Here is a 72,089-nt window from a genome sequence, read left to right on the forward strand (position 1 = left end):
AGTAACACAGTTGGTCGAGTGTGTACACACACTCGATAGACTGTGTGTGCAGTTTAACATATTGATTATTTAACATATTAAGTACACACAATCACAAACGTAATCAATAGTCACAAGTAAACATTATTACATAACCGAATGTATTAAACGTAAAGATAAACTACGGCTGGGGATTCATGCACCAACATAAGGAAGCCCAATAATCTTCAACCAAACAAATTTTGAAAAAAGACCCTTCTTATCTTTGATTGGCTGAACCGTTGGGAATTCATATTCACTCAAAGTAGGACCATGAACTGCTCTATCATGACCTACAGAATGAAGACAATGTATAACACAACCAAACTCACCCATAAACTTACATATTTAAGTTGTATTTTTCTGGTTTTCGACTAGCGAAGCACTTTATCATTGGTTATGGATATACGATCCGCCAACAACGTTGACATACTGATAGTATAAGTTAGTGCTTCATCTGGTAATAATTCAGTGAACGAAGGGGGATTGTAATGGTTAGCTTTCCTTGCCTGACTGTAATTGTTTGGCATTCTCATCCCAGTCCTAGCATAGCCAACAAATAGACGTTGACCAAATACGATCATACCATTCATATCGTATCCAACATCTTCTGCTTGTGTTCGATTTTGAAAATTTGATGAACGTGAAATTTCAATCCTTTTTTCAAGAAATTCGTCCAATGGTACCGTACTTTTGAAAAGTATTGGAGAGGATGAAGGGATTGACTTGGGAAGCTAGATGACCGATGTATATTATAGTAATTTTGGACTTGAGTTTGTGAGAAAATTGACCCTTGTAAAGCTGGTTTTGTGAGCTGATGTTAATTTTGGAGGAATGAATCGACAAGATATAATAATGAGCTTTATAAAAGTTAAGAATATAAAATGAGCTTTAACTTTATTTGGTTTTGATATTAAGCAAACCGTCTCATTAATTTAAAAATCTATATTCGAGATATAATAATGAGCTTTACGAAAGTTAAATTTATCAATACATACAAAAAGATATTACCACTAAAAAAGTTAGCATATAAATAGAAAAACAAAATATCATTGTTTCCGAGATGTATCAATAAAAATGAGTTTTGACTTGGGGTAATATGTGTCGAAAGAAAAAGAAAAACTTTTTTACGACTATAGATTCATTTTTTTGCCTATTTATACCGATAACAGAACAAGTATATATAAATTACATTAACAAATTCAAGTCCTTTTAGAATTTTAGACCATGTTTAATGACATATCTTGTAAATCTTCTAACACGGCTGTTGATGCATATTTTGTATGGCCGTCACTGGGCGAATAACGTCTATCCTTACATTGTACACCTAGTTTATATACACGCGTGAAACTGATCAGTTATAGGAGCATATGTAACTGTTGGTCTATTCATGTCGATAGGCCCATTAGGGCAACCTAAGTCTAGGTCGTCTATATATATCAGTTTATGTGTGTCTTTAGGGTTAAGAGATCAGGAGTCTAAACCCTAATTTGGGACAGCCGCATTTGGCAATCCTGTGGATAGGGGAGATCATGCTCGATCTCCCCTGGCCACCGATGTTTCTCAGTTTAAATCAATTGTAAGTTTAACGTTCATATTAATAATATTGATTTATGTTTGATTCATCGTGTTTATCTCTTCCGTCTTTGATTTTGCTCGTTCATGGTTGTTTTTGATCCTTAACCAGACCAACAAATTGGTATCAGAGCTGGTTCAACCGAGCTCTTGATTAGATCGAATGTTAAAGACGTTAATTTTGCTGCAAATTCGTTTTTAGATCTCGCAGTTGACTTTTGTTGACTTTTTATGGGTTTTTGAGATCTAGATCGAATTAAAGAAAAGTGTTTAAATAGAAAGGTTGAAAATCATCTCGTGGATGCGTATGTAAAATCTCAGATTCGTATTCGAAGTATTCATCAAGTTATCAATTTTTCTTATTACGAATTTTTTGGATCTGAGATCGATTAAGTCTGCAATTTTGGGTGTTTGTTTAAAAATCTGATAATGGGTTAATGTTTACCGGGTCCTAATGGTGCTTCCTGCAAATTTTTATGAATTTTGGTGAAGATTTAATGAATTTCGTATGTTTGAATTAGGGTTTATATGGTTTGCGTTTGGGAAGAAAATAGAAACAGATCTGATGAAAGTGACGATGGCAAATATTGTAATTTTGGTGAACTTTTGACAGCTGGGTCCCACTTGTTGTCCTTTGGTTTTCTTGTTTCACCCTTATAGGAGCCTGGTACATTTTTAATTCGGTGGACTATTGTTATTCTCATTTGAATTTTCCTTGCAGGTCCCACATTCCTATTATGATTTATTTCCATACTCATTTTGCTGTAATTTATTCTATTGAAAAAATTACAAGTTTGGTCCCTATATTTTTGAAGTTTTACATCTTTGGTCCTAACTTGGTAAATTTTTCACCCAAGGTCTTTAACATTTATTATTCACATGAAACCTTTCCGAAACCTTTCTAGTATGTTATTCACTGAAGTATTGATGTATAAAGTTTAAGTGGACAACCTCCTTCTCCGTTAGACTTATTTAGTAAGTGAGTACGTAAACACTTGTTTTTGAGAAGTATTATGGGGTAGTCGGGAGCATACGACTATTTATGAGCCTACAACGTTTAGTATTTCGTACTTCTCGATATTCCGCTTTAGAGGGAATATGTTTGTTCCAGTTTCACCTAGTAGAGCGAACTGAGGTTGATGTTTCGCGATCATGAGATACAAATTTGATTTTCTTTGGTAGTTTAATGGCAATAAAGACTTATTTGAGTTATTAATTGTGGAACGGACTCCTCTACATATTTTGCCTTTACAAGAAGAAAGTCATGATGAACGTTAGTGCTACGATGTCTAATAGGATACAACTAACAGTGAGGGGGAAGATTCTACATTTTATGATTCTGAGAGAGTCGGTTTGTTTGAAGAGTTTATCAGAGATATCGATAGGGATCTCAGCTCAGTCTTAGGGGGAATCTTGCTGCATTTGTACTATGAGTAACACATACGAGTTAAAAGAAACTACAGGATGACAATTAGCATTTCGACCTCAATGAGCGGAAACATTGATGTTAGAAGTTTGGGTTTTCATGTATTCTGGAAGACTTTTGATGGAGCTTGTGATTCACAAGTTTATGGTACTACAGCAGAGATTGACTGAAGATTGCAAGAGGTGTTTACAATCATTCGCCAGCAACGTCCAAGGGTGAAATTGTTGATGCATATTTTGTATGGCCGTCACTGGGCGAATGACGTCTATCCTTACATTGTACACCTAGTTTATATACACGCGTGAAACTGATCAGTTATAAGAGCATATGTAACTGTTGGGCTATTCATGTCGATAGGCCCATTAGGGCAACCTAAGTCTAGGTCGTCTATATATATATATCAGTTTATGTGTGTCTTTAGGGTTAAGAGATCAGGAGTCTAAACCCTAATTTGGGAGAGTCGCATTCGGCGATCCTGTGCATAGGGGAGATCATGCTCGATCTCCCCTGGCCACTGATGTTTCTCAGTTTAAATCAATTGTAAGTTTAACATTCATATTAATAATATTGATTTATGTTTGATTCATCGTGTTTATCTCTTCCGTCTTTGATTTTGCTCGTTCATGGTTGTTTTTGATCCTTAACCGGACCAACAACGGCCCCGATATCAAGTATAAATAGTCATTTTGTTATATCTATTGTTTATTATACTGGATAGTATTATGGTCAAATAGCACAAAAAGGTGATGTAAAAGCTAAAAAGTTTCGATAAAAGTAATATCAATTTCTCGCCAAAAGAGTCCCGATTTGAATTTGGTGCGCGCGCCCTGCAATCAAACTCAAGTTTCGCCTTGATCGATACGACAACCTTACTAATAGTGCGTGATAACACGGGTAAACAGGCAGAATAATGATTGTACATAGGTTAAAGGGGTTGCGGAATCTTGTACCTAGGAAGCAAAGACCTCAAGAACCACACGAACTTCACAATTGGTGTGTGTTTGTGTGTTGTGTGCATGTAACATTTAAAACTTAACCGAGCGCCCTTTTATTCGCACACCACACAAGGTGATAGTTCGTGGTGTGTGCAAAATATTTTGTCTCGTTCACAAGCATGATACCACACACAGTGCGTGATGCGTAGTCTAGGATCAATTTTGCAACTACGTAATTTATGAGCATAATGTTAAATGTTTTGTAAGATGCGGGCATTTTGACCAATTTCTCGTTGTAATTACTTGAAACTCATATACTTTTAATTGAAGGCAAAGTCCAACAATGGGCCTTCTTCAAGTCTACCAGCCCACTAGTGAGTATGAGACCAATATTTGTAAATTATAGTCCTTGAAACATAATCCCTATTAAATTCATCCTTATTGTCAGTCGATACAAACTTCATGTCAAAACCTCTAATTCAAGACCAATATTTCTAACCTCATAATCGATCATAATGAATGAGTGTAAAAGTTGGATAGCATGATTAAGTGCTGTCCCACACTCCCACACACAATTAATAAAAGTAACACTTAAACGAGAACTCACTTGTTAACTTTGTCTTTCTATATCTTGAAACAAACATCATATGGTGTACTATCAACCATAATAAACGAGACGAAACATTAATTTCGTTTAAATGAAACCACCTTTACGTGTATGGTATACCAGTATTATGAGCTTGGGTGAGGTAAAAATTATGGTGAAGATATGCGAGGGTTTCAATAAGTTTTAACAATGGGTATATGATATTAATGTTAAAATTCCTAATAGAAACTTATAACTTACGTAACTTGGGTTGATGTGTGTCATACAACATACACCGTGTAACTTATACCGTATGAAATTTCCATGGTAAAGCGTAAAAATTACTTTTTTTTTTTTTTTTTTTTTTAGCGGCAACAATATATCAGAAAATGCTCTCTATTAAACAAGAAACTAGAAGAGCAATTATAAAGGATTTAGAATTTTAATAGCCAAATGTTCTAACAAGAAACAAAACTGCGCATATGTTCAAGACACCAAAATGAAAACAAACGAATATAACCAAATGTCACTTTTTTGAAATGTCCCGTTCATATTGATTATAAACGTTACATATTAATTGATTTCGTTGCGAGGTTTTGACCTCTATATGAGACGTTTTTCAAAGACTGCATTCGTTTTTAAAACAAACCATAATCTTTATTTTATCGACAAGGTTAAAAAGTCACCACCTAGATTATCCAGAAATGATAATCTAAAATATCACACTTACACACTACCAATACATATTGGTTTACAATATTAATATGTTACAACAAAGTAAATCTCGAATGCAGTTTTAAACAATATTATACAAGCATGCTGACACCAAATCTTGTCCATATTTTGAAATGTCCCGTTCTTATTGGTTAAAAACGTTCCATATTAATTGATTTCGTTGCGAGGTTTTGACCTCTATATGAGACGTTTTTCAAAGACTGCATTCATTTTTAAAACAAACCATAACCTTTATTTCATAAATAAAGGTTTAAAAAGCTTTACGTAGATTATCAAATAATGATAATCTAAAATATTCTGTTTACACACGACCATTACATAATGGTTTACAATACAAATATGTTACATCGAAATCAGTTTCTTGAATGCAGTTTTTACACAATATCATACAAACAAGGACTCCAAATCTTGTCCTTATTTTAGTATGCAACAGCGGAAGCTCTTAGTATTCACCTGAGAATAAACATGCTTTAAACGTCAACAAAAATGTTGGTGAGTTATAGATTTAACCTATATATATCAAATCGTAACAATAGACCACAAGATTTCATATTTCAATACACATCCCATACATAGAGATAAAAATCATTCATATGGTGAACACCTGGTAACCGACATTAACAAGATGAATATATAAGAATATCCCCATCATTCCGGAACACCCTTCGGATATGATATAAATTTTGAAGTACTAAAGCATCCGGTACTTTGGATGGGGTTTGTTAGGCCCAATAGATCTATCTTTAGGATTCGCGTCAATTAGGGTGTCTGTTCCCTAATTCTTAGATTACCAGGCTTAATAAAAAGGGGCATATTCGATTTCGATAATTCAACCATAGAATGTAGTTTCACGTACTTGTGTCTATTTTGTAAATCATTTATAAAACCTGCATGTATTCTCATCCCAAAAATATTAGATTTTAAAGTGGGACTATAACTCACTTTCACAGATTTTTACTTCGTCGGGAAGTAAGACTTGGCCACTGGTTGATTCACGAACCTATAACAATATATACATATATATCAAAGTATGTTCAAAATATATTTACAACACTTTTAATATATTTTGATGTTTTAAGTTTATTAAGTCAGCTGTCCTCGTTAGTAACCTACAACTAGTCGTCCACAGTTAGATGTACAGAAATAAATCGATAAATATTATCTTGAATCAATCCACGACCCAGTGTATACGTATCTCAGTATTGATCACAACTCAAACTATATATATTTTGGAATCAACCTCAACCCTGTATAGCTAACTCCAACATTCACATATAGAGTTTCTATGGTTGTTCCGAAATATATATAGATGTGTCGACATGATAGGTCGAAACGTTGTATACGTGTCTATGGAATCTCAAGATTACATAATATACAATACAAGTTGATTAAGTTATGGTTGGAATAGATTTGTTACCAATTTTCACGTAGCTAAAATGAGAAAAATTATTCAATCTTGTTTTACCCATAACTTCTTCATTTTAAATCCGTTTTGAGTGAATCAAATTGCTATGGTTTCATATTGAACTCTATTTTATGAATCTAAACAGAAAAAGTATAGGTTTATAGTCGGAAAAATAAGTTACAATTCATTTTTGTAAAGGTAGTCATTTCAGTCGAAAGAACGACGTCTAGATGACCAGTTTAGAAAACATACTTTCACTTTGAGTTTAACCATAATTTTTGGATATAGTTTCATGTTCATAATAAAAATCATTTTCCCAGAAGAACAACTTTTAAATCAAAGTTTTTTCATAGTTTTTAATTATCCAAACCAAAACAGCCCCCGGTTGTAACTACGACGACGTAAATCCGGTTTTATGGTGTTTATCGTGTTTCCGGGTTTTAAATCATTAAGTTAGAATATAATATAGATATAGATCATATGTATAGTTGATTTTAAAAGTTTAGTTAGAAGGATTAACTTTATTTGCGAACAAGTTTAGAATTAACTAAACTATGTTCTAGTGATTACTAGTTTACCACTTCGAATATGATAGCTTTTTATGTATGAATCAAATGATGTTATGAACATCATTACTACCTCAAGTTTTCTGGATAAAGCTACTGTAAATGAGAAAAATGGATCTAGCTTCAAAGGATCCTTGGATGGCTTGAAAGTTCTTGAAGCAGAATCATGACACGAAAACAGTTCAAGTAAGATTTTCACTCGAAATAAGATTGTTATAGTTATAGAAATTAAAATAAAGTTTGAATATGAGTATTACCTTGTATTAGAAAGATATCTTACTGTAAATAATAAAGATTTCTTGTGGTTGGATGATCACTCTACAAGATTGGAAGTAAGCTAGCAAACTTGGAAGTATTCTTGATTTTATGAAACTAGAACTTGTAGAATTTATTAAGAACACTTAGAACTTGAAGATAGAACTTGAGAGAGATCAATTAGATGAATAAAATTGAAGAATGAAAGTGTTTGTAGGTGTTTTTGGTCGTTGGTGTATGGATTAGATATAAAGGATATGTAATTTTGTTTTCATGTAAATAAGTCATGAATGATTACTCATATTTTTGTAATTTTATGAGATATTTCATGCTAGTTGCCAAATGATGGTTCCTACATGTGTTAGGTGACTCACATGGGCTGCTAAGAGCTGATCATTGGAGTGTATATACCAATAGTACATACATCTAAGAGCTGTGTATTGTACAAGTACAAATACGGGTGCATACGAGTAGAATTGTTGATGAAACTGAACGAGGATGTAATTGTAGGCATTTTTGTTAAGTAGAAGTATTTTGATAAGTGTCTTGAAGTCTTTCAAAAGTGTATGAATACATATTAAAACACTACATGTATATACATTTTAACTGAGTCGTTAAGTCATCATTAGTCGTTACATGTAAATGTTGTTTTGAAACCTTTAGGTTAACGATCTTGTTGAATGTTGTTAACCCATTGTTTATTATAACAAATGAGATGTTAAATTGTTATATTATCATGATATTATGATATATAATATATCTTAGTATGATATATATACAGTTAAATGTCGTTACAACGATAATCGTTACATATATGTCTCGTTTCGAAATCATTAAGTTAGTAGTCTTATTTTTACATATGTATTTCATTGTTAATACACTTAATAATATATTTACTTATCATTTAACATAATTAACCAAGTGTATCAATATCTTAATATGATTCATATGTACCTAGTAAGACGTTGTTATAACGATAATCGTTATATATATCGTTTTCGAGTTTCTTAAATTAATAGTCTCATTTTTATGTATATAACTCATTGTTAAAATACCTAATGAGATACATACTTATAATAAAATCATGTTAACTATATATATAACCATATATATGTCATCGTATAGTTTTTACAAGTTTTAACGTTCGTGAATCACCGGTCAACTTGGGTGGTCAATTGTCTATATGAAACCTATTTTAGTTAATCAAGTCTTAACAAGTTTGATTGCTTAACATGTTGGAAACACTTAATCATGTAAATAACAATTTCATTTAATATATATATAAACATGGAAAAGTTCGGGTCACTACAGTACCTACCCGTTAAATAAATTTCGTCCCGAAATTTTAAGCAGTTGGAGGTGTTGACGTTTCTTCTGGAAATAAATGCGGGTATTTCTTCTTCATCTGATCTTCTCGTTCCCAGGTGAACTCGGGTCCTCTATGAGCATTCCATCGAACCTTAACAATTGGTATCTTGTTTTGCTTAAGTCTTTTAACCTCACGATCCATTATTTCGACGGGTTTTTTGATAAATTGAAGTTTTTCGTTGATTTGGATTTCATCTAACGGAATAGTGAGATCTTCTTTAGCAAAACATTTCTTCAAATTCGAGACGTGGAAAGTGTTATGTACAGCCGCGAGTTGTTGAGGTAACTCAAGTCGGTAAGCTACTGGTCCGACACGATCAATAATCTTGAATGGTCCAATATACCTTGGATTTAATTTCCCTCGTTTACCAAATCGAACAACGCCTTTTCAAGGTGCAACTTTAAGCATGACCATCTCTCCAATTTCAAATTCTATATCTTTTCTTTTAATGTCAGCGTAGCTCTTTTGTCGACTTTGGGCGGTTTTCAACCGTTGTTGAATTTGGATGATCTTCTCGGTAGTTTCTTGTATTATCTCCGGACCCGTAATCTGTCTATCCCCCACTTCACTCCAACAAATCAGAGACCTGCACTTTCTACCATAAAGTGCTTCAAACGGCTCCATCTCAATGCTTGAATGGTAGCTTTTGTTGTAGGAAAATTCTGCTAACGGTAGATGTCGATCCCAACTGTTTCCGAAATCAATAACATATGCTCGTAGCATGTCTTCAAGCGTTTGTATCATCCTTTCGCTCTGCCCATCAGTTTGTGGATGATAGGCAATACTCATGTCTAGACGAGTTCCTAATGCTTGCTGTAATGTCTGCCAGAATCTTGAAATAAATCTGCCATCCCTATCAGAGATAATAGAGATTGGTATTCCATGTCTGGAGACGACTTCCTTCAAATACAGTTGTGCTAACTTCTCCATCTTGTCATCTTCTCTTATTGGCAGGAAGTGTGCTGACTTGGTGAGACGATCAACTATTACCCAAATAGTATCATAACCACTTGCAGTCCTTGGCAACTTAGTAATGAAATCCATGGTAATATTTTCCCATTTCCATTCCGGGATTTCGGGTTGTTGAAGTAGACCTGATGGTTTCTGATGCTCAGCTTTGACCTTGGAACACATCAAACATTCTCCTACGTATTTAGCAACATCGAATTTCATACCCGGCCACCAAAAATGTTTCTTAAGATCCTTGTACATCTTCCCCATTCCAGGATGTATTGAGTATCTGGTTTTATGAGCTTCTCTAAGTACCATTCCTCTCATATCTCCAAATTTTGGTACCCAAATTCTTTCAGCCCTATACCGGGTTCCGTCTTCCCGAATATTAAGATGCTTCTCCGATCCTTTGGATATTTCATCCTTTAAATTTCCCTCTTTTAAAACTCCTTGTTGCGCCTCCTTTATTTGAGTAGTAAGGTTAGTGTGAATGATTATATTCATAGATTTTACTCGAATGGGTTCTCTGTCCTTTCTGCTCAAGGCGTCGGCTACCACATTTGCCTTCCCCGGGTGGTAACGAATCTCAAAGTCGTAATCATTCAACAATTCAATCCACCTACGCTGCCTCATATTCCGTTGTTTCTGATTAAATATGTGTTGAAGACTTTTGTGGTCGGTATATATAATACTTTTGACCCCATATAAGTAGTGCCTCCAAGTCTTTAATGCAAAAACAACCGCGCCTAATTCCAAATCATGCGTCGTATAATTTTGCTCGTGAATCTTCAATTGTCTAGACACATAAGCAATCACCTTCGTCCGTTGCATTAATACACAACCGAGACCTTGCTTTGATGCGTCACAATAAATCACAAAGTCATCATTCCCTTCAGGCAATGACAATATAGGTGCCGTAGTTAGCTTTTTCTTCAATAATTGAAACGCCTTCTCTTGTTCATCCTTCCATTCAAATTTCTTCCCTTTATGCGTTAATGCAGTCAAGGGTTTTGCTATTTTGGAGAAATCTTGGATGAATCTTATGTAGTAACCAGCCAATCCTAAAAATTGACGTATATGCTTCGGAGTTTTTGGGGTTTCCCACTTTTCAACGGTTTCGATCTTTGCCGGGTCCACCTGGATACTTTCTTTGTTCACTATGTGACCGAGGAATTGAACTTCTTCCAACCAAAATGCACACTTTGAAAACTTAGCGTACAGTTTTTCTTTCCTCAATACTTCTAGTACTTTTCTCAAATGCTCTTCGTGCTCTTGATCATTCTTTGAGTAAATAAGTATGTCATCGATGAAAACAATGACAAACTTGTCAAGATATGGCCCACACACTCGGTTCATAAGGTCCATGAACACAGCTGGTGCGTTAGTCAATCCAAACGGCATAACCATAAAATCGTAATGACCATAACGCGTCCTAAAAGCAGTTTTTGGAATATCATCCTCCTTTACTCGCATTTAATGATATCCAGAACGTAAATCGATCTTCGAATAAACCGACGAGCCTTGTAGTTGATCAAATAAGTCGTCAATTCTCGGCAGTGGATAACGGTTTTTGATGGTAAGTTTGTTCAACTCTCTGTAGTCAATACACAACCTAAATGTACCATCCTTCTTCTTGACAAACAAAACAGGAGCTCCCCATGGTAATGTGCTTGGTCGAATGAAATCACATTCTAATAGTTCTTGCAGTTGGCTTTGCAGTTCTTTCATCTCGCTGGGTGCGAGTCTATAAGGAGCACGAGCTATTGGTGCAGCTCCTGGTACAAGATCTATTTGAAATTCAACAGATCGATGTGGAGGTAGTCCCGGTAATTCTTTCGGAAATACATCGGGAAATTCTTTTGCGACGGGAACATCATTGATGCTCTTTTCTTCAGTTTGTACTTTCTCGACGTGTGCTAGAACAGCATAGCAACCTTTTCTTATTAGTTTTTGTGCCTTCAAATTACTAATAAGATGTAGCTTCATGTTGCCCTTTTCTCCGTACACCATTAAGGGTACTCCTTCTTCTCGTACAATGCGAATTGCATTTTTATAACATACGATCTCTGCTTTCACCTTCTTCAGCCAGTCCATGCCAACTATTACATCAAAACTCCCTAACTCTACTGGTATCAAATCAATCTTAAATATTTCGCTACCCAGTTTAATTTCTCGATTCCGGCATATATTATCTGCTGAAATTAATTTACCGTTTGCTAATTCGAGTAAAAATTTACTATCCAACGGCGTCAATGGACAACTTAATTTAGCACAAAAATCTCTACTCATATAGCTTCTATCCGCACCCGAATCAAATAAAACGTAAGCAGATTTATTGTCAATAAGAAACGTACCCGTAACAAGCTCCGGGTCTTCCTGTTCCTCTGTCGCATTAATATTGAAAACTCTTCCGCGGCCTTGTCCATTCGTGTTCTCCTGGTTCGGGCAATTTCTAATAATGTGGCCCGGTTTTCCACATTTATAACAAACTACATTGGCATAACTTGCTCCGACACTACTTGCTCCGCCATTACTCATTCTGACACCATTTGTTCCTTTCGTTCTGTTAACCCCTAGTCCGTAGACCTCACACTTCGCCACGCTATGACCATTTCTTTTACACTTGTTGCAAAATTTGGTGCAGAACCCCGAGTGATACTTTTCACACCTTTGGCATAGCTGCTTCTGATTGTTGTTGTTGCGGTTGTTATTGTTGTTGGGATGATTGTTGTAGTTGCTGTTGTTGTTGTTGTTGTTGTTGTTGTTGTTGGGCCGTTTGTTGTAGTTGCGATTGATATTGCGATTGTTGGGATAATTGTTGCGATTATTATTGTAATTGCTGTTGTTGTTGTATTGGTGATTCTTATCACCGTTTTCCTCCCACTTTCTTTTGACTTGCTTCACATTGGCCTCTTCAGCCGTCCGTTCTTTAATTCTTTCCTCAATCTGGTTCACTAGTTTGTGAGCCATTCTATATGCCTGTTGTATGGAGGCGGGCTTGTGTGAACTTATATCTTCTTGGATTCTTTCCGGTAATCCTTTCACAAACGCGTCGATCTTCTCTTCCTCATCTTCGAACACTCCCGGACACAATAGGCACAATTCTGTGAATCGTCTTTCGTACGTGGTAATATCAAATCCTTGGGTTCGTAACCCTCTAAGTTCTGTCTTGAGCTTATTGACCTCGGTTCTGGGACGGTACTTCTCGTTCATCAAGTGCTTGAATGCTGACCACGGTAGTGCGTACGCATCATCTTGTCCCACTTGCTCTAGATAGGTATTCCACCATGTTAACGCAGAACCTGTGAAGGTATGCGTAGTGTACTTCACTTTGTCCTCTTCAGTACACTTACTTATGGCAAACACCGATTCGACCTTCTCGGTCCACCGTTTCAATCCGATCGGTCCTTCGGTTCCATCAAATTCCAAAGGTTTGCAGGCAGTGAATTCTTTGTAGGTGTATCCTACACTATTTCCTGTACTGCTAGATCCAAGGTTATTGTTGATATGTAGCGCAGCCTGTACTGCGGCTATGTTTGAAGCTAGAAAAGTACGGAATTCCTCTTCATTCATATTCATGGTGTGTCGAGTAGTCGGTGCCATTTCCTTCAAAATAGTTAAATGGAACAAGTTAATCATACAGAATATTAAGAGTAGTTAATAGTATTTCGTAGCATAATATGAACTCATTTATAAAAGCTTTTTCTTCATATTAGCGTTTTATAAGTTTAAATTCGGGTAGTACCTACCCGTTAAGTTCATACTTAGTAGCTAATATACAATTCAACTACTACAATTCTATATGAAAAACTGATTATAATAATATTTCGCGTTCAAACTTTTATACAATATTTTACAAACTTACAATACCGCTTATTTTACATAAAGCATGAAATATAGCACACAATAACTTTGATACAATATAGTTGTGAAGATAATTCTAGCTAGTACACAAGTCGTTCAGCAAAGGCAATAAAGACACGTAATTCATACGTCCAGAAACAAGTCATGCATTCTGGTTTTACTAGGACTACTTCCCATCCTTGGTCTTGTAGAACATAACCGTTATGGCCGTTGATAAGACAGCGTGTTGTAACGTCGTCAAAGGGACGAGGGTTACGTAATGACCAACAGTCTCGTAATAACCTAAAAACCTCATTTCTTACCCCAATTACTGACTCCGTCACTTGTGGGAACGTTTTGTTTAATAGCTGTAGCCCGATGTTCTTTTTCTCACTTTGGTGAGAAGCGAACATTACTAACCTGTAAGCATAGCATGCTTCTTTATGTTGCATGTTAGCCGCTTTTTCTAAATCATGAAGTCCTATATTCGGATACATTGAGTCAAAATAATTTCTTAACCCGTTGCGTAAAATAGCATTTGGGTTCCCCGCAATATATGCGTCAAAGTAAACACATCGTAACTTATGGGTTTCCCAATGTGATATCCCCCATCTTTCAAACGAAAGTCTCTTATAAACCAAGACATTCTTGGAACGTTCTTCGAATGTCTTACAAACTGATCTCGCCTTAAATAGTTGTGCCGAGGAATTCTGACCGACTCTAGACAAGATTTCATCAATCATGTCTCCTGGTAGGTCTCTTAAAATATTGGGTTGTCTATCCATTTTGTGTTTTTAAACTGTAAAATAGACAAGAGTTAGATTCATAAAAAAATACTTATTAATACAAGCAATTTTTACATATATCATAAAGCAATAAGCACACTATATTACATATATTACATCACACGAATACAACTATCTTATTCCGACTCGCTCGTTTCTTCCTCTTCGGTTTTGGTTCGTTTTGTCATGTTTCTAGGGATATATGATGTTCCCCTAATACTAGCTGTCGTTTTCCACAACAGTTTAGAAAAACCTGGTGGTTTAGAGGTTCCCGGGTCATTGTTACAACTTAAGGACTTCGGGGGTTGACGATACATATAAAGTTCATCGGGGTTGGAATTAGATTTCTCTATTTTTATGCCCTTTACCTTATTATTTTCTTTTGATTTTTTAAATTCAGTTGGGGTAATTTCTATAACATCATCGGAATTCTCGTCGGAATCCGATTCATCGGAGAATTGGTAATCCTCCCAATATTTTGCTTCCTTGGCGGAAACACCATTGACCATAATTAACCTTGGTCGGTTGGTTGAGGATTTTCTTTTACGTAACCGTTTTATTATTTCCCCCACCGGTTCTATTTCCTCCTCCGGTTCCTCCTCTTCCGGTTCTGATTCTTCTTCCGGTTCTGATTCTTCTTCCGGTTCCTCTTCGGGAACTTGTGAATCAGTCCAATCTATATTCGACTCTTCGTTATTATTAGGTGAGTCAATGGGATTTGTGCTAGAGGTAGACATCTATCACACAATATCAAACATGTTAAGAGATTAATATATCACATAATATATACATGTTAATAATATATAGTTTCCAACAAAAATGTTAAGCAATCATTTTTAAAGAAAACACGGTCGAAGTCCAGACTCACTAATGCATCCTAACAAACTCGATAAGATACACTAATGCAAATTTTCTGGTTCTCTAAGACCAACGCTCTGATACCAAATGAAATGTCCCGTTCTTATTGATTAAAAACATTCCATATTAATTGATTTCGTTGCGAGGTTTTGACCTCTATATGAGACGTTTTTCAAAGACTGCATTCATTTTTAAAACAAACCATAACCTTTATTTCATAAATAAAGGTTTAAAAAGCTTTACGTAGATTATCAAATAATGATAATCTAAAATATCCTGTTTACACACGACCATTACATAATGGTTTACAATACAAATATGTTACATCGAAATCAGTTTCTTGAATGCAGTTTTTACACAATATCATACAAATATGGACTCCAAATCTTGTCCTTATTTTAGTATGCAACGGCGAAAGCTCTTAGTATTCACCTGAGAATAAACATGCTTTAAACGTCAACAAAAATGTTGGTGAGTTATAGGTTTAACCTATATATATCAAATCGTAACAATAGACCACAAGATTTCCTATTTCAATACACATCCCATACATAGAGATAAAAATCATTCATATGGTGAACACCTGGTAACCGACATTAACAAGATGCATATATAAGAATATCCCCATCATTCCGGGACACCCTTCGGATATGATATAAATTTTGAAGTACTAAAGCATCCGGTACTTTGGATGGGGTTTGTTAGGCCCAATAGATCTATCTTTAGGATTCGCGTCAATTAGGGTGTCTGTTCCCTAATTCTTAGATTACCAGACTTAATAAAAAGGGGCATATTCGATTTCGATAATTCAACCATAGAATGTAGTTTCACGTACTTGTGTCTATTTTGTAAATCATTTATAAAACCTGCATGTATTCTCATCCCAAAAATATTAGATTTTAAAAGTGGGACTATAACTCACTTTCACAGATTTTTACTTCGTCGGGAAGTAAGACTTGGCCACTGGTTGATTCACGAACCTATAACAATATATACATATATATCAAAGTATGTTCAAAATATATTTACAACACTTTTAATATATTTTGATGTTTTAAGTTTATTAAGTCAGCTGTCCTCGTTAGTAACCTACAACTAGTTGTCCACAGTTAGATGTACAGAAATAAATCGATAAATATTATCTTGAATCAATCCACGACCCAGTATATACGTATCTCAGTATTGATCACAACTCAAACTATATATATTTTGGAATCAACCTCAACCCTGTATAGCTAACTCCAACATTCACATATAGAGTGTCTATGGTTGTTCCGAAATATATATAGATGTGTCGACATGATAGGTTGAAATGTTGTATACGTGTCTATGGTATCTCAAGATTACATAATATACAATACAAGTTGATTAAGTTATGGTTGGAATAGATTTGTTACCAATTTTCACATAGTTAAAATGAGAAAAATTATCCAATCTTGTTTTACCCATAACTTCTTCATTTTAAATCCGTTTTGAGTGAATCAAATTGCTATGGTTTCATATTGAACTCTATTTTATGAATCTAAACAGAAAAAGTATAGGTTTATAGTAGGAAAAATAAGTTACAAGTCGTTTTTGTAAAGGTAGTCATTTCAGTCGAAAGAACGACGTCTAGATGACCATTTTAGAAAACATACTTCCACTTTGAGTTTAACCATAATTTTTGGATATAGTTTCATGTTCATAATAAAAATCATTTTCCCAGAAGAACAACTTTTAAATCAAAGTTTTTTCATAGTTTTTAATTATCCAAACCAAAACAACCCCCGGTTGTAACTACGACGGCGTAAATCCGGTTTTATGGTGTTTATCATGTTTTCGGGTTTTAAATCATTAAGTTAGCATATAATATAGATATAGATCATGTGTATATTTGATTTTAAAAGTTTAGTTAGAAGGATTAACTTTATTTGCGAACAAGTTTAGAATTAACTAAACTATGTTCTAGTGATTACTAGTTTACCACTTCGAATATGATAGCTTTTTATGTATGAATCGAATGATGTTATGAACATCATTACTACCTCAAGTTTTCTGGATAAAGCTACTGGAAATGAGAAAATGGATCTAGTTTCAAAGGATCCTTGGATGGCTTGAAAGTTCTTGAAGCAGAATCATGACACGAAAACAGTTCAAGTAAGATTTTCACTCGAAATAAGATTGTTATAGTTATAGAAATTGAAATAAAGTTTGAATATGAGTATTACCTTGTATTAGAAAGATATATTACTTTAAATAATAAAGATTTCTTGAGGTTGGATGATCACTCTACAAGATTGGAAGTAAGCTAGCAAACTTGGAAGTATTCTTGATTTTATGAAACTAGAACTTGTAGAATTTATGAAGAACACTTAGAACTTGAAGATAGAACTTGAGAGAGATCAATTAGATGAATAAAATTGAAGAATGAAAGTGTTTGTAGGTGTTTTTGGTCGTTGGTGTATGGATTAGATATAAAGGATATGTAATTTTGTTTTCATGTAAATAAGTCATGAATGATTACTCATATTTTTGTAATTTTATGAGATATTTCATGCTAGTTGCCAAATGATGGTTCCCACATGTGTTAGGTGACTCACATGGGCTGCTAAGAGCTGATCATTGGAGTGTATATACCAATAGTACATACATCTAAAAGCTGTGTATTGTACGAGTACAAATACGGGTGCATACGAGTAGAATTGTTGATGAAACTGAACGAGGATGTAATTGTAGGAATTTTTGTTAAGTAGAAGTATTTTGATAAGTGTCTTGAAGTCTTTCAAAAGTGTATGAATAAATATTAAAACACTACATGTATATACATTTTAACTGAGTCGTTAAGTCATCATTAGTCGTTACATGTAAATGTTGTTTTGAAACCTTTAGGTTAACGATCTTGTTGAATGTTGTTAACCCATTGTTTATTATAACAAATGAGATGTTAAATTGTTATATTATCATGATATTATGATATATAATATATCTTAGTATGATATATATACAGTTAAATGTCGTTACAACGATAATCGTTACATATATGTCTCGTTTCGAAATCATTAAGTTAGTAGTCTTATTTTTACATATGTATTTCATTGTTAATACACTTAATAATATATTTACTTATCATTTAACATAATTAACCAAGTGTATCAATATCTTAATATGATTCATATGTACCTAGTAAGACGTTGTTATAACGATAATCGTTATATATATCGTTTTCGAGTTTCTTAAATTAATAGTCTCATTTTTATGTATATAACTCATTGTTAAAATACCTAATGAGATACATACTTATAATAAAATCATGTTAACTATATATATAACCATATATATGTCATCGTATAGTTTTTACAAGTTTTAACGTTCGTGAATCACCGGTCAACTTGGGTGGTCAATTGTCTATATGAAACCTATTTCAATTAATCCAGTCTTAACAAGTTTGATTGCTTAACATGTTGGAAATACTTAATCATGTAAATAACAATTTCATTTAATATATATATAAACATGGAAAAGTTCGGGTCACTACATATTTTAGCATGCAACAACGGAAGCTCTTAATTATCACCTGAGAATAAACATGCTTTAAACGTCAACAAAAATGTTGGTGAGTTATAGGTTTAACCTATATGTTTATTAAATCATAATAATAGACCACAAGATTTCATATTTCAATATACATCCCATACATAGAGATAAAAATCATTCATATGGTGAACACCTGGTAACCGACCTTAACAAGATGCATATAGAATATCCCCTATCATTCCGGGACTCCCTTCGGACATGATGAATTCGAAGTACTAAAGCATCCGGTACTTTGGATGGGGTTCGTTGGGCCCAATAGATCTATCTTTAGGATTCACGTCAATTAGGGTGTCTGTTCCCTAATTCTTAGATTACCAGACTAAAAAGGGGCATATTCGGTTTAATAATTCAGCTATAGAATGTAGTTTCATTTACTTGTGTCTATTTTGTAAAACATTTATAAAACTGCATGTATTCTCATCCCAAAATATTAGATTTTAAAAGTGGGACTATAACTCACTTTCACATATTTTTACTTCGTCCGGAAGTAAGACTTGGCCACTGGTCGATTCACGAACCTATAACAAATATGTACATATATATCAAAGTATGTTCAAAATATATTTACAACATTTTTAATACATTTTAATGTTTTAAGTTTATTAAGTCAGCTGTCCTCGTTAGTAACCTACAACTAGTTGTCCACAGTTAGATGTACAGAAAAATAAAGCAATATATATTATCTCGAATCAATCCACGACCTCGTGTATACAAGCCTCAGGCTAGATCACAACTCAAAGTATATATAATATTTTGGAATCAACCTCAACCCTGTATAGCTAACTCCAACATTACTGCATATAGAGTGTCTATGGTTGTTCCGAATATATATATATATATATATATATATATATATATATATATATATATATATATATATATATATATATATATATAGATGGGTCGATATGATATGTCAAAACACTGTATTCGTGTCTATGGTATCCCAAGATTACATAATATATTAGAATACATGTATAATACAATATGAGTTAGTTAGGATATGATTAATATAGATTTGTTACCAATTTTCACGTAGCTACAACAAGAAAAATTATCCAATCTTGTTTTACCCATAACTTCTTCGTTTTAAATCCGTTTTGAGTGATTCAAGTTGCTATGGTTTCATATTGAACTTAAGTTTATGAATATAAACAGAAAAAGTATAAGTTTATAGTCGGAAATACAGATTACAGGTCGTTTTTGTAAAGGTAGTCATTTCAGTCGAAAGAATGACGTCTAGATGACCATTTTCGAAAACATACTTCCACTTTGAGTTTAACCATGATTTTTGGATATAGTTTCATGTTAATAAGAAAAATCATTTTCCTAGAAGAACAACTTTTAAATTAAATTTTATCATAGTTTTTAATTAACTAACCCAAAACAGCCCGCGGTGTTACTACGACTGCGTATATCCGGTTTTCGGTGTTTTTCGTGTTTTCAGGTTTTAAATCATTAAGTTAGCATATCATATAGATATAGAACATGTGTTTAGTTGATTTTAAAAGTCAAGTTAGAAAGATTAACTTTGTTTGCGAACAAGTTTAGAATTAACTAAACTATGTTCTAGTGATTACATGTTCAAATCTTCGAATAAGATAGTTATACATATATGAATCGAATGATGTTATGAACCTCATTACTACCTCAAGTTTAGTAGGTAAACCTACTGGAAATTATGAAAAAATAACTTGAGCTTCAAAGGATCTTTGATGGCTTGGAAGTTCTTGAAATAGAATCATGACACAAAAACAAGTTCAAGTAAGATTATTACTCGAATTAAGATAGTTATAGTTATAGAAATTGAATCAAAGCTTGAATATGAATATTACCTTGATTTAGAAAGATAACCTACTGTAAATAACAAAGGTTTCTTGATCTTAGATGATTGCTTGGAATGGATTAGGAAACTTGGATGTAAACTTATAAACTTGGAAGTGTTCTTGAGTAATTATTTTGATGATGATTATAGGTAATAACCAAAGCTTGTATTTAATGATTTTTGCTGGAAAAATAGTAACTTAGACGTTCATGGAAAAGTGTGTGTGTTTTGAGAGAGAATTGGGAAGAAAATTGGAAGTGAAATGGAGTAGGTGGTGAGTGGTGAAGGTGAGTGGGGTTAAAAGGAGTTCTTGTTTTTGTTTCCTTGCTCATAAGTCATGCTAGTTGTCTAATTGTTAGTTCCACATGTTTGTTGACTATCTAGGGCTGCTAAGAGCTGAATTATTATGTGTATATACCAATAGTATATACGTCTAGGAGCTGGATATTGTACGAGTATGAATACGGTTGCATACGAGTAGAATTGTTGATGAAATTGAACGAGAATGTAATTGTAAGCATTTTTGTTAAATAGAAGTACTTTGATATGTGTCTTGAAGTCTTCCAAAAGTGTATTATTACAACATAATACACTACATATATATACATTTAACTGGGTTGTTAAGTCATCGTTAGTCGTTACATGTAAGTGTTGTTTTGAAACCTTTAAGTTAACGATCTTGTTAAATGTTGTTAATCCATTGTTTATAATATCTAATTAGATGTTAAATTATTACATTATCATGATATTATGATGTATTAATATATCTTAATATGATATATATACATTTAAATGTCGTTACAACGATAATCGTTACATATATGACTCGTTTCGAAATCCTTAAGTTAGTAGTCTTGTTTTTACATATGTAGTTCATTGTTAATACACTTAATGATATGTTTACTTATCATTTATCATATTTAAACATAGTGTAACAATATCTTAATATGATTCATATGTATTTAGTAAGACGTTGTTATAACGATAATCGTTATATATATCGTTTCGAGTTTCTTAATTCAATAAACTCATTTTTATGTATATCACTCATTGTTAACATACCTAATGAGATACTCACTTATCATAATATCATGTTAATTATATATATATATTCATATATATGTGATCATATAGTTTTTACAAGTTTTAACGTTCGTGAATCACCGGTCAACTTGGGTGATCAATTGTCTATATGAAACCTATTTCAATTAATTAAGTCTTAACAAGTTTGATTGCTTAACATGTTGGAAACACTTAATCATATAAATATCAATTTCATTTAATATATATAAACATGGAAAAGTTCGGGTCACTACATTTTTCTACTCGGGATATCATTGAAAACCACATTATTTTTATATCGCCATATCACCCGCAAGAACATTGCACGAGACAAAGACATGATCCAAAGTCTCGACACCATGATTATATATGTCGGGCAAAAAATAGTCTAATTCCAAACCCCGCAAAGAAAGATTTAAATGATGTGAAAGTTTGTCAAGAATACGACGCCACATTAAAATATTGAGTTTTTGAGGAACGGATTGATACCATCTGGTGCTAGAAGATTCAAACCCGAGATTACTGTAAGGAGATCATGGTGTTAGCCAGTTGGCTATCTTGTGATGGTTAATAAAACAACTCAATTTCTGGATGGTTACAGAAGCGTTTCTCAACGCTCTTTATTAACATCGGCATCGTTATAAAAAATCAGTTTTTGTTAATTTTCACCTACTTAAGTGACATAACTTATGATATAGCTTGTGGTCATTAACTACACTAGATATCTATTTACATGGTATTTCAATAAATTCACCTAACTATCATCATGAACTTTAACTGAGATTGCCTTCTCTTTTAATGAACTTTGTACGATTTCTATACTGTTACATGAACATAAGTAAGTGCTTATTTTTTTATCTGTTTCCTTTCTAATCCTAAATCTAATGTTCATTATATACCACTGCAACCAGGACAACAAGTGTTTAATTGCCTAGCTAGCGTTACCAATATACCATGAATGATTTAACATAATTACATAAACTAAGTGGTGATCGAGTTCGAGTTATAATAAGTCCTACAGTTTGAAGAATAAAATAAGAATTTTGGTTTTCTTAAATAGTTTTGTTAGACCACTCTCAACGGGAGGTCGCCCTCGCCGCCCAGGAGGGCATCGACGGGAATGGCTTTGTCCTTGTCGCCTTTCTCGGTTCTATCAAAGACAATTGAGCACGCATAGTTTTCATGCAACAGATAGTTTTTTATGCCGTTTGGTATGCATGCAACGATGGCTCTATATATCGAGTCAACATCAAGCGTCGATTTATTGGCTATTTAACTGTCGCTTAGAGTCTAAAGAACTTCATGCATATTTAAAACTCATGAAAATTTGATTCTACTATTTTCATGGCGTCTCACACTTTTTTTAACCTACTTATTGGTCGGAGGTCCATTCGGAACATTGAGTGGGAGGACTTTCTATACTCTTGGGGTGTTTCACTATGGGTAGAGAAATAACTTCTCTTCATTCTAGGATAGGAGAAACATTGTCTACATCTTACCTCTCTCATACTCCACTTATGTGAGATAAAGTTTTGTTATTGTTGTTATTAGTATGCATGCAATGCAACTAATTTATACCTATTTCCTACACATTACCTATTTCCTACAAATTTATCCTATTTTTTACACAAATTCTACAATAATTCTTTCATACATTTTATTAAACTTTATACACAAATTTTCACTTGTTTACATAGTTATGTGGATCGTCTTGTTCGACATGTTTTACGGTGGGAATTTTAGTGATGACCGAAAGACATACTACGGTGGGTCGAAACAATTGTTGAAAGATATTGATGTTATCGGCTTTGATTTAGCGCACCTGTTAGCGTTTTAAGAGAAAACTTTGATTTCGAGAGCTCGGACTTTGCATGTTATGATGAAGACTCTGCAAAAATTCGAGTTTATTATGAACAAAAAATTGGTATGAAATAAACGGGAAAACAATGATATGCTCGGAACGAATTCGGTTGTATCTAAACAATATATGTTCCTAACCTAATTACATTTTTACGAAAGTAGTAACGAGTCAGGATACGTGAATTGAGACTCGATTAATTAATTGTTTAAATAATCGTATTATTAACTATTATGAAGTTTTAAATTATAGTAAATTTTTATTTTTTTAGGCCTTTATATCATTGTAATTTTTTTTTTATTTTAGCACGTTTTAATAATTCTAATTTTAATTATTAATGTAATGTTTAATTATGTTTTATTTAAAATGTAATTTTTTTTAATTATTAAAGTATCTTTAGTTTAAATAATTATATTATATTATTATTTATTTTATTGAAATAAGATAACAATAATTAAAAAAAGTGATGATGTATGTCATGATTGAGAGTGTTTAGTCGTTGTGAGGAAGTGCTGATGTGCCGTTGATGTAAGAGTTTGTTTTAGGAGGAAGTACGTCATGGTTAGGAGTGGTCTTATTATTTATTTATTTGGTGGCAAATATAACGATAACATAAAACAAATTCTTTTCATCAATAGATGAAAGGACGAGCAAAGATACAATCCGAACAAACGCAATCCAAGGCTCAAGAGCAGTAGACGAACCCTATTACTAAACAAAGAGCCTGAGCTAACTAAGCCTGAGCATTGAACAATCGAATCACCAAAATGATCGCGGAACACAATCAACTACAAGAACCAATACAAAACAACCAAAAAGTCCACAAAAATATTAATACAACAAAACTGCTCTAAGACTCTGCTACAACCGCTTTACCTTTACCTTTACTTTTTCGCGTCTTTATAATCGACTTAACAACCACACCGTTAATCTTCGGACGATTAAATTTCTTACCTCCCTAATTTTTAATCGCATAAGAAAAAATTGCACGTATTTAATTCACTCTGCATAGTGCTGTAAAAACTTTGGAATAAATGGTTTTGAAGAGGTCCTAAACGATTAATCAAAATCGGATAATAAATTGGTCAACTCTCAATCAATGGGATTAATCGGTCAATAACTGATTAACCTGTCACGAAAAATCAGGGATTAGCTGAAGTAATCGGGATTAATCGGTCAAAATTAAACTTAGTCTAACATTCGATTAATTCGCAATTTACCGAAAACTCCTTTTAAAAATTTCGACCGATTTCACAATTAGCATTTTTAAACTTGCTCATGCATATGTACCTACGTACCGTACCGTATTAGAACCATTTTTACCTATGTATGTAACATGTGAAATATATTGCTTTATCACTAGAGTATCCATGTTTAAAACACATTCTTGAGTGTTTTTTAAAAAAATTAATATAACTAATAACTAAGTAGTTTAAAGTAATCAAATAATTCGGTTCATAGTTTGTATGTAACTTTTTTTTTTTTTTTTTTTTTTTGAAAAGCCAACATTTTATTAGAAACCAAAAGCATACATCATGAGGCATAAAGCCTATTACAATACTGGAACGGAAACAAATACTCGAAGAGACACGACAACCTAAAAACTAGAACAAAGAATCTGTATGTAGACCTAAACGAGTAAGCTATACAAGTAAAGATATGGACAAGTAATCACGACGATTAAGAATATTTTGCAGGAAAAAGCCTTCACAATTACTCTTACCTCCAAGGGAGGGGACAACTTGTAATGACAAGCAGGGATAGGAATCAAGTTACAGTACCGTATAAATACAGCGACAAAGCAATTGACACTACCCCTCTTAGCCCCAAAACAAGGAGAAAAAGCAAGCATCCGGCATAAAAAAAACCTGCTAATTAACCGATGCCATCTTTTGCGTGTCCAGCATCATACCATCTCGGATTGGTGATCCATTTTGACCATTCAAGGTTGCCTTTCTTCCATCTACAATTTATCCACTCGAAGCTCTTTGATTGAATTTCAGAAACAATTTTTGGAGGTTTTAATTTTTTCTTACCAAAGACCCGATCGTTTCGGTGTGACCAAATGTAGTAGCTAGTTATCCATACCACCGATTGCCAAATGGACATTCCTAGATTTGACGAGAGCTGTGGATTCGAATTTTTTGCAATATCAGAAAGGCTGGAAATGTTAATGCGATCCATATTCCACCACTTTCGAATCCTTTCCCAAATATCTATAGAATTAGCACAAGATAAAAGACAATGTTGGAGTGTTTCGACGTCGTTATCACAAACCGGGCATCTCATGGAATGGAGATCAATGCCCTTTTCTATCTAACTCGGCCCTAACGGGAAGTTTGTTTTGTTTCGCCCTCCAAATGAATTGAAACAACCCAACCCGTATTAAAACCGGCCCATAAATTTTTTTCCTTTTAATACGCTTTAAATAACACTTTAGGTCCCAATTGTGTTTCCATAAACATCTTTAATACAATAGAAGGTTTAATAAACCTTAAAACATTTAATACATTGCTTAATTGTCCGAACGGACATACACGACCCGACTAGTTTAGTTTCCAACCAAAACCGAGCATGGTGATTTGGGACTACGCTACCCAAATCCTAATCGAATACAAAAGCAAGATCTTCTAAGCAACCTAGCCAAGATCTCTAATCCCCAAGCTTACCCGAGCCGCCAAGCATGCGAACCTATAAAAATATCAACAACGAGAGGGTAAGCTAACGCTTAGTGAATGATAATATACTACATACATATACAAAGTATACTACAACGAGAGGGTATAAAATGGACACGCCACACAAATATCAAATACCGCATACCGAAACATCCATGTATAAGGAACCTACACTAAGCATACCGTACGATCACTAAGCAACAAGCTAAAGATATCAACAAAGTATAAGTTCACCAACGACGATGTGAACAACGGCAATAAGCTACACCCGGAGGGTTAGCTACAACACAACATTACATTAATATATATAACAATATAAAACAAATAAGGTTAACCCCTTAACCCATTACCGAATACCAAACATCACAATGAAGATTGGCCGAGCTACACGAGCCTTAGTAATCCGAACCCACACGAGATTACTATCTTCACAACATCGAGGTTGGCCGAACTACACGAGCCTTAGTAATCCAAAACCACACGAGATTACTACCTCAATAAGATGACCGAACTACACGCGTCATCATGAGTCCGAACTACACAAGACTCACTTCTCCAATATCAAAACCCACGGTCACGGGATTATAAAATCCACCACATCGGGGTTATCCACATCACAACCAAGTGTGATAACGTACACACATAGTGTGCACCTCGCCAAAGGTAGTCAACCAAAACGCAAAACCGTGCCAATTGGACCTATACACAAGTCCATCAAAACCACCTAAATGTGAAGTGAGCTCTATAACCGAGAACCACTTCACCCGACCCGCACCCATCCTACACATACATATGCATGTAGGATATTAACACTCACCTTGTCGCCTTGAAGAAATGTTTCCAAGTAATCCGCAACTCGTCAATGGAAAGTACCTAATCCATTATCACAAATTCAACAACACACTTAGATTGGATCTACAAACCAACCCAATTCGACACTTAGTGCAATTTCGACCCAAATGCACTTCCAAGGACAAACCGCACCCAAACTAACCAATAATCACTAACACAAGTGATAATGGTCCTAATATGCCAATTGAACCCGAACACAAGTGTTAAACACTTATCGTTCTCAAAATCGCCCATAAACCCTAATTTTGACCCATAAGGTCAAAATCTCACCATTTACAATTTTTGACACCAAAACATGTTTAACTCGGTTTTATACTTCAACTTAATCCATTTTAAGTTTACAAACCTCATCGAATCAACATTCGGGTCATAATCCTCAACAAACCCTATTTTGACACTAGTAAAAATTAGTCAACCACGAAAACCCTAAAAGTCTCCAAAACACCAATAATCACTAATGCTAGTGATTGTACACCATTTACAAGTCTTAAACATGGTTAAATCATTAACCCACCTAAAACCCGCCTCTAACACTTACAAACCCGAATCTTGGTGTTAATCTCCAATTAACAACTAAATGGGTTCCATCTATGAATCATACAATCAAAAGCCCCAAATTTGAATGATGAACACGAAAATCAAATTCGGAGTTAGAACTTACCACTAGTATCACCGTGTAGCCAAGAACGAGGAGAACAAACTTGTCAACTACGCCAAAGATCAAAACCCGCTTCTTCCTTTTCAAAATCCCACTTGAATCACTTGAGGAATTTATGTTTTGAGAGGAAAATAGGAAAGAAAAGGAAAAATAAAATAAAGAAAATGAATGAGTGGATGAGGTTAAAGCCTCAAATCTGGCTCAAACGTGAAAAGACCAAAATGCCCTTGCTTCTCATTTAATATTACAAGAATCCGGCACTAGTTTGCCCAGAATGCCGCACCGCGGCCTAATTCGTCGCGCCGCGACCTATAACTAGGTTTGGGATCATTCTTTGTCCTACTTCTGATCTCAATTTCAGTCCATTGCCGCGCCGCGGCCTCCTATGTCGCGCCGCGACACAAAGCACGATCTGAGTAATTTTCTCCTCACACAAGACTTAACACTAGAAAATGTCCCGAACCCTTCATACGCCTATCGTACATACCCAATACACCTATAAATCATATACGGGGAAAACGGGGTGTTACAACTCTCCCCCACTTAGATTCGATCACGTCCTCGTGATCCTCGTCACTTAACCAAACGGACCACACTTCACTGTCCTCAAATATAAGTCCCAACCGGCTTTCCTAAGCAATTCTTCCCGATGAATTGCCTTCGACAACTAAATCGTCACCCGCGATTTATCAATTCCACAATCCGAGCACTAAAACCATGCTCATTCCCTAACATCGGGAAAACTCAACCAATCTTGTACCGAGATATCAATTCCTTAGCATACCCTTACCGAGTACGACGCTAAAAACAACCAAGTCTCAACCTAAGGTCAACAACCCGAAACGATGAAGACCGAACCAAATGAATCCTGACGGATAACACCAATCACTAAACATCCCTTGTAGTGAGCAATACGACCAATACGCAACTACCGTAACATCATAACCCAACGGCTAAAACCGATAGCGCCCAAAACGACTATGGAAATGCAAATCCCAAGGTGTACCAAATCGACTATTGTCACACAAGTAACAACATGTGAGCGAAACACGGCTATCGCATCACTAATCAGACAACACGGTCCTCACGACCCCACCATCGGCGTATAAAACAACCGATAGTTCACACAACATGGTCCTTACGACCCTACCATTGGTGTATCAAACAACCAATAGATCACACGACATGGTCCTTACGACCCCACCATTGGTGTATAAAACAACCAATAGATCAAACATCATGGTCCTTACGACCCCACCATCAGTGTATAAAACAACCGACATATCACACAACCTGAAGGCTGGCCGAAAACACACGCGCCTTAGTGAATCCGAACTACACGCGACTCACTACCTTCACCACAACAACAATCGAGATTGGCCGAACTACACGCGCCTTAGTGAATTCGAACTACACGAGAGTCACTATCCCGGAGGAATGACCGAACTACACGAGTCATTTGTGAATCCGAACTACACGAGACTCACTCCTCAATAAAATAACCACACGAGTCATTTGTGAATCCGAACTACACGCGACTCACTTCCACAATAAGATGACCGAAACCACACGCGTCATCGTGAATCCGAAACCACACGCGATCCACTACCATGATGAAGTCAGCGGACCCGAAGATCATGCTTCACCAATCTCAACACCGGATGAAGTCAGCGGACCCTGTCAACGGTCATGCCTCACCGATATAACACCTCGCTCATGATGAAATCAGCGGACCCCGAATGTCATGCTCCACCAATCGCATACTCCCATGATGAAGTCAGCGGACCCTAAAGGTCATGCTTCATCAATCACCAATACCATGATGAAGTCAGCGGACTCCGAAAGTCATGCTTCATCAATCAACGCCCTTTTGGCCTCGAACGACGAGTAGCGTAACATCGCGCTCTGCTACGCCATAGTGAATCCTAACGGATACCACTAACCATTCACACACTCGAACAAGAACCACCTATATCAAACATAGGCACAAAACAATAATTCTCTAGAAGAGAATCCGACACACACCTCCCTTAACCTGTGATGACCCGGGAATTTTTCGACCAAATTTAAACTTAATCTTTATATGATTTCGATACGATAAGCAAAGTCTATTAAACTGAATTCCAAAACTTTTGAACTGTTATTATATATTAAATTATCCTGTCACCATTCCCGATGATTCACGAACCTTTAATTGTAACTAGAAATGTAAATATAAATAAGTATATATGTAAATAATTATAATAAATATATTAATGAACTATTAAGTAATTTAATTATTATGAAAGATGACTTTAATTAACTAAAGCTTGTTATTTTGAATATATAGAGTATATTGTATATAAATTGTTCAAACATAAATTTCCAATGTTATCAAGATAATAAAAGTATAATATTATATTTGGGGTTAATTGTTTAATATATATAGTTATCTATTTAACATTTAAAACATAATTGCATATATATATATATATATATATATATATATATATATATATATATATATAAACCTATATATGAATAGGTATGATTCTATGTATAATTATATGTACATTGTAATAGATATAATGTATAAATATTCAGTTATGTAAATAGAAAACATTACATAAATAATAAATTGTAACATTAATATATTAAAAGAAATTATAAGTTAAAATATAGTTATTGATATTACTATATACTATATAGATTTGAATAATAAAACATGTAACTTGTGATTTCTAGTATTATTATTAAGTACTATCATTAAAAATCATTATTTCCATTATTATCATTAATAATATGATCAGTATCATTTTTATAGTTATTATTATAATTAACATTATTTATTATCATTAATATTAGTAATATTGAAATCATTATCATTATTATTATTTCTATGTATTATTATTTGATATTATTACCTTTATCATTAAAAATTATTATTTGTATTATCAGTAATAATATTATTATCATTTTTTTTATATCATTAATATTATTTATTATTATTATAATTACTATTAATATAATTATTATTATTATTTGTATTTTTAATAATATTAATATATTTATCATTAATATTTATTAAAAGATAAGATACAGAGAATCACAGAATCTGTTTTAAGTTACTATCACACTATTATTGATTTAAAAATTGTACATATAAGAATCAATCAACAACAGCAAATCCAAATATTGTTAGAGGTACCTTTCTTCTTTATATATATTTTTTTAGTTTATTTGCTGTCTGATTGATTAAGTATGTCGACCCATAGGCATTCTCATATCAATCGAGCTGTATTATTTAATCAATCCATTTTCCATCGTCTTTATCAATTACCCAATACCTGGTACACTTTAATAAATTAAACAGTTAAATCAAGAAGGAAGCTGATGGGTTCTCTGTTCTTGAACTCGTTTTGCTCCAACCCCAATTTCGAAATCAGATGCAAAATGTAATAATGCAGTTTAATTAGGATTCTCCTACTCAAACTTTCTGTAAAGTTACAACCATTAATTTCAATTATTCCGTTCGAATTTACGAGTCAAAGTTTGATTTCAAAAAGTCAAAGGATTTGTTCATAGAGAAATTCAAACTTGTGTTTATATTTCTGGATCAATTGATGATTCAGGAAGTTTTTAAGAACGATTTTATATCTACTTCATGAAGAAACTTTTGTCTAAAACGATCTTTAAATCGAAAATCAAATTTGGGTTTCAAACCGTCGCTACAGTGCAGTTGCTGCTGTTTTAATTTTTTTTTTTACATCCCATAATCCAATCGTTTCTGTTTCAGTTTAGAATTCTAAGACCCAAAATTCGAATTGGTTGTTAGGGTTGATTTTGTTCCCTGATCATACGAAGAAGAAGAAGAAGAAGAAGAAACAGTGGAGGTTCAGTTATATAATTATGGGTGAGAGTATAATCAGAAAAGTTACAACAGCTCATTGGTTTAAGGGTGTGTCGGGTTAGCTTATGGTCCCGGGTTCGAGTCCAGGGGCTGTTATGTTTTTTTGGAATTCATTTTAATTGAGGTAGTTTACAAATTCTATTATTATTATTATTATTATTATTATTATTATTATTATTATTATTATTATTATTATCATTGTTACATTATTATTATTATTATTGTAATTGTTAAGGATGATATTATGAAATGTGAATTTAGTATGATAAGTGATTTGATTAGTACATAAAGTTTATAATACATATGAGATAATATTATACGATAGCTTGAAAATTAGGATTTGAGATGAGTAAAAATATATAGTTATACGTAACATATACATATATATTGATGTATAGAAAACGCATAAGGTTAAATTCTAAATGAACTTATTTTTTTAATATATAACGACTGATATAATCTTAAGGCGTAAATGTTAGTTACATAAAAACTTGGCATATATTAAGGTACAAAAATATATTACGACTATAAATGAGAATGCTGTATATATATATATATATATATATATATATATATATATATATATATATATATATATATATATATATATATATATATATATATAGATTAATATGGATTAATAGAACATTAGTAAAAATAGTAAATATAGTTATAAGTTGTGACTTATAATTATAACTAATGTTTATATATATACAAATATATATTCTTATATATACGAATAAATATATCTATATATAAGATACATAATCTTTGGATAAAACCTATGCTATCATAATCATCAAGTAATTATAAAATAACATTTTTGTATAGATATACTAGAACCATATTATGTATTAATAAGTATTTAATAAAGTGATATATTTTATACATATAACATAACAAAAGTTAATATTATATACAAAATGAATATATGAAACATATATATACTACTAATATAAAGAGGGATAAAACTAATAAAGTTATATATATTTATTCGATTACAACTATGTATATTAATGAATATACAAATGATATAGGTTCGTGAATCTGAGGCAAACTCTGCATTGTTCAATGTCGTTATATGTATTTTTACTACAAAATACAATAGGTGAGTTTCATTAATCCCTTTTTAAATGCTTTTGCAATATATATTTTTGGGACTGAGAATACATGCAATGTTTTTATAACTGTTTTACGAAATAGACACAAGTAATTGAAACTACATTATATGGTTGAATGATCAAAATAGGATATGCCCCTTTTTATTAAGTCTGGTAATCTAAGAATTAGGGAACAGACACCCAACAAGCCCCATCCAAAGTACCGGATGCTTTAGTACTTCGAAATTTATATCATGTCCGATGGAGGATCCCGGAATGATGGGGATATTGTTATATGTATATTGTGAATGTCGGTTACCAGGTGTTCAATCCATATGAATGATATTTTTGTCTCTATGCATGGGACGTATGTTTATGAGAAATGGAAATATGAAATCTTGTGGTCTATTAAAATTATGAAATGATTATTTATGTTAAACTAATGAACTCACCAACCTTTTGGTTGACACTTGAAAGCATGTTTATTCTCAGGTACGAAAGAAATCTTCCGCTGTGCATTTGCTCATTTTATAGATATTACTTGGATTCATTCATGGCATATTTCAAAAGACGTTGCATTCGAGTCGTTGAGTTCATCAAGATTATTATTAAGTCAATTATAGTTGAATATATTATGAAATGGTATGCATGCTGTCAACTTTCGATGTAATGAAAGATTGTCTTTTCAAAAACGAATGCAATGTTTGTAAAATGTATCATATAGAGGTTAAGTACCTCGCTATGTAATCATCTGTTGTGAATCGTTTATAATCGATATGGACTTCGTCTGGATGGATTAGGACGGGTCTCTACAGTTGGTATTAGAGCAGAGGTCTTAGTGAACCAGGTCTGCATTAGTGTGTCTAACTGATAAGTCGTTAGGAGGCATTAGTGAGTCTGGACTTCGACCGTGTCTGCATGTCAAAAGTTTTGCTTAACATTTCTAGTCGGAAATCATCTGCTTATCATCCTTAGGAAATTACCTGCTTATCATTCTTAGTCTAGACACACCTTACTGCAATGATTGTATGAATAGTGTATAGACAAAATTCGTATCTTATCGTATCTGCTAATCCATATCTTAGCGTATCTGTTACTGTAACTTTGCCTGACATATTCCGTAGATTCCTCCAAACGTATGGGATTTTAGTATTATATATGCATATGTAAAGTATGTATTGCAGGGTACTAATCTACATCCTATAATCTATTTCATATCGCAAATCCTTCATCTGATCGTGCGAGATGAATCCCTTAACCAGTTCGAGTCCCTCAGATTCCGATAGTTATTCCGACAACTATTCCGATATGGATTTTCAACTAAGCTCAGAAAGCAGTGTCACCAGAACAAATCAACCAATTCATTTGATGGGTTCGTAGCCTACTTAATAATTGGAGACAAGAAGAAGGCGATCTTTTCCACCAACCAAATTGCCCTCTTGACGAATAACCCGAAGCACTTACCGGTGAATCAATCTGAAACACCATTTTCACCCTCATTTCCAGAGTAGCTCAACATGATTATATTCTATCCACAATTCTGAACCTTATTCATCCGCTCATTCCGACCGACGATCATCCTGGAATAATAGAAGAAGTCAACGAACTTCGCGCTCGAAAAATCAATCTGAAAAACGTGGTGCAAAATTTACCAGCTTTAGCAACATCACCGGCACCAACAGTACCATCAACATCAATACCAGTACCACCAATAACCCAAGTTCAACATCTTACACCTCAACATATCATTATGTACCTTGAGCATAATCATCAAACTACGAATCGTTCTACATCATTTATCTTCATCCTTCATGGCAATTATGTAATCTTTAATGTTTTAGAGATTATGTACTCTAGTTTTAGCCGTAAATCTGATGAGTTTAATATCACATTGACTCATTAAATCCATGGTTACGTCTGAAGAAAATATATATGTATATATGTTTTCATAAAGATTGTAATTAAAAATTCTTTTGTACAAACTGTAAATGGTGAAAATATTTTAACGGGTAGGTAATACCCGAGGAATATTTAGATTTCATATTAATAAGTTACATTGTACATTCTTCAAATCTGATTCAACAGTCATTTACTATCCTATTTACAACCACCAATATACGAATCCGTTCACCACAGAATAACCATTTTTATTCAATTTCATATTTAGATTTTGACTTCTCAGAATCCAACAAGTGGCATAATGAAGAAAACAGTGAACAAAATAAAATTGTTAGAAACAAACGAATTAACTAATTGAAATATTGTTAAGAATCCACGCTAACTATTCCTAGCTAACTGTTCCTAGCTAACTGGTTACATTTTTATTTACCGCAATTTAATTATCGCAATTTACATTCTCTCAATTTTATTTATCGTCATTTAATTTCTGTATTTATTTTACGCACTTTAAATATCGGGACACGTATACAAGGTTTTGACATATCATATCGACGCATCTATATATATTATTTGGAATCACCATAGACACTCTATATGCAGTAATGATCGAGTTCTCTATACAGGGTTGAGGTTGATTCTACAATAATATATATACTTTGAGTTGTGATCGAGTCTGAGATGAATACGGGTCACGATACGTATTAATTAATTCGAATATTATATATTAAACTATATATGAATTATTGAATTGCTAACTGTGGACTATCAACTGTGGACTACCAACATTGGACAATTAAAATGAATTAAAATATTGATTATAACATATGAAACTAAATAATTCTTCAAGTTTGCCACTTGATTTCATCTTAAACCCCATTTGTATCTTGACGATTACAATCTGCGTTCAAACCTTTCATGATTCTTGAAAACACCTCAATTGATAGGATGAATCAACCACACTTTATCTACGGAAGGAAAGATTTATGTATATAGTTATGCACCTGAGAAACTCTCGGCAACTGAGTAAAAGATTAACACGTAGCCGCGTTAGATCCTTTGGCATTTATTAGCAAAAATAATTTTGCGATCCCTTTTCAAAGTAGCCAATTTTGTCACAGCTCCAGCAAGTCAACTTCGACTTTTCATTCGAAGTAGCCTTACTATAATCCTAATATATATACGATTACCCTTTTGATACCGGAGAATTCTTTTATATTCCACCATATTACCATCAAACGTACCAGCAACCTCGTTGCTTCTTGGCTTAGATCTCTCTGACAAATCATTATATTTATTCATTGAAACCCTATCATATACTCATCCGCATCTTGTAACGAAAACTGCCATACCAATTACCGGGAATCAGCAATCAGTACTTTGAAAACTCACATCATATCTACATCAACAGTTATATGTATGACATTTATCTCTTAGAATTATGATCTCTCATTCTGAAATTCTGAAAAGCACTCAGTCACAAATCAATACTATGAATGTTGAAAAAGTTGAATGAAGCAGTAGAAACCATAGACAACCGTACACGACCTTAATCATCGGAAGTTTGATGATAAAGAATAGTATGTTGGAAAAGCTCAGAAAAGTTGGAACTGAAAAACGGATTGAGCTAACCACGAAGGAGACCAAGGACAAATACAAGGACCAAACCCTATATTCAAAGAATCCAGGTAATTCTGGATCCGTTGAAATCTTTAGAGAATATCTTACTCCGAAGTCATGTTAAAATCTTGCGAAAAATCTTTCTCCATCAACCATCGAACTTAGAAATTTCCAAAATATCATCATCAATATCTTCGATATTTCTGAGGATATTTTCATAAATATTCTAGTTCGAAATTATATACCTCTTCGTGCTTCCTGTATATCATTATATTGGAAACATTCAAGAGAAAATTTAGTACCGAAAAGCAGGTTATGCAACACTATGAAGAAAGCCGTGGACAAATCACAAAGAATAAGTTTGACTTCAAAGAATCTAAATGATTCAATGACTGCTGAAGTCTTTAACAAATATCTTGCTCCTTACCCTAAACCCTTGCAAATAATAGTTTCTATCATCCTCTGATCTTAGATATTCCAAGATATTATCGTATCTTCCATTATAAATATCCTCCATATTTCTGGAGATATTTTGATAACTATTCTTATCTGAAATCAATAATCTATTCGTGCTATCAATGTTACATCATATAGAAACTGTTAGTTTCTATATTCTGTAAACTTTCGAGCTTAAAATAGGAATGTTTTTAAAGTAGTGTTGGGAACTGATGCATGAGTTAGTATAATATAATGACACTTGATCAACGTGATTATATTACAGTAAGTCATGCTGAGTTTCTAATGAAACCTGATGATGGTTCACAGTAGATTATACCATCATCATGTATCATGTTACATAACTCTTTCATTCTACATAACCTCCGAACATATCAAGAAGAATATATTCTTGATAGTTCTATCGTCTGTATTTTTGATAAATTTGAAAATCAAATCGTGCTATCACGTTCCTCCCTGCTTAGAACATTATAATCATTTAGAACTCTATATCTAAAAATTCTGGACCATTATTCGCTTGACTTGGAGTCGGGAAGAGAAAACAAGAGCATGGAGCTCCGAAAAATAAAGGAAAAATATAAAGCCAATCACAAACATAGGAATTACAAACCGTGTATATCAATATTTATCGCCACATAAAGACACGGGAGAATCAAAAACACTATAACCCCAAGGGCGAAGTAGAAGAAAATAGATTCCTCCGGTGAAAGTTGGAAAAGGAGAATGATTGTGGCGATAGTCATGATAAGGACAAGGATCAGAACTGAATTAAACATTTTCACAATCTTTTGGATGTATGAACTTAGAAAGAAAGTATAGGAATGGTGAGAATAATGGAACGGAAGAGCTTAATTTATAGTGGAAATATTATACAGAGTAATCGAGACAGATCATCGTATTTAATTATAGAGATCTTAATTTCCTTACTCGCCGAAGAATCAAATCTTTTAGATTTCGAAGATTTTCTTTAAATCCCTTGAATTCCGGAATTCAACCCTCTACGTCAAAAGTTAAGACTCACCTTATTTTCTAAATTCCACAGTGACTACATCAAAAGTTAAATCTCTATCTCCATCTGTTGTGACAGCTTCATTTGTACGCTTCACCTAATCGAATCGTTTTATCTATATTAGTCAATGATGATAAAACTCTTTTTATCAACTCATATTCGTCATGAAAACATTTTTATTGTTAACCATGACCACCTCACTCAAATTTCGGGACGAAATTTCTTTAACAGGCAGGTACTGTGATGACCCGGGAATTTTTCGACCAAATTTAAACTTAATCTTTATATGATTTCAATACGATAAGCAAAGTATTAAACTGAATTCCAAAACTTTTGAAATTTTATTATATATTAAATTATCCGATCACCATTCCCGACGATTCACGAACCTTTAATTGTAACTAGAAATGTAAATATAAATAAGTATATATGTAAATAATTATAATAAATATATTAATGAACTATTAAGTAATTTAATTATTATGAAAGATGACTTTAATTAACTAAAGCTTGTTATTTTGAATATATAGAGTATATTGTATATAAATTGTTCAAACATAAATTGCCAATGTTATCAAGACAATAAAAGTATAATATTATATTTGGGGTTAATTATTTAATATATATATAGTTATCTATTTAACATTTAAAACATAATTGCATATACATATATATATATATATATATATATATATATATATATATATATATATATATATATATATATATAACCTATATATGAATAGGTATGATTCTATGTATAATTATATGTACATTGTAATAGATATAATGTATAAATATTCAGTTATGTAAATAGAAAACATTACATAAATAATAAATTGTAACATTAATATATTAAAAGAAATTATAAGTTAAAATATAGTTATTGATATTACTATATACTATATAGATTTGAATAATGAAACATGTAACTTGTGATTTCTAGTATTATTATTAAGTACTATCATTAAAAATCATTATTTCCATTATTATCATTAATAATATGATCAGTATCATTTTTATAGTTATTATTATAATTAAAATTATTTATTATCATTAATATTAGTAATATTGAAATCATTATCATTATTATTATTTCTATGTATTATTATTTGATATTATTACCTTTATCATTAAAAATTATTATTTGTATTATCAGTAATAATATTATTATCATTTTTTTATATCATTAATATTATTTATTATTATTATAATTAGTATTAATATAATTATTATTATTATTTGTATTTTTAATAATATTAATATATTTATCATTAATATTTATTAAAAGATAAGATACAGAGAATCACAGAATCTGTTTTAAGTTACTATCACACTATTATTGATTTACAAATTGTACATATAAGAATCAATCAACAACAGCAAATCCAAATATTGTTAGAGGTACCTTTCTTCTTTATATATATTTTTTTTAGTTTATTTGCTGTCTGATTGATTAAGTATGTCGACCCATAGGCATTCTCATATCAATCGAGCTGTATTATTTAATCAATCCATTTTCCATCGTCTTTATCAATTACCCAATACCTGGTACACTTTAATAAATTAAACAGTTAAATCAAGAAGGAAGCCGATGGGTTCTCTGTTCTTGAACTCGTTTTGCTCCAACCCCAATTTCGAAATCAGATGCAAAATGTAATAATGCAGTTTAGTTAGGATTCTCCTACTCAAACTTTCTGTAAAGTTACAACCATTAATTTCAATTATTCCGTTCGAATTTATGAGTCAAAGTTTGATTTCAAAAAGTCAAAGGATTTGTTCATAGAGAAATTCAAACTTGTGTTTATATTTCTGGATCAATTGATGATTCAGGAAGTTTTTAAGAATGATTTTATATCTACTTCATGAAGAAACTTTTGTCTAAAACGATCTTTAAATCGAAAATCAAATTTGGGTTTCAAACCGTCGCTACAGTGCAGTTGCTGCTGTTTTAATTTTTTTTTTTTACATCCCATAATCCAATCGTTTCTGTTTCAGTTTAGAATTCTAAGACCCAAAATTTGAATTGGTTGTTATGGTTGATTTTGTTCCCTGATCATACGAAGAAGAAGAAGAAACAGTGGAGGTTCAGTTATATAATTATGGGTGAGAGTATAATCAGAAAAGTTACAACAGCTCATTGGTTTAAGGGTGTTTCGGGTTAGCTTATGGTCCCGGGTTCGAGTCCAGGGGCTGTTATGTTTTTTTGGAATTCATTTTAATTGAGGTAGTTTACAAATTCTATTATTATTATTATTATTATTATTATTATTATTATTATTATTATTATTATTATTATTATTATTATTATTATTATTATTATTATTATTATTATTATTATTATTTTTATTATCATTGTTACATTATTATTATTATTGTAATTGTTAAGGATGATATTATGAAATGTGAATTTAGTATGATAAGTGATTTGATTAGTACATAAAGTTTATAATACATATGAGATAATATTATAAGATAGCTTGAAAATTAGGATTTGAGATGAGTAAAAATATATAGTTATACGTAACATATACATATATATTGATGTATAGAAAACGCATAAGGTTAAATTCTAAATGAGCTTATTTTTTTAATATATAACGACTGATATAATCTTAAGGCGTAAATGTTAGTTACATAAAAACTTGGCATATATTAAGGTACAAAAATATATTACGACTATAAATGAGAATGGTGTATATATATATATATATATATATATATATATATATATATATATATATACATATATATATATATATACATATATATATATATATATATATATATATATATATATATATATATATATAGATTAATGACTATAAATGAGAATGGTGTATATATATATATATATATATATATACATACATACATATATATATATATATATATATATATATATATATATATATATACATATATATATATATATATATATATATATATATATATATATATATATATAGATTAATATGGATTAATAGAACATTAGTAAATATAGTAAATATAGTTATAAGTTGTGACTTATAATTATAACTAATGTTTATATATATACAAATATATATACTTATATATACGAATAAATATATCTATATATAAGATACATAATCTTTGGATAAAACCTATGTTATCATAATCATCAAGTAATTATAAAATAACATTTTTGTATAGATATACTAGAACCATATTATGTATTAATAAGTATTTAATAAAATGATATATTTTATACATATAACATAACAAAAGTTAATATTATATACAAAATGAATATATGAAACATATATATACTACTAATATAAAGAGGGATAAAACTAATAAAGTTATATATATTTATTCGATTACAACTATGTATATTAATGAATATACAAATGATATAGGTTCGTGAATCTGAGGCCAACCCTGCATTGTTCAATGTCGTTATATGTATTTTTACTACAAAATACAATAGGTGAGTTTCATTAATCCCTTTTTAAATGCTTTTGCAATATATATTTTTGGGACTGAGAATACATGCGCTGTTTTTATAACTGTTTTACGAAATAGACACAAGTAATTGAAACTACATTATATGGTTGAATGATCGAAATCGGATATGCCCCTTTTTATTAAGTCTGGTAATCTAAGAATTAGGGAACAGACACCCTAATTGACGCGAACTCTAAAGATAGATCTATCGGGTCCAACAAGTCCCATTCAAAGTACCGGATGCTTTAGTACTTCGAAATTTATATCATGTCCGATGGAGGATCCCGGAATGATGGGGATATTCTTATATGTATATTGTGAATGTCGGTTACCAGGTGTTCAATCCATATGAATGATATTTTTTGTCTCTATGCATGGGACGTATGTTTATGAGAAATGGAAATATGAAATCTTGTGGTCTATTAAAATTATGAAATGATTATTTATGTTAAACTAATGAACTCACCAACCTTTTGGTTGACACTTGAAAGCATGTTTATTCTCAGGTATGAAAGAAATCTTCCGCTGTGCATTTGCTCATTTTATAGATATTACTTGGATTCATTCATGGCATATTTCAAAAGACGTTGCATTCGAGTCGTCGAGTTCATCAAGATTATTATTAAGTCAATTATAGTTGGATATATTATGAAATGGTATGCATGCTGTCAACTTTCGATGTAATGAAAGATTGTCTTTTCAAAAACGAATGCAATGTTTGTAAAATATATCATATAAAGGTCAAGTACCTCGCGATGTAATCATCTGTTGTGAATCGTTTATAATCGATATGGACTTCGTCCGGATGGATTAGGACGGGTCTCTACATAACCGAAGGATTTCACCTTGCTCACCAAACACGTCCATTATCTCTCAACGAGATTTACCACATTACCACCTCGGTGATAATTCAAATCCAAACCATAAGTACAATTTATCCAAAATTGTAATCTACCACAAATCGACCAAAACCAGGTCTCGCCAACATTTTTTGGATCTACCAAAAGCATCATCCGAAATCTCACACTAAAACTTCCTCGTGCGGGAGTGTAAGTCCCCCACTTGGATCTACGTCCCATATTCACAACTCGTACAACCGTACAATGCTACCAAAGGTAGACTTTACAAACGATTGGGCTCACATGACCCATCACCATATCTTGCTCCAGCTTTGAGCACACGAAGGATTTCAATCAATCCTTAAACACTTCGAACAAAAAGTGTACCACGATTACACAAACCACACCCTCGCAATCATCCAATTGCTCTAGTTTGTCAACTTCCACCTAGTCACTCATGTACCTAAGGGTTTCACTCCGGTACCCTAAGTACAATGTAACCACAACACAATCGGAGTCGAACACCACGCTAGTAGGTATAAAAGAGGCACCTAATGTCGCATCTTATATACTCCATTACCAACATACATCGAGATTCAAAACACTCGATCTCAAGGTTTTCAGCCACTCGTCGAACCTCACGGTTCATCGACCTCCACACAAAAGCGAACACGCGCTTAACAACCGAACACCAAAACCCATTTCCATGGCTTGGTAGAAACATTTCCCATATACTAAGGAATGCTTGGTGGCACCAAGTCTTACGCCCTTCGCCCGACAATCAACGTCACCATTGGGTACTTCCATTAGGAATGTCACCCATAACAACAATATGAACAACACAAGGAATTTAATCAACTCAAATTCAAACGGCACTTAATAAATAATCCAAGGGCATATTTATTAAAACGAAACGTACCTTAACGTCTCCTTGCCACACCCGTCCCCTCTAACTTGGGACATTCTGACTTACGATGTCCTTCTTCTTGGAAATTGAAGCACACCATGCCATCACCTTTTGGTACCGAACATTCCCACAACTTGTGACCCCTCACGCCACAATTGTAACATCTAGACGTACTAGAATCTAACATACCCATCCGCGTACCACCCGTGCTCACACTCGGACCCTTAGTCCTCTTACTCGGAGCACCATACGAAACAACCCTTCTCTCACTTGAAGGTTCACTAATCTTTGATCGCGTATACGACTCGAAACCTCTAGCCACAGCGAATAATTCCGCAAACGATTTCGCGTGACCCCGGCTAATCTTATTCTTCAAGTCATCATTCAAGGTTCGATAGAAATCTTGCATCAACAAATTATCATTCCCCAAATACTCCGGGCAAAAACGAGCCTTCGCCATAAAGGTCATCTTGAGAGTATTCAAATCCATAGAACCCTGTTGCAAATTTCGCAACTCATTACGCATTTCCGACAAATCGGCTGAAGTCCGGAACTCCTCGAAGAATTCCTTCTTAAACCCGTCCCATGATAACGCCATAAACGGTTCACCACCGACAAGATCAATCTTACCATCCAACCAATCCTTTGCCCTACCCCGCAACAAACTAGTAGCGAGTCTCGTCTTCTTCTCAGGAGGGCATTCAATAGTACGAAAACACCCTTCGACATCCAAGATCCAAGTTGTGCTTACCAAAGGATCCGGTTTCCCGTCATACATCGGGGGTTTAGTCCTCATGAAGCTCTTAAGACAACGCTCCATTTCACTACTACCCCGAAATTAGGAATACTTCCTATCCATTTCTTCTCGAAACGCACTCATTTGCTCCGCAACGGCGGCCGCAACTCTAGAGTTAAACTCCTTGTCATTCGTCTCAATCTCGTTTCGCGTCGTCATTCTAAAGAATGCAAAATGATTAGTCCACGAACGTATAAAACAACACGCATAACACTGCCCCATCTTGCTCAACACTCGTCGTACATCACTTGTTAGACACGATTTGCACCCGTAATAAGGTTTGCAAGTCCTTATTACGCGCCCACGTCGTCTCAACTTGTTAGTACAACGACCGCCTCGCTCGATGATATAACCAACACAACGACGATTCCACTCGATATAAACACACGCAAGGGAATAACATGACAACACAAGCCAAAAATCCTAGTTAGTCCACCTACAAACAAGGCACTAACTATAACCCGTTCCGACCCGTTCACCTACAAGTCCCGCAACAAATAAGCACACACAAAAGTCTAAGTCTAGGCACCTATCTCAAGTCGCATAAATCCCTTAGACCATGCTCTGATACCACTTGAAATAACCCAACCCGTATTAAAACCGGCCCATAAAATTTTTTCCTTTTAATACGCTTTAAATAACACTTTAGGTCCCAATTGTGTTTCCATAAACATCTTTAATACGATAAAAGGTTTAATAAACCTTAAAACATTTAATACATTGCTTAATTGTCCGAACGGACATACACGACCCGACTAGTTTAGTTTCCAACCAAAACCGAGCATGGTGATTTGGGACTACGCTACCCAAATCCTAATCGAATACAAAAGCAAGATCTTCTAAGCAACCTAGCCAAGATCTCTAATCTCCACGCTTACCCGAGCCGCCAAGCATGCGAACCTATAAAAATATCAACAACGAGAGGGTAAGCTAACACTTAGTGAATGATAATATACTACATACATATATATGTATAAAATGGACACGCCACACAAATATCAAATACCGCATACCGAAGCATCCATGTATAAGGCAACTACACTAAGCATACCGTACGATCACTAAGCAACAAGCTAAAGATATCAACAAAGTATAAGTTCACCAACGACGATGTGAACAACGCCAATAAGCTACACCCGGAGGGTTAGCTACAACACAACATTACATTAATATATATAACAATATAAAACGAATAAGGTTAACCCCTTAACCCATTACCGAATACCAAACGCCACAATGAAGATTGGCCGAGCTATACGAGCCTTAGTAATCCGAACCCACACGAGATTACTATCTTCACAATATCGAGGTTGGCCGAACTACATGAGCCTTAGTAATCCGAAACCACACGAGATTACTACCTCAATAAGATGACCGAACTACACGCGTCATCATGAGTCCGAACTACACGAGACTCACTTCTCCAATATCAAAACCCACGGTCACAGGATTATAAAATCCACCACATCGGGGTTATCCACATCACAACCAAGTGTGATAACGTACACACATAGTGTGCACCTCACCAAAGGTAGTCGACCAAAACGCACAACCGTGCCAATTGGACCTATACACAAGTCCATCAAAACCAACTAAATGTGAAGTGAGCTCTATAACCGAGAACCACTTCACCCGACCCGCACCCATCCTACACATACATATGCATATAGGATATTAACACTCACCTTGTTTCCTTGAAGAAATGCTTCCAAGTAATCCGCAACTCGTCAATGGAAAGTACCTAATCCATTATCACAAATTCAACAACACACTTAGATTGGATCTACAAACCAACCCAATTCGACACTTAGTGCAATTTCGACCCAAATGCACTTCCAAGGACAAACCGCGCCCAAACTAACCAATAATCACTAATACAAGTGATAATGGTCCTAATATGCCAATTGAACCCGAACACAAGTGTTAAACACTTATCGTTCTCAAAATCGCCCATAAACCCTAATTTTGACCCATAAGGTCAAAATCTCACCATTTACAAGTTTTGACACCAAAACATGTTTAATTCGGTTTTATACTTCAACTTAATCCATTTTAAGTTTACAAACCTCATCGAATTGACATTCGGGTCATAATCCTCAACAAACCCTAATTTTGACTCTAGTAAAAATTAGTCAACCACGAAAACCCTAAAAGTCTCTAAAACACCAATAATCACTAATGCTAGTGATTGTACACCATTTACAAGTTTTAAACATGGTTAAATCATTAACCAACCCAAAACCCGCCTCTAACACTTACAAACCCGAATCTTGGTGTTAATCTCCAATTAACAATTAAATGGGTTCCATCTATGAATCATACAATCAAAAGTCCCAAATTTGAATGATGAACACGAAAATGAAATTCGAAGTTAGAGCTTACCACTAGTATCACCGTGTAGCCAAGAACGAGGAGAACAAACTTGCCAACTACGCCAAAGATCAAAACCCGCTTCTTCCTTTCCAAAATCCCACTTGAATCACTTGAGGAATTTATGTTTTGAGAGGAAAATAGGAAAGAAAAGGAAAAAGAAAATAAAGAAAATGAATGAGTGGATGAGGTTAAAGCTTCAAATCTGGCTCAAACGTGAAAAGACTAAAATGCCCTTGCTTATCATTTAATATTACAAAAATTCGGCACCAGTTTGCCCAGAATGCCGCGCCGCGGCCTAATTCGTCGCGCCGCGACCTATAACTAGGTCTGGGATCATTCTTTGTCCTACTTCTGATCTCAATTTCAGTCCATTGCCGCGCCGCGGCCTCCTTTGTCGCGCCGCGACACAAAGCACGATCTGAGTAATTTTCTCCTCACACAAGACTTAACACTAGAAAATGTCCCGAACCCTTCATACGCCTATCGTACATACCCAATACACCTATAAATCATATACGGGGAAAACGGGGTGTTACATGAATATACCTATTTTTTGTGGCTCGAGATGATTTGTATGAGTAGGTTCAATAGTGCTTGAGGATGCGGCTGCCAAAGAATGCAGACAGCGCATAAGTGATTCAGTTAAGAAGAGACCATTCGGATTTAACTTCCAAGACCAAGAGGATGCTGAATTGGATGAAAAATTATACTTGCTGACGTCATCTTTAAGCGAAATTAGATCATCAAGAGCTCTCCACCTGGGCTGCGATTTCCAGGCACAAGAGAAAGCTAATCCAGCTTCTGATATTGTTACACGATTAGAAACAGTGAATTCCTTTACGGATTCCAGTCTATAAAGCCTCGGATACTTCTCGCATAAAGGTGAATCACCCAACCATTTGTCCTTCCAAAAACAAGTGTCACCGCCATTACCTACATCTTTAACAAACTAACGCATTAGAAACGTTACACCCTAACTTGTTTAGGGTGTGTTCGATTTTGATGATATTGAACCAAGTGCGACCCGAGAGTTTTTTTAGTTTATTTTCGGGGAGTGAGGATAAACAACCCAACCCACCATTGGACCCATAGATGCTTTTTATTATGCGTACCCAAAAAGTGTTGTCGTTAGTTAGAAAGCGCCACCACCATTTTGTAAGTGATGAAAGGTTTTTTAGGTTTAAAGAGTTTACATTTAGGCCACTGAATTCGTAAGGTAAGAGGATTTGATCCCATTTGACCCAAACCATTTTTTTCTCATCAAAGGACCCTCCCCAAAAGAAGTCTCAACGCATGCTTTCTAGAGATTTTAAGACACTTACCGGGGCTCTAAAAAGGGAGAAGTAGTATTGAGGAAGGCTACCAAGTACCGCTTTTATTAATGTTAATCTTCCGCCATAGGAAATTGTCTTAGCCTTCCAATCGGATAACCGTTTTTTAAATTTTTCAAAAATAGGTTCCCAATTATTATGTTTTTTAAGATTCGAACCAATTGGAAATCCAAGATAGTTGAAAGGGAAGGAGCCTTCTTTACACCCGAACCACGAAGTAATATTTTGTATTTCGACATTTGAAGTGCCAATTCCATAAACGCAACTTTTACTAAGATTAATTTTAAGACCCGAAAGATCTTCAAAGCATTTTAGGATTTTTAGAATGTTTCTTACTTCACTTTTGTTACAATTACCGAAAATGATAGTGTCATCCTCGTATTGTAAGTGTGAAACAACGACCTTATCATTACCAATCTCGACACCATTTATCAAACTTTTATTAGAGGCTACTTTTAGGAGGTGATTTAGAGCTTCACTTGCAATAATGAAAAGAAAAGGTGAAAGTGGGTCTCGTTGTCTAACGCCTCTCTTAGGAAAGAATTGGTTGGTGGGAGATCCATTTATTAAAACCGATATAGATGTTGAATATAAGCATGATTGTATCCATTTAATCCATTTACTATGTTATTAATATTACTCACTACACTTGTGTCAACCCAATCATACTTGATATGTTTTTTTATGCTAATTAACAAAAATAGACTCGTTTTATAACTAGTTTTCCAAGTCATTCTAGCTTTTCATTTTGTCTTCTGCACACTAAATACAATTATTACAGAAAAAGCTAGGTAAAAATGTAATATATTCACTGTGTAAATTAAATGCACCAAAACTACTTCAACCATGTGCAGTTGGGATTGGCCAAATATTACTTCCCATTTTGTATATATAAAGACCCATTGGCATCTTGTTTTCAGCAGCATCACATGCACACACAAAAAATCTAAGTCTTTGTATGTGTGCATATATCTAGTTACACAAATCTTGTTGCACTAAAATGGCAACCTCAATTTCACATGGTATGTTTTGGTTTTTGTTCTTTGCATTATTGACAAATGTTGTTGTTCTCAAAGTTGATGCTCGAGCTTTCTTCGTGTTTGGTGACTCGTTGGTGGATAACGGCAACAACAATTACTTGGCAACAACTGCACGTGCCGATAATAGACCTTATGGGATTGATTATCCCACTAGACGCCCTACCGGGCGTTTTTCTAATGGACTTAACATCCCTGATCTTATCAGTTAAGTTTACTTGAAAATTTAAATATATGTTTTGACTTATGATTGAATTTGTGTTTCACAGTGTTTTAACTATTTGTGATAAGTGACTGATATTATATTATATGGGACTATTTTTTTTTTTCGAAAGGCAATAATTTTATTAAAATTAAAATAACTAGCAAGATGCTAGGAATTACATAACACGAATACATAGCACGACCTCCGTCAAACATTATACAATGGATGACATCAACACGAATCGACTATAACAATACACGATTAGTTGACAACCTACAACATCAAGGATTGAAAATGATATAATTATAGATTGAAAATGATATAATTAAAAATCAAATCATAGTGAACAAGTACACTTGGACCATCTTAATCTTAATTACTTATAATCCTATCAAGAAAAATCAATTTTAAGAACATTACATGTGTTGTAGCTTTAACTCTTTTTTTCTTTTTATAGTTAGCAATATAATCTAATTCTAATATATATTATATATTAAATATTAAATACTATTATTGCGATCAGGTGAGGCGATAGGCTCAGAAGCAACATTGCCATATCTGAGTCCAATGCTGACAGGCAGAAAATTACTTGTTGGAGCAAATTTTGCTTCTGCTGGTGTTGGAGTACTCAATGATACCGGCGTCCAGTTTGTAAGTCGATTAGATTAGATTAGATTAGATTAGATTAGATTAGATTAATGTTTTGATTTTATTTTTAATTCAACTTGTTGAATTAAAGTAATAATAAAAAGATACAGCAAAATGTGATTAGATGAAATAGAGTATGCTCAAAAACAGAGAAACAAAATAATTAAGGTAGGCAGGGGCACATTAAGTAAGCTAAAATTAACCCTGATAATTTAAGACATTGCATATTTAATGTATAAGTGGCAATGATTTTTTGTTAATTAATCAATAAAAAATTAATGTACGTGGACGATATATATTATTTAAAATGGTACTTGTGGTGCAGGCAAATATCATAAGGATAGGAACACAAATGAATTATTTGGAACAATATAAGCAAAGGGTGAGTGACATAATCGGGCATGAAGAGACTGAAAATCTTATAAGCCGATCGTTAACACTCATAACATTGGGAGGAAATGATTTTGTGAACAATTACTATTTGGTCCCTTTCTCTGCAAGATCTCGACAGTACGCTTTACCCGATTATGTTGTCTACGTCATCTCTGAATACCGTAAAGTTCTTAGGGTACGTATGTAATTCATCAATCACTCAAAATATAACATTACTAGCTGCTTCATATATGTGATTATTTATATATAGTACTTTAAACATGTGAAAACTAAGCTTAAAATTGGAACATTTGGATAATGTAAATGTAAAAAATGAAATAATGTAGTAAACTCGATTTGCGCAGGAATTTTATTTATTTCTAAAGAGAGAAAGGTAAGTGGAGGTAGTTGTACAATTTGACAGTATACTTATTACTAAAGATAGAAGTAGGCTCTACCATGCAATAAAATCATTCAATTTGAAGTTATTACTCAACAAACATGGTGCATTATACTATTCTTTCGGCTTTACTTCATCTACTTCCCTATATTAGTCGCTTTAGTAATTAATAGGAGTATAATATGTTTACTACCTTTTCTGTTCAAAAAATTGTCAACTTTATTTTTAATATCTCTTATAATATAAAATAGGTAAAGTTTGTAAACAATACTCCAATTCTCAATCTTTACTCATTAAATATATTCAATCAATCAAACCAACGAAATTGATATTTATATATTTCGTATCTAACAGCAATTCTTAAAGTACACTTGTTTCGGAGGGTGTGAGTAAAGACTACCATAGACATAAACATAGACATAGACATGCCATTTAAATCATGTGACACGAGAAACTTGTCTAAAACAACGTCTTCATTTATGTTAAATAAATACCAAAAGTATATAGTTTATTATCTTTTTAAACTAATGAGACGGTTTTATTGCAGCGGCTTTACGATATGGGATTACGAAGGGTTTTGGTCACAGGCACAGGTCCATTAGGGTGTGTGCCCGCAGAACTAGCCCAACGTAGCAGAAATGGTGAATGCTCGCCTGAATTGCAAAGAGCAGCAGGTTTATTTAACCCACAACTTCAAACAATGATAGATGGTCTCAACAATGAGTTAGGAGGTCATATATTTATTGGTGCGAATATTCGTCAAAGTAGCATCGACTTTATCAGTGACCCTGCAAGATACGGTATACATGTCACCTAATACTCTAACAAATAACTACATACAAATGCTACATACAAATAACTACATACAAATAACTACATACAATATCACCACCGAGCTCATGGCTGAGTGGTACCAAGCTCCTGGACTGTGGGTCCGTATCCTTTCATTGCGATTGGTGCGGGTTCTATTCTAAGGGGGGGAGGTTTACCGCATATTATGTATACACAGTCAACCTTAGGTTATGTGGTCCCTACGATTTGCTACTGGCAGGTGTAGGTGCATGATAAAATCGATCCGGTTCACGTAAGTGTGAAGATTCGAGAGCGGGTTCCTTCTAGCGTGTGTGGAGAGTGTAACCAACTAACCGGCCGTTCAAAAAAAATGCTAAGATATCAGTTAATCATGGTTTTATATGTGCATTATGTGTAGGATTTGTTACGGCGAAGGTAGCATGTTGTGGACAAGGACCTTACAACGGAATTGGACTATGCACACCTATGTCGAACTTGTGTCCTAACAGAGATCTTAATGCGTTTTGGGATCCATTTCATCCATCAGAGAGAGCAAACAGATTAATCGTACAACAAATCATGATAGGCGCGAGCGAGTACATGTCTCCCATGAATCTCAGCACAATAATGGCGTTGGACGCTGAGGAAAATTTCTGATCGACGACATCATTAAATCGATCTCTTGATGAACTAGAGTTATTTCCTAGCAACAGGTTGCATCTATTATTGAGTTATAGTTTATTGTTTGTTGAATTTAGATTATAAGTGTCTCAGATTGATTAGTAATTGGTATTGTACGTTTCTTATTGTTAGTGTGCATCATGAAATGTGTTATCTCGTTCAGGTTAGTTATGAAATTAATAAATGTTTCATGAATTTATGATATTAATTACTTATGTGACAATCACACATTGTGTTCCCTAAATTCTTGCTTCAGCGACTTAGAGTATCAGACCTAATATTTTAAAAACGAGTAAACATATAAAGTTTTCTTGTTTCGACTCTTTCTCTGACCATTCCAATTTTTTGAATAGTACTCAATAAAGTTTGAATCTGAGACCTCATGTAAAAACGTTCTCTCTTTCATAATGCACCACTACGCTTTATAATATATTGATGTCGTATACAACTCTACGAATCATATTTAATTTTGAATGGATAAATTATGTATCAGCATATTTCTGTATATGATAAATACCAGTTTTTCTGCAATTGGTGTCGCTGAGGCAGGGCCACAGAAATGTGTTGGGAATTACGGTCTCACTAATTCCCACCACCCAGCCCAATAATAACAGTAAAGAAATAAGAACAATACACAACACAAGATTTAACGTGGAAACTCCAAAACAGGAGAAAAATCACCGGCTCCCACAGAGAGAAATACACTATATCACAAATTATTACAATGATATAGACGACTCTCTTAAGCCAACTACACTCTCCAAAATATTTAACTAATACAACTCTCAAACAAGGGTAAGAAAGAAAGAAATAATCAAATACTTAAAGTGTATTGATTGGTGCAATTTGGAAGTAATCCCATAAGCTCCTTTTATAACCAAAGAGATTACTTCCCACTCTTTCCATCCACAGATGTGGGACTAAGCAAAAAAACATTTCTTCTACTAGCCAAAAAATCAAACCAACAAATCTCCACCTTTTGGATAGAAGAAGATAACCATGCTTCCACATTGCAAGGATAACCGATGTAGACGCTTCCACGACGACAACTTCAAGATCCTCATCTTCATGTCGTTGACATTATCTCCCAAGAGACAAAACTTGCATCTTCTTCGAACATTGTCAAGACACGACAATCCTTGTCATCACAGACAATCATAACTCTTAACAAGAATTATCATACTTCACCATTAAGAGTATAACACTTAGAATATCACATTCCAAGCATTTCACCTCGGCACATGTTGTTGAACAACCAGCTGAAACTTTATGGTGCAACTTCCTGTTTGGCTTTCCCTGGAAGTTTCATCAGCTACAACATCAGTTCCCATCACACAACCTGGATCAATGCCAAACTGTAGAGACCCGTCCTAATCCATCTGGACGAATACATTACATTTGGTTACATCGCGAGGTACTTGACCTCTATATGATACATTTTACAAACCTTGCATTCGTTTTTAAAAGACAAACTTTTATTTCATCGAAAGTTGATGGCATGCATACCATTTCATAATATATCCAACTATAATTGACTTAATAATAATCTTGATGAACTCAACGATTCGAATGCAACGTCTTTTGAAATATGTCATGAATGACTCCAAGTAATATCTCTAAAATGAGCAAATGCACAGCGGAAGATTTCTTTCATACCTGAGAATAAACATGCTTTAAAGTGTCAACCAAAAGGTTGGTGAGTTCATTAGTTTATTATAAATAATTATTTCATAATTTTTAATAGACCACAAGATTTCATATTTCCATTTCTCATAAACATCATGCATAAAAATCATTCATATGGATTGAACACCTGGTAACCGACATTAACAAGATGCATATAGAATATCCCCATCATTCCGGGACACCCATCGGACATGATAAAATCGAAGTACTAAAGCATTCCAAATTCCAGAATGGGGCTTGTTGGGCCCAATAGATCTATCTTTAGGATTCGCGTCAATTAGGGGATCTGTTCCCTAATTCTTAGGCTACCAAGCTAAAAAGGGGCATATTCGGCTTCGATTCATTCAACCATATAATGTAGTTTCAATTACTTGTGTCTATTTCGTAAAACAGTTATAAAAATAGCGCATGTATTCTCAGTCCCAAAAATATATATTGCAAAAGCATTTAAAAAGGGAGCAAATAAAACTCACAATACTGTATTTTGTAGTAAAAATACATATGACAGCATTGAACAAGTGTAGGGTTGGCCTCGGATTCACGAACCTATATATATATATATATATATATATATATATATATATATATATATATATATATATATATATATATATATATATATATATATATATATATATATATATATATATATATATATATATTAACACATAAAATGGTAATCGAACACATTTATATATTATTAGAGATTTAATTGTTATTTTAATTAGGTTTTTCATTAATAACCTTATAATTTATATTTATTAATACTTATTATAAAAGTATTAACATAGTTATGTTACGTGTAGTAAATATAGTTTTATATAACTAATAGTTATTTGATAAAATAATATTGATAATAATAATAATAAATAAAAGTTATTTTATTTTACAATATTAATAATAATAGTTATTATGATAATAATATTGATAATATAAAAATAATAATATTAATGTCATAATAATAATAATGATAGTAATAATAATAATTTTGATAAAAATGATAATTTCTCTAATAATAATAATAATAATAATAGTAGTAAAAATGATATTTTTAATATATACGATAGTTTTTAATAAAAATGATACTAATAATAATATTATTGATATTATTGATAATAATAATAATAATAATAATAATAATAATAATAATAATAATAATAATAATAATAATAATAATAATAATAATAACAATAACAATAACAATAATATTAATAATAATAATAATAATAATAATAATAATAATAAAAATAATAATAATAATAATAATAAATAGATAAATAACTACCTCAAGGAAGTAGCCCTAAAATAATGCCCAAGTCCGGGTTTGAACTCGCGACATCCCGCTAACCCGATATCACTCCCAAACCACTCCTTTGGTTCAACTTTTCTGAAATTATAACTAACCCATATATATTTAACCCAATATAATTGTCTATCTTCTTCTTCTTTTTCTAAAAAAAATGTTACAGCTCGGGTTCGAACCCGAGACCTCTCGCTTACCCACAAACACCACTAACCACTTCTCCACTTTTCTCATTCTTGAAATATCTCGCATTATTATTCAATTAACATGTATGATTCAGTTTATTTGCTTCATATTTTAACATCACTACATCATAACATCATCTTCATCATAATCATTCCATCATGTCCTAATCATCATCATTATAATCATGATCGACATCTTCATCATATTACCATATTATCATGATTCATGATCAACATCATAACATAATCATATTATCATCATATTCCTCATCATACCATCAGGAAATCATCATCATCGTTGTCATCATCAACATCAACATCACTCATCATCTCATCACCATTACTAGCATCGTATAACATCATCAACCGTTATCCTCTCTAATCGTTCGTTATTATTGTCATTTACTAACATAAAATCATAACCTAATCATCATCATCTCCGTCATTCAGCACGTATGTGGCGAGAACAACTTGATTCCTAGCCCAATCAAATAACTCGATCACCCTTTGTAGTCCAATGACGAGTTGGCCCAAGCATATGATTAACAAAGCCCGATACAAGTAACTTGTAGTGTCTGTGTTTAATTCGGAACCAGGAAGAAATACATCAGCCCAAATTTGTTTTTAGATTTATTGATTGGTTCGTGAAAAAGCAAGTGGGTAGGGTTCAGATTCAATAGAGACATAAAGTAATAACAACTTTACTCATCATTCATAATCATCTCATCATTCAAGAATTCATGTATTATTTTTCAAGTTTTATTATCATATAATCACTCGTTAATATTCATCATCATCTTCTTAATATCTCATCGCCTACGATCATGATTATAATTATCATACATCACCTACGTGCCTCTTCATCATCCATTCTCCGATCTTTTTAACTTCGTTAATCTTACTACATCATCTCCGTTTTCTGTTGTAACAGTAACCAGGAACAATCGGCTAATAATACTAAATTAAATAATACATATAACTTTTAAAGACAACTTGAGTGAGTGAGGTTTCAATCGGCCCACCACAAGGCACGAAAAGTAAATAATCAAGCAAAAGAAAAAGTTGACAACTAGATTGCTTTTGGAGAAGATATTAAAATAGAAAAATTGTATTCAATAGGTGAGTTTCATTTCGTACCAAAATAGAGTACGCACATGTAGTAGCAAAGCAGAGTTGGGTTTCGAGTGGTGATAAAAACAGAATCATAGATACACGAAATACAGCAGGTTCGATGGATGTTTTGGTGAGGTTGGAGCTTCATGGTGGTGGCATGGTGTCGATGTGAAGTGGGCTGTACCCGAGATAGAAACAGTAGCAACAAGGTGGTCTTGGGGACGCTGCATAATGACCGAAGCAACCAAAAACATAATGGTGTTTAGGTCTACTTGCGTGTGGTGAACTAGAAACAAAAACGAAATGATAGCGTGTGTTGGTGAGGGTGGTTTGTTAGGGTTGTAAACGGAGACAACAAAAACAAAAAAATAAAAATAAAGAAGGTGATCGTTGTTTATAGTTGTATGGTAATTATGAATGATGTTTGATAACGGAGATGGTGAAGTGGTGGTGGTTTTATGGGTTCACAAAAGAGGGTGGTGAACCAATGTTGAGTACCAGTAACCAATGAAACAACGAACAGGAGGATGTGTTTATTGAGCGAGTTAACCGGACCAAAAGACGGCTGCAGTAGCAAGAAACCAAGATTTAGTTTTTGGGTCGTTGTTTGATAGAAACGGAAATAGAAGTGAGTATGGTAACGGTTAAGATGGTTAATGATGGTGGTTCTTCGGTGTTATGTGGTGGTTACGGTTTAAGAATGGAGGAAGAGGAGAAGGTGTAAAACATGAGGATGGGTTTGATTGATCATAGTTATATATATTTATGTTTAGTATGCATATAGCAATATATATATATATATATATATATATATATATATATATATATATATATATATATATATATATATATATATATATATATAAGAAATATGGAAAGTAAAACAATAATAATAACTCATATGTGCATAGTAATTCAATCAATCTTAATTTGCAAGATCTTGTCAAATATTCTCACGGACTTAATTTAACACTTAAAGTAATAATAATAATAAAATAATAAACTTTATATCTATTGAAGACTATGATATGAAACGGAACATACAGTGCAAAATAGTATTTGAAGTGATTAGCAGCCTTCAGTTTGTCCTATTATTGTCGACATCAATTTCATACGGATATTATATGGTGTCCATTGCTAAACAGCTAAGATATAAAAGTGTTCCTAAAAATCCCAAATTTTTAAATTAAGTATATTTATTTATTTCAGTCATTATGGTATAAAATTCGATCATTAATTGTTTAATAAAAATTAAATCACTGCCCGCGCTCGATCTCAGGTAAAATATAAAAGTGTTAAGATTTAATAATTAGTTCCTAAATACATTTCTAATAAGTCTATAATTTATATCACTCATTTTCGGATCACCATTTATTTTAAATTCATATAACTTTGAATTTAATTTGCTTAATATCAATCGGAACATCAAACGAATATTACAATAATTTATTATTTATTTTAATATACTTTATTTATATATATATGAATATATTTTAAATAATAATTATTATAATATCTTATTTTTATTTTTATTTTTATTTTACATAATTAACAACAACAATATATAATACTTCAAATTATTATTTATATATATACACACACATCTATTTACATTTAATTGTTCGTGAATCGTCGGGAACTGTTGCAGGTCAATTGAATATATGAAACGGTTCAAAATTTTCGAGACTCAACATTACAGACTTTACTTATCGTGTCGGAAACATTCAAAGATTAAGTTTAAATTTGGTCGAAAATTTCCGGGTCGTCACAGTACCTACCCGTTAAAGAAATTTCCTCCCGAAATTTGATCGTGGTGGTCATGACTGACAATAAGAATGTTTTCATGACGAATATAAGTTGATAAAATAAAGTTTTATCATCAATGAGTAATATAGATAAAACGATTCGATTACTCGAAGCGTACGAGTGAAGTTGTCACAAAAGAGTAAAATGATTAAAACAAAGTTCGTCTTAACTTTTGACGTAGTAACGGTTGAATTTAGAAATTAAGGTGCGTCTTTACTTTTGACGTTGTCTTGGTTGAATTCCGGAATTCAAGGGATTTGTAAAAAAAAAATCTTCGAAATCATTAAGATCTAATTTTTCGGGATTTAAGGAAATTAGAATCTCTATAATTAAATGCGATCATCTGTCTCGATTACTCTGTCTGATATTTCCATTCTAAATTAAACTTTTTCCGTTCCATTATTTTCCACCACTCCCATTTTCTATACTTTAATTCATATTTCCAAATCATCAGTCAATATGCTTTATCCAGTTTTAATTCTGGATATATTCCTGATTTTCATATCAATTACTCCCCTTTTTCATCTACCACCGGAGGAATCTGTTTACTTCTACTTCGCTCTTGGGGTTATTCTGTTTATCATACTCCCGTGTCTTTATATTGCTATTCGTATTAATGTACACGGTTTGTGATTTATGTGTTGTTGTCGAGTTTTATATCTTCCCTTATGTTTCGGAGCTCTTTGCCTTTTTATTCTCTTCTCGACCTCTAGTAAAGCGAGTAACGGTCCAGAATTCGTAGGTATGGAGTTTCGAATGAAATTAATGTTCTAAACAAGAAAGAACGTAATAGCACGTTTTGATTTGTCAAATTACCAGAATCACTGAGAATAGAACTATCAAGAATATATTTTCTTGATATGTTTAGAAGTTAAGTAGAATGAAAGAGTTATATAACATGACACATGATGAAGGTATAATCTGTGAATCATCACATCCCATTAGAACTTCAGCATGGCTTACTGTAATATAATCACGTTGGCCGGACGTCATTATATTATACTAACCCATGCTTCAATTCCCAACACTTCTCCACAATTCATTCATAATTTATACTTAGATTTTACAGAAGTTTCCAATATAATGGAATACAGAAAACACGAAGAGGTAGATAATTTCGGACAAGAATATTTATGAAAATATCCTCAGAAATATCGAAGATATTTATGATGATATTTTGGAATTTCTAAGTTCGAAGGTTGATGAAGAAAAATTTTTCGCAAGATTTTAACATGACTTCGGAGCAAGATATTCTCTAAATATTTCAACGGATCCTAAATTACCTGGATTCTTTGAATATATGGTATGGTTCTTGTATTTGTCCTTGGTTTCCTTCATGGTTAGCTCAATCCGTTTTTCAGTACCAAATTTTCTATTGAGCGTTCCCAACATTCCATTCTTTATTATCAAACTCTTGACCATTTAGACCATCTACAATTTTGCTATTTCTTCTGCATTTAATGCTACCATATCTGAATCATCGGTTATCAATCCGAGGTGGTTTCAAGAGAATTGTGTTTTTAGATGATTAAACGCTGATTGTAAGCGCCAAGATACAAAGGATGTTTAAGATGAAATCAAGTGGCAACTTGAGGAAATATTTAACTGTTGTAGATGTAATTTATTTACGATCTTTTAAGTCAAAATGTGTTGTAATTACTATTTCCTACTGTTTTTATAATTTAAAATTTTTTTTGAGTTGTCCATGATAGTAGTTCAATAATCCAATAGTTCAACCAAAACTAGTATATTATAAGGACATAGTCATATAGGAACAGTTAGCTAGGAACAGTCAGCTATGATTTGGTTAGTATAGGTTTAAAATTTTACGTAGTTAATTAATTGGTTACTAATTAAATTTTTATTTTGTTCATTATTTTCTTCATTATGCCACTTGTCAAATCTTGACTTGAATTTTGATCGGCAGAAACTCGTATATGAAATTGAATTGGAATGAAAATGGTTATTCTTTGGTGAACGGATACGTATATGTGTGGATTTGAGCAGTATTGTTAATGACTGCTGATTCTAAATTGAAGAATGTACAGTGTAATTTATTAATGTGAAATCTAAATATTCCTCGGGTATTACCTACCCGTTAAAATATTTTCACCATTAACAGTTTGTACAAGAGAATCTTTTAATTACAATCTTTATGAAAATATATATACATATATATTTTCTTCAGATGAAATCATGAATTTAATGAGTTAATATGATATTAAGCTCATTTGATTTTCGGTTAGAACTAGAATACATAATCTCTAAAACTTTTAGAAACCACATATTCTTCGCAGAATATTTCTTCAATGAAGTTATGGATCAATACTTCATCGTTCATTGTTGTTGGTACTCCTTGGTATCTATGGTGCATATGATGTTGATGTTCGTGGGACAGATTGTGAAATTGAGGCTTGGGATGTGGATGTTGAGGCTTGTGTTGTTGGTGGTATTGGTGCTATTGGTGCTGATGCTGGTGGTGCTGTTGATGTCGGTGATGTTGCTGAAGCTGGTAATTTTTGCACCATAATTTCCAAAGCCACTACTCGAGCGTGAAGCTCGTTGACTTCTTCTACTAACCCTGGCTGGTTATCATTGTGAGGTGGAGGTTGGATATCTTCTCTAGTTTCGTTAATGGTAGCCTCAAGACGAAAAATTCTCGCAAAGAGTGTATAAACAGTGTTGCGAACAGGTTCGCCAGTGAGCGGGTCGAGTACTCCGATGTTAGGCGGTAGATTCAGCTCATGATATGAAGTACCTTCTTCCGTTCTTCATAGGGTGAGTATGTCGCGAACCCACCCCCATTTTCTCCAGTAATCACGGTAGTTGATCAGTTGGTGCGCTCCCGTCACGCTGTCTTCGAAATTAGATGAACTTGGTCGATTCGTAGAGGCCATCTTACGCGATCACAGAAAAGATTTTTGATATGAAACGTTTAGTAACAGCAAATGATAGTTGGATGGTATCATCAATGCATACCATGCATAGATATATATAGTACCAGGATCCCTTAAATTACGGAGAAATTTACGGAAGATATCAGGCAAAGTTTACCGTAATAGATACGCTAAGAGATAAATTAGCAGATACGCTAAGATATAAATTTTTGTCTATACACTATTCAGGCAATCAATGCAGTAAGATGTGTCTAGACTAAGAATGATAAGCTGATAATTTCCTAAGAATGATAAGTAGTGTGACAACCCTCACTTTTTCCTTCCTGAAATGACTATTATACCCTTAGGGTTTCGTTAGCTTGTTCTGTATAATATCATTAGGATTGTTATCCAGATATAATAAAAGCTCGTAAAATAAATGCTCGTAATTAATTAATCATAAACCTTAACCCTAATATTTATTACTAATATTATAATAAATATATAAGTATGTATTAATATTTATAAATAATATATAAATGTGTATTTACGCAAAATGTACAAGTTTGATGTTGATAAAAGTAAGTAATTATAAAAGTAATAATATAAATATTTATGTTATAAGAAATACCGAATATATATTTATTTAATAAAACCGGTTAATAATAAATAATAAATAAATAAATACATATATATATATATATATATAAATATGGAAGAAAAAAATAATAATAAAAAATATAAAAATGATAATAAAAGTCGGCCACCAAAAATAATAAAATAAAATAAAATAAAATAAAAAGAGAAGGAATTAATTTTATAAAGGGAAAAGAATTGTAATTGTACTCAAATTGTAATTACTTCCTCTCCAAGTATTTTAATCCTATAAAAACCCCCTTAAGCCTCATTATTTTTCATTCTCAACTTTTGGAGCTCAAAAACCCTAAATTAAATTTGTGAGTTTTTTTCTCTTTTTTTTCCGGTTTTCTTCTTTTCTTTTCCTTTTATTCGGCCGATATATGCATTAATATAAATAAATATTAAATGAAATAAATTAAATATGTACTGTATATGATATTTACTATTAGGTATTCTAAGATCTGAGAAAAATAACTACATAAATTTACAACTCGTTTTTATATTTTTAATTAAATAAAAACAGATTATATGTATGTATATTATCGATATATGTATATATGTACAAAAATTAAATAAAATAGTTATAAGGTATATAAATTCGAAACAATAATTTTTCCAGAACTTATTATTGTTATGAAGATGATATAAGTCAAAAACTTTATTTTTATGATGTATTATATATTTATTTAAATTATAGCTATTCGGCTAGGGTTTTATGTAAACAAAAATCAATAAAAATTAGTAAACGACTTCAATAATTGAAACAAAACTTTTCATAACATCCTACTGATGTAAAAAGAATATTAAAGTCAAAATCCTAATTTATTTACTATTATAAGTATTTATTATATATTTTATCTTTAAATCAATATACATATATGTAGAAAATAGTAATAATTCGTATAAAAATATAAGAACAGTAAGTTTTGCATTAAAAAGTATGTAGAACAGTGTTAGATCATGTAAAAATAATTATAGTAGTTTTTTGAATTTTATTTATAATTAAAAACGAATTTAATAAGTACTAAATATGGAAACTATATAAAATTCGTAATAAATAGAAAAAGGGTAAATATAATAATTATAAAAAAATTTCTAAGTTTATAAGTATGTAATAAAACTGCGAAAAATATAAAATCATATTTATAAGTATATTTAGTATTTTAATTGATTTTTGTAAAGTATTTATATAAACCTAGAGAAAATAAGAAAATAAATATAAAATAAATACTAAACGAATTAAACTAGTTTTTATAAAAATTTTATATGATCATTAGGTTACACATATACTGGAAAAATTATTAAAACTTATTTATTAAGTATTTATCTATTTTATTTAATTAATACCTAATAAAATGGATAAAGTACAAGAAAATATAAAATAAATAATAATATATATATAATTTTTGAAATTATATTTTTATAACTTATTTACAATATATAGAACTTATAAAAATTATAAAATTTATTGTTTAAGTTGAATTAGTATTTTATGCATAATTGACTTTGTTTCCATATAAACCGAGAAGATAAATAAGGAAATAAACACAAATAAATATAAAAACAAGGTAGAATAATTTTATAAAATTTTCTACAGGTTTTTGCACTAAAATAAACTTATTGAAATTATAAAATTTATTATTTGATAATTATTTTAATTAAAAACGAATTTAGGAAGTATATATCTATTTTCGAGATAACTATAATACATATAAATTATAATAATTAAATATTATTGTTTCTAAATATAAAAAAAAATCTGTAAATAATTACTTAAATAATAATTATATATGTTACTAATATATATATAATAAAGATCTACTAATACATAACTAATTTAATATAATACATATACTTTATAAAGTATATAATATAGATTATACAAATATATACTTTAATAATTCATTTATATTAAGTATAATAACATAATAAATCTAAACTTATATACTTAATTTAATATAACTATTAATGTATAAAATGTAATACAAGTACTTATATACTTGATATATCATAACTATAAATATATAATACTAATTAATTAATATAAATATAATACAAACAATTAAATAATATTTATATAATATATAATACTTATTATATATAACATGTATTAAATGTATGTACAAGTAATCTATTAAATGTTGTATTCTTATACACACATACATAACGATAAACATATGTTTAGTCAATCCTTAATGTACCTAGGATTCTTCATTTGTCGATTGGACATTTCTGATTAAGCCTATATATCTCTAGGTTGAAGGCCTGGTATATACTCTCGTTCATTTCATTCATGGTATTATCTTCATTGTCGATTCAAGTTGAACTTCATAGCCCCACTTTTTAACTTTCTCTATTTACTTATTTTTAAACTTTGGGGTGAGACACATGCTTGCTTTCAAACTGTTTTACGCTTAGACACGAGTACATGAAAACTTTATTTTGATTAGTTTAAACTGTTGCTAACATGCTTTGATTCATGCTAAATCTCTACCATGATATCGTTAGTTGCTACGTATAAAGGCAAGCTTAGTTATTGTGAATAGCGCTATGGAGAGTGACGTCTCTATCCGGATGACCATTGGTCAATGGATACATAATAATGATGCACGACACGAACGTGATGTGTTTAGGGTAACTTATGGTTAGTATCGATATCATATACACCAGCACTACTACCGAACTGATTAAACTCTATAACTAAATCTTGTGGTCTAAAAACTTGTTATGATTATTAAACCTATGTTGTTCACTCAACCTTTGTGTTGACACTTTAAGCATGTTTTGTCTCAGGTACTTAGATATTTTGCTTCCGCTGTAGAATTCTGCAGTTACTTAGAAGCCAAGCCAAGCACTGGGACCAGAGTTAACATCCGCGTCAATGGCGATTTTGGCGGGGTGTTACAGTTGGTATCAGAGCTCTGGTTATAGGGAACTAGGTTACATTAGTGTGACTAACATGAATAGTTAGGATACATTAGTGAGTCTAGTCTATAACCGAGTTGTTCATTTGCATTGATTATTTGCATTACATTCTAGATTATGTGCATTAAGTTCACTTATATTTGTTATGCCTAGAATTCCTATACCATTCAAATCTTTAGAAACACTTTGCTATAGGAACTATACTTACACGTCTGACTCTTGGATGAAGGGCCATAACTTACTTGTATTCCAATAATGGAACGCCACCATACATATCTCATTATGTAATTTAGGAGAGCCAAGGTTTGTTATAGAGAACCAGGATTTCATTTTATGTGTGCCTTATATGGGTGCCTTAGCAATCTTTAGGACTATAACCTTTCCTGCCTTAGTTTTAAGCATTTTCCCCTAATCTTTATACTGCCATTTCATCTTACTTCCTGCTTTTACCTCTGTTGATATTCTGTATCCTTTCCTAAGGATATCAAGCCAAAACCCTATCATCTTGCTTGATCCCGACTCTAAAGGATCGGTTAGTGTGTGATTGTTATCATAACCATACATATCCTATGACCTGACTTTGCCATTGTGATTTAAAGTATTCTTTGACTCACACGAAGGGATGTCACTCATGACTCAACATTCCCACGTTAACTATCTAAGTTTGATCACGTGTCCTGACCTTATGGAGTAACCTTGGAATGGAAATATGAATTAATGAAATATAATGACGCTTGGCCGACGTGATTATATTATGGTAATTCATATAGAAATTCCAATATCATGATATATGGAATAGAAAGTAAATCAAAAAAAAATTTCCAAGCCATTCATTCGAAAATCTTAATGTTATTACATGAAGGGTAATTAGCATCTGATTTATAGATATACGAAGAGATCGTTACGATCAAACTATCTATCTCATACCCATGAGTAGATTAATAAATTCTCCTATGCTATAAAAGTTGTAAAGCTTTGCATTCTTAAACAATTTATCTCTTTGACGCTTAATTATCATATCCCCGCTGGAAGGAAGGATGCATGTTATTAAGTGACCTGAAGTGACACCCTCGGAATTTCTTCGAAGCATGCTTCCTGTTATCTGTAATTACGCTCCTAGTGTAGATTTTCATAAATCCATTAGGAAACCCGTCAAAGATAAGCGACAACCACTCGCAAGATTTTCATTTGAATATTCAAATGAAGATATTATAAACACCACATTCACGTTCTCATACTCTACCATTCATATCTCACTTGTCAGCAACAGCTTCACACATGAACATTTTGAATTCTAAGAACATATATCCTAATAGTAGTCAACAACCGTATTTAAATACAATAAATTTCATTACCTCGCAACATTTTTGCTTAAAAGTAACTCGAAATTTTCAAAATACCTTCACCCGATCTTCATCGATCTTTTTCCAACTCGTAACCTCCGGAATATGAAAATTCTATTACTAAAATTTTACCCACACTATTTTACTATGCGATCCTCTCAAAATTTTATAAATTAAATTTATTTACTACCATTCGTGCAAATTTTATAAATCATATATGTTTATATAATAAAGTAAATAAAATTTACCTTTACTTATTTTTGACTAGTACATATAAAATTATACTCTCACTTTTACAAATCAATTATTTTATTCAAAAGATATTTTACTTAAAATAGTACATGTTGTACATAACTCTAGTTTTACTAAGAACTTTGTTCCTTTTTACATTGTCACCTTAAACGACTCGAACTTCTATAAAAACTTTCATGGCATGTCCATACAAAAATTTTCGTATTATCCTACACCACAATTCCTCTTGTCCTTCGAAACTTGTCATTGAATTCATCATTCAAAACTCTATGTTTTTTTCCTTATGAGGTTGACCATTGAGAAGATTTTACTTCCGATATTTCGCGACTAAAACATCTTCGTAAACATCTATTCTATGATTTAATATCTTTTTGGCACAAGAAAGCATTTCTCAGATATTTCCTCACTTGGTGTAAACTATTCTTTGTAGACAATGATTCATATTTCTTTTTATCCGCACTTAAATTCATAAGTGAATGATAGATCGACTCGCCATAGGTGCGAGAACGTCTTTCTCATCAAGAGATCACACCTTTTGTGCTGAATCTTATCAGGAATATAATTTATGATCCTCGCTATCCTCTCTAATGGAGTTACCTTAAACGATTATGGTGTCTATGTGTTTTCACTAAACAATTCTTCCTCACTAGTTATAACTAGATGTTATCCTAGTCAAATTTCGACCTTTTGTTTTAACATATAGCTGAAATCATGAACATAAGGTGCTTTCATTGATCGCTCAAACCATTCTGAGGGCATTTTAGTAATTATGGCTTACTTTGCATATAAGCTTGATTAGTGACTCCTCAGCTGGAATCTCGTTTCGTCTATTCACATTAGATATTTCTTGAAAACCAAAGGTATCATGTCTATGGTTATCTTCCAGAATTTGAAGTCGGTAACATATCTAATAAACACAAGCCATGCATCAAACTACATGGCACGTACTCCTCTCTGATTGTCTGCCCTAATGGCGACATAAACGCTCAAGGTTTCAAATAAACCTAGTAATGTTCATTGCACATTTCAGGTGTCCAACTTACTAAAATGTTTGTACGACTAAAATATCACAATCCCTTTTAAGGAAACCTAGTCCGATGACACCCATGTTATCCCTTTGAATTACCTCCGCATTGGTAATAAAATGCACTTCATAGAAGAACCTGTAGAAATTATGGATCGTGAGATCAAACACTTGAAACAAGGCAACAATTCCTATTGCCAAAAATCCGTTGGAATTCACGTAGAGGCCCCGAGTATACCTGGGAACGTGAAGACCAAATGAGACGAAAACATCCCCATCTTTTCTCAACTGCTGATGCATCCGAGAAGTCTACCTAAAACTTCGGGACGAAGTTTCCATTTACGGGGGGATACTGTGACAACCCTCACTTTTTTCTTCCTAAAATGACTATTATACCCTTAGGGTTTCGTTAGCTTGTTCTGTATAATATCATTAGGGTTGTTATCCAGATATAATAAAAGCTCGTATAATAAATGCTCGTAATTAATTAATCATAAACCTTAACCCTAATATTTATTACTAATATTATAATAAATATATAAGTATGTATTAATATTTATAAATAATATATAATTGTGTATTTACGCAAAATGTACAAGTTTGATGTTGATAAAAGTAAGTAATTATAAAAGTAATAATATAAATATTTATGTTATAAGAAATACCGAATATATATTTATTTAATAAAACCGGTTAATAATAAATAATAAATAAATAAATACATATATATATATAAATATGGCAGAAAAAAATAATAAAAAAATATAAAAATGATAATAAAAGTCGGCCACCAAAAATAATAAAATAAAATAAAATAAAATAAAAAGAGAAGGAATTAATTTTATAAAAGGAAAAGAATTGTAATTGTACTCAAATTGTAATTACTTCCTCTCCAAGTATTTTAATCCTATAAAAACCCCCTTAAGCCTCATTATTTTTCATTCTCAACTTTTGGAGCTCAAAAACCCTAAATTAAATTTGTGAGTTTTTTTTCTCCTTTTTTTTCGGTTTTCTTCTTTTCTTTTCCTTTTATTCGGCCGATATATGCATTAAAATAAATAAATATTAAATGAATTAAATTAAATATGTACTGTATATGATATTTACTATTAGGTATTCTAAGATCTGAGAAAAATAACTACATAAATTTACAACTCGTTTTTATATTTTTAATTGAATAAAAACAGATTATATGTATGTATATTATCGATATATGTATATATGTACAAAAATTAAATAAAATAGTTATTATGTATATAAATTCGAAAAAATAATTTTTCCAGAATTTATTATTGTTATGAAGATTATCTAAGTCAAAAACTTTATTTTTATGATGTATTATATATTTATTTAAATTATAGCTATTCGGCTAGGGTTTTATGTAAACAAAAATCAATAAAAATTAGTAAACGACTTCAATAATTGAAACAAAACTTTTCGTAACATCCTACTGATGTAAAAAGAATATTAAAGTCGAAATCCTAATTTATTTACTATTATAAGTATTTATTATATATTTTATCTTTAAATCAATATACATATATGTATAAAATAGTAATAATTCGTGTAAAAATATAAAAACAGTAAGTTTTGCATTAAAAAGTATTTAGAACAGTGTTAGATCATTTAAAAATAATTATAGTATTTTTTGGAATTTTATTTATAATTAAAAACGAATTTAATAAGTACTAAATATGGAAACTATATAAAATTTGTAATAAATAGAAAAAGGGTAAATATAATAATTATAAAAAAATTTTATAAGTTTATAAGTATGTAATAAAATTGAAAAAAATATAAAATCATATTTATAAGTATATTTAGTATTTTAATTGATTTTTGTAAAGTATTTATATAAACCGAGAGAAAATAAGAAAATAAATATAAAATAAATACTAAACGAATTAAACTAGTTTTTATAAAAATTTTATATGATCATTAGGTTACACATATACTGGAAAAATTATTAAAACTTATTTATTAAGTATTTATCTATTTTATTTAATTAATACCGTTTATAAGGGATAAAGTACAAGAAAATATAAAATAAATAATAATATATATAAAATTTTTGAAATTATATTTTTACAACTTATTTACAGTATATAGAACTTCTAAAAATTATAAAATTTATTGTTTAAGTCGAATTAGTATTTTATGCATAATTGACTCTGTTTCCATATAAACCGAGAAGATAAATAAGGAAATAAACACAAATAAATATAAAAACAAGGTAGAATAATTTTATAAAATTTTCTACAGGTTTTTTCACTAAAAGAAACTTATAGAAATTATAAACTTTATTATTTGATAATTATTTTAATTAAAAACGAATTTAGGAAGTATATATCTATTTTCGAGATAACTATAATACATATAAATTATAATAATTAAATATTATTGTTTCTAAATATAAAAAAAATCTGTAAATAATTACTTAAATAATAATTATATATGTTACTAATATATATAATAAATATCTACTAATACATAACTAATTTAATATAATACATATAATTTATAAAGTATATAATATAGATTATACAAATATATACTTTAATAATTCATTTATATTAAGTATAATAACATAATAAATCTAAACTTATATACTTAATTTAATATAACTATTAATGTATAAAATGTAATACAGGTACTTATATACTTAATATATCATAACTATTAATATATAATACTAATTAATTAATATAAATATAATACAAACAATTAAATAATATTTATATAATATATAATACTTATTATATATAACATGTATTAAATGTATGTACAAGTAATCTATTAAGTGTTGTATTTCTATACACACATACATAACGATAAACATATGTTTAGTCAATCCTTAATGTACCTAGGATTCTTCATTTGTCGATTGGACATTTCTGATTAAGCCTATATATCTCTAGGTTGAACGCCTGGTATATACTCTCGTTTATTTCATTCATGGTATTATCTTCATCGTCGATTCAAGGTGAACTTCATAGCCCCACTTTTTAACTTTCTCTATTTACTTATTTTTAAACTTTGGGGTGAGACACATGCTTGCTTTCAAACTGTTTTACGCTTAGACACGAGTACATGAAAACTTTATTTTGATTAGTTCAAACTGTTGCTAACATGCTTTGATTCATGCTAAATTCCTACCATGATATCGTTAGTTGCTACGTATAAAGGCAAGCTTAGTTATTGTGAATAGTGCTATGGAGAGTGACGTCTCTATCCGGATGACCGTTGGTCAATGGATACATAATAATGATGCACGACATGAACATGATGTGTTTAGGGTAACTCATGGTTAGTATCGATATCATATGCACCAGCACTACTACCGAACTGATTAAACTCTATAACTAAATCTTGTGATCTAAAAACTTGTTATGATTATTAAACCTATGTTGTTCACTCAACCTTTGTGTTGACACTTTAAGCATGTTTTGTCTCAGGTACTTAGATATTTTGCTTCCGCTATAGAATTCTGCTGTTACTTAGAATCTAAGCCAAGCAGTGGGACCAGAGTTAACATCCGCGTCAATGTCGATTTTGGCGGGGTGTTACAAGTAGGTAATTTTCGACACTAAATGATAAGCAAAACTTTTGACATGCAGACACGGTCGAAGTCCAGACTCACTAATGCGTCTAAACAACTATCAGTTAGACATACTAATGCAAGACCTGGTTCGCTAAGACCACTGCTCTGATACCACCTGTAGAGACCCGTCCTAATCCATCTGGACGAATACATTACATTTGGTTACATCGTGAATTGCTTGACCTCTATATGATACATTTTACAAACCTTGCATTCGTTTTTAAAATACAAACTTTCATTTCATCGAAAGTTGACGGCTTGCATACCATTTTATAATATATTCAACTATAATTGACTTAATAATAATCTTGATGAACTCAACGATTCGAATGCAACGTCTTTTGAAATATGTCATGAATGACTCCAAGTAATATCTCTAAAATGAGCAAATGCACAGCGGAAGATTTCTTTCATACCTGAGAATAAACATGCTTTAAAGTGTCAACCAAAAGGTTGGTGAGTTTATTAGTTTATCATAAATAATCATTTCATAATTTTTAATATACCACAAGATTTCATATTTCCATTTCTCATAAACATCATCCAAAAACGTTCTCTCTTTCATAATGCACCACTACGCTTTATAATATATTGATGTCGTATACAACTCTACGAATCATATTTAATTTTGAATGGATAAATTATGTATCAGCATATTTCTGTATATGATAAATACCAGTTTTTCTGCAATTGGTGTCGCTGAGGCAGGGCCACAGAAATGTGTTGGGAAATTATGGTCTCACTAATTCCCACCACCCAGCACAATAATAACAGTAAAGAAATAAGAACAATACACAACACAAGATTTAACGTGGAAACTCCAAAACAGGAGAAAAACTACCGGCTCCCAAAGAGAGAAATACACTATATCACAAATTGTTACAATGATATAGACGACTCTCTTAAGCCAACTACACTCTCCAAAATATTTAACTAATACAACTTTCAAACAAAGGTAAGAAAGAAAGAAATAATCAAATACTTAAAGTGTATTGATTGGTGCAATTTGGAAGTAATCCCATAAGCTCCTTTTATAGCCAAAGAGATTACTTCCCACTCTTTCCATCCACCGATGTGGGACTAAGCAAAAAACATTTCTTCTACTAGCCAAAAAATCAAACCAACAAATCTCCACCTTTTGGATAGAAGAAGATAACCATGCTTCCACATTGCAAGAATAACCGATGTAGATGCTTCCACGACGACAACTTCAAGATCCTCATCTTCATGTCGTTGACATTATCTCCCAAGAGACAAAACTTGCATCTTCATCGAACATTGTCAAGACCCAACAATCATTGTCATCACAGACAATCATAACTCTTAACAAGAATTATCATACTCCACCATTAAGAGTATAGCAGTTAGAATATCATATTCCAAGCATTTCACATCGGCACGTGTTGTTGAACAACCAGCTGAAACTTTATGGTGCAACTTCCTGTTTGGCTTTCCCTGGAAGTTTCATCAGCTACAACATCAGTTCCCATCACACAACCTGCATCAATGCCAAACTGTAGAGACCCGTCCTAATCCATCTGGATGAATACATTACATTTGGTTACATCGCGAGGTACTTGACCTCTATATGATACATTTTACAAACCTTGCATTCGTTTTTAAAAGACAAACTTTCATTTCATCGAAAGTTGACGGCTTGCATACCATTTCATAATATATTCAACTATAATTGACTTAATAATA

At 32.3% G+C, this 72,089-nt stretch overlaps 1 protein-coding gene across 1 annotated transcript; it reads left to right on the forward strand.

Moving 5' to 3' along the window:
- The first annotated feature begins 48,441 nt into the window (after positions 1-48,441).
- On the forward strand, positions 48,442-51,847 carry LOC139844886 (GDSL esterase/lipase At5g33370-like). The gene is made up of 5 exons (XM_071835107.1): positions 48,442-48,741; positions 49,263-49,390; positions 49,713-49,955; positions 50,707-50,959; positions 51,370-51,847. The coding sequence occupies exons 1-5, from the start codon at positions 48,498-48,500 to the stop codon at positions 51,606-51,608; spliced, it is 1,107 nt and encodes a 368-aa protein (XP_071691208.1). The 5' UTR covers positions 48,442-48,497; the 3' UTR covers positions 51,609-51,847.
- The last annotated feature ends 20,242 nt before the right edge of the window (positions 51,848-72,089 follow it).

The sequence above is a fragment of the Rutidosis leptorrhynchoides genome, chromosome 4 (genome assembly GCF_046630445.1).
Source record: "Rutidosis leptorrhynchoides isolate AG116_Rl617_1_P2 chromosome 4, CSIRO_AGI_Rlap_v1, whole genome shotgun sequence".
NCBI classification, from domain to species: domain Eukaryota; kingdom Viridiplantae; phylum Streptophyta; class Magnoliopsida; order Asterales; family Asteraceae; genus Rutidosis; species Rutidosis leptorrhynchoides.

Bases quoted from the DNA above. Each gene is read 5' to 3' on its own strand.
- LOC139844886 (XM_071835107.1), top strand. From the start codon at position 48,498: ATGGCAACCTCAATTTCACATGGTATGTTTTGGTTTTTGTTCTTTGCA. The intron at 48,742-49,262 runs GTTAAGTTTACT...TATTGCGATCAG, and splicing joins TAACATCCCTGATCTTATCA to GTGAGGCGATAGGCTCAGAA. The intron at 49,956-50,706 runs GTACGTATGTAA...GTTTTATTGCAG, and splicing joins AATACCGTAAAGTTCTTAGG to CGGCTTTACGATATGGGATT.